General features: G+C 48.2%; 5 protein-coding genes and 1 long non-coding RNA gene across 6 annotated transcripts in view; 3 read left to right on the top strand and 3 right to left on the bottom strand.

Moving 5' to 3' along the window:
* The window catches only part of LOC120650048, a 7,068-nt gene extending 4,381 nt beyond the window's left edge, over positions 1-2,687 (bottom strand). The window contains exons 1-4 of the mRNA XM_039927004.1: positions 2,123-2,687; positions 1,467-1,557; positions 1,272-1,356; positions 1,038-1,122 (exon numbers count right to left, since the gene is read on the bottom strand). Of these exons, the coding sequence (XP_039782938.1) occupies positions 1,038-1,122; positions 1,272-1,356; positions 1,467-1,557; positions 2,123-2,256 (395 nt within the window). The 5' untranslated portion in view covers positions 2,257-2,687. The remainder of the gene's footprint in view (positions 1-1,037; positions 1,123-1,271; positions 1,357-1,466; positions 1,558-2,122) is intronic.
* A 2,085-nt stretch (positions 2,688-4,772) lies between these two features.
* LOC120650047 lies at positions 4,773-7,045 on the bottom strand. Its single transcript, XR_005665450.1, has 2 exons — positions 6,847-7,045; positions 4,773-5,070 (listed from the first exon to the last, which is right to left on the bottom strand). It is a non-coding gene; the product is annotated as an uncharacterized LOC120650047 (long non-coding RNA).
* Positions 7,046-8,118: 1,073 nt separating this feature from the next.
* On the top strand, positions 8,119-12,044 carry LOC120650046. The gene is made up of 8 exons (XM_039927003.1): positions 8,119-8,577; positions 9,399-9,640; positions 9,726-9,848; positions 10,478-10,594; positions 10,691-10,873; positions 10,969-11,110; positions 11,283-11,448; positions 11,575-12,044. The coding sequence occupies exons 1-8, from the start codon at positions 8,262-8,264 to the stop codon at positions 11,591-11,593; spliced, it is 1,308 nt and encodes a 435-aa protein (XP_039782937.1). The 5' UTR covers positions 8,119-8,261; the 3' UTR covers positions 11,594-12,044.
* A 12,725-nt stretch (positions 12,045-24,769) lies between these two features.
* LOC120650045 (DELLA protein DWARF8-like) lies at positions 24,770-27,318 on the top strand. Its single transcript, XM_039927002.1, has one exon. It carries the CDS (start codon positions 25,021-25,023, stop codon positions 26,872-26,874), a length of 1,854 nt encoding a protein of 617 aa, XP_039782936.1. The 5' UTR covers positions 24,770-25,020; the 3' UTR covers positions 26,875-27,318.
* A 22,933-nt stretch (positions 27,319-50,251) lies between these two features.
* On the bottom strand, positions 50,252-59,610 carry LOC120650044 (outer envelope protein 64, chloroplastic-like). The gene is made up of 13 exons (XM_039927000.1): positions 59,184-59,610; positions 56,753-56,905; positions 56,450-56,574; positions 54,990-55,115; positions 54,676-54,858; positions 54,431-54,572; positions 53,797-53,956; positions 53,001-53,135; positions 51,805-52,005; positions 51,457-51,584; positions 51,292-51,343; positions 50,904-50,973; positions 50,252-50,740 (listed from the first exon to the last, which is right to left on the bottom strand). Exons 1-13 carry the CDS (start codon positions 59,390-59,392, stop codon positions 50,658-50,660), a joined length of 1,767 nt encoding a protein of 588 aa, XP_039782934.1. The 5' UTR covers positions 59,393-59,610; the 3' UTR covers positions 50,252-50,657.
* Positions 59,611-65,296: 5,686 nt separating this feature from the next.
* On the top strand, positions 65,297-66,716 carry LOC120650043 (phospholipase A2 homolog 3-like). Its single transcript, XM_039926999.1, has 4 exons — positions 65,297-65,683; positions 65,760-65,808; positions 65,906-66,028; positions 66,164-66,716. The coding sequence occupies exons 1-4, from the start codon at positions 65,561-65,563 to the stop codon at positions 66,334-66,336; spliced, it is 468 nt and encodes a 155-aa protein (XP_039782933.1). The 5' UTR covers positions 65,297-65,560; the 3' UTR covers positions 66,337-66,716.
* The last annotated feature ends 3,630 nt before the right edge of the window (positions 66,717-70,346 follow it).

The following is a 70,346-nucleotide window of genomic DNA, read 5'->3' as shown; positions in this document are numbered from 1 at the left end:
TCTGTTTATATTTGGCCAGTGAGGTTCACAATTAGGAGCCATGAAGAATATTAAAAGGATTCAAAAATCGATCAATGTCCTGAATGCATGCAAACATGAAAGTGTGATCAATGGCTACTATTTAATGATATCATCCATAACTTTGAGGTAGAATACTAAAATGCAACAATCTTATTGTACGCAGCAAAGAGAGTTACACCACGATGTTATGGCACAAGCCGAACAAACTAAGATGGACAGAAGGATCTTGTGAATTAACTATGGTCAGAATGCTGTCAAAGGAACAATAGAAGACAAACCCCCATCACAACTCACAAGATTATGTGTCCAATCTGTCGCATGTAATTTTGCAGGGAATGGAGCTTTACTTGGAATTAGAATCCAAATTTATAGCTTAGGCTGTGATTATTATAGACAAATGATTCAATTGGAGTAAAAGTTATGATAAAATCTATATACTAGCCTTTACCCAGCAGAGATAATTGAAACATTAAATCTGTTTCAGAAGAAAGCTAGCACCATAAAGGGCCATCAAGAATAATCCACTTTGATTAATGTGATATACTACCTATAAACTTGCATTGTTACATTAGGGGTTTGATCATTTACTAAGATGGTGTTTAACCCATCATACACCTTTCCTAGACATAATGTGGCAGTTAGCACACACAACTAAGACTCATTGAAACTCTGGAAGTTGCAAGGCAATGAATTTTAGCTGCTTCTAAGGGTCCATTAGATTGAAAAATCAGAAAGGTCGTTTGTCTACAGAAATTCCAAGCATAGCAAGTACATACTAAGATACATCACAACAGTTTCAACAGAAAGTGTGACAGAACGATCCTAAAAAATAAACTAAAAACTATTTCAACATGTGACTAAAAATGTAAGAAGTGTTAAAACGATGGTAACTCCTGTTCATGGGAAATACATTCTCATTTAATTTTTATTTTATTTGGGGGGGTGCGGGGTGGGGGTGTTACAGTATCAGACTAAGAATCCCCCACTAATAGAAGGGAATAGTTCACATGGATTACCTAAAATTGTCGATAAGTATAATAGCTTCAAAGGCCAGCAGAGGAAGGAACACAATCTTCAGATGAACAGATGGATGATTCCTAACTGGGCAAACATGAAAGAAAAAAAAAGTGTGAAGAACGCAGGATGAAAAGCTAGCAGCAACTGCAGTTTAGATTAAAAAATTCTAGGGATTTCCATTATCTCAAATGCAGTTGCCAAAGTTTAGTTTACATAATGGATTCAGACCGTACCTCTTAAGCTTTCAAGATAGATGCAGAGAAGCAGCTCAAACGCAATTAGCAAAGGTGCTGCGACAATTGAATGACATGGTGCCCACTACATGCAAGAAGAAACATATTAGGCCCATTGGTGCCAAATGAACCATGCTAATGCAAAGAATGGAAAAACAATAAAGCTTAACAGACATATCAGTATCTAAATCTTACATGACGGCCATGTGGCAAAGAAGGTGCTGGCATTGAAAACCTTCCGCGCGCAACAATCCCATGAAAGAGCCATAGCGGACTGAATATTATCCTACATGAGCATAAAAACATGATTAGCATTCCACATTATACCATTGCCAATTTGCAGCTGTTGTCATAAAGTAATCCGAAATTCTGGAGGCCTAATTATAGAAGAGTTTCAAAATCCTGCTAAAACATAAGCAAACCAGAACAACGGCTGAAGGTACCAAAATTGGCATGAAATATACTTCCCCAGAACAATAACGAAAGGGAAATGCTGGCCGGCATAATAAGTCGGGTCACTGACCAGCATGAACTGAATTAATGTTACCAGCGACTCTTCAGTAGCCAACATTCGTGCCCCCGGACAGGTAGCTGAATCACGCGCCAGTGGAGCAGATTAGTCCACTCCGGACCAGCAACCAATCCTCAATCACACGCAAAGCCAGCATAGGATCGACCAATCCCCAAAACCGCATCTGCACCGCAGGGGTAGCCACTCCGCCCCCCCCCCCCCCCCCCCCCCAAATCACCGCACAAACGAACAACTCGAAGCCACCAGCTGGCGCAAACCCACCCAAACCAGATCGAATCGAAGCGGAGCGGCGGGGAGGCCTAGGGTTTAGAGCGCGTACCACCAGGAGTACGTGGTGCGGCCGTCGACCCTGAGCGCGAGGAGGAGCGTGAAGCAGAAGAGCGCGGCGTGGGCCGCCGCCGCTTGCGCCGTCTTCCCCACCCCCGCCCACGTGTGCCCCCGCCGCCGCTGCATCTCCCGTGCCTAGGCTCCCGACGGGGAAGCCGAATCTCCCCCCTTCTCCTCCGCCGCCTCCGCTTCCTCGGGCTTGAACGCTCGCGGAGGTGGGGCCGGAGACTCGGGGGAACGGGTGATGAAAGCGAGGAGCAAAGGGGGGGAGAAGGGTTTCTCTCTCTTTCCTCCCTCCCTCTCTCTCTCTAGTCTGGTGATGGAGTTGTCATGGAGTATGATAATTCCATTCACTCCCTCTCTCTCTCTCTGCGCTTTCTTACGAAAATCTATAATCTACTAGTAGCAGTAATCTATTGCCGGGGTTGCTGTTCATGGGGAGGAATGCACAGTGGGAGATGCGCGCCTCCTGCGCTCCAGCCGGACTCAAGTGTTCGGGGAAGCCGACGAGCTGATTTTTTTTCCTCCTCCTTCGGTTCTGCCCCCCGTTTGTTGGTTTTCTTTTCGCCCGCGGTATTTTTTACTGCTGAGATGAGTGATGACGATGAGTCGATGGCTTGGTGGCTCCGCGCCTCCGCCCGCCCGGTCCCCCGTTTTGGCGGTCGCTTGCACGGCACACCCACTCCCGCAACGATCCGCCCCTGCCGTCGTCCGTCACCCGCCGCGCCGAGACGGGGGCGGGGACCCTGGCCGGCCGACGTGCCCTGCTGCCCCGGCGAGGCGCGCGCGCCGGCCACATACGAATCCTCTCTCGGGGAAAATGGGACCATACCAAACTCGCAAACCCCGTCGCGTTTCGCTGTCGTCACGGCTGGTCCGCACAGGTAGCTAGCAGCTCGCTAGTGCCGGATAATTGGTGGCCGTGGCCTGATGGGGTTCGGCACGGCGGTGGGACGACGGCAACCGGCCGTGAGCGCAACCAACCAATCATTTCATTCGTGCGGCATCGCGTCATCGCAGAGGGCCGACCGTGCTTCCCTTTCAGCTTACAGTTGTGGAATATAAACAGGCCTGACAGAAGACCCTGGACAGCGGGGTCTCTGGGAGGATTTCAGGAAGCCTGATGGTGATCTCACCATGGAGAAAGCTCTGCTCTTTCTGCCAGGGGTCGGGCTGTTTCTTCAAAAATGGCTAACGCTACGTACAGTCGTACGGTACGTGTTGTTGCTTACGTCATCCGGGGGTTTTTTTTCTGAACAGGTCTACATACACTGTACGAGTATGTGTCGAGGTTAGAGCAGGTATTCTAATCGGCGGAGAGCCGGCTGAATGCCTAGGTGTCCCATGAGAGAGAAGGAGGCCGGTGGTGTGCCAGACGCCCGCTTGAGCCGGCTGGGAGGACATGCACGTGCTGTCATTGGTCAAGACTGTGGGACCCACCACTATCCAGGACTCCCTTGCAGCCGGCGGCCGGCTGGCTTATAAGTCTTGCTCTTAGATTTTGCTGGCCCGACGCTGCGGCTGCGGGCGAGATGCAGCAGGGTGGAGCAAGTTGTTCGTGCACGGACGCATTCGCGCATGTTGGCCGTGTCTTTCTTTCGTCCCAAGAACCAACCGAAGTGGAGATATTTTATGAGAGCGGCGCCCAATCCTATCCAGCAAATTCTGGAGACAGTGACATCAAGGGTTTTAATGATCCGTAGCAGGCTTATCTGCGAGGGCTTCCGTAGGTTACTTAATTGATCGGCACACTCGCTTAATGATAGGCTTAGCCCTCAAGCACCCAATCCTTTGTTTGTTCGTATTATATTTTGACCACACCTAGCCTGCACCAGATGTGCAGGCCACTTGAGTAAACTATCGGGTTAATTAAATGTTTTGGTTGACCTAGTCCATATCGGCATAATCTTTCCGGTTGAGCTGTTTTTGGTCCCACTAACCAGACCAGCATACTCTTGTTTCTTCTTTGGACAGCACTGTTTGAATCAAACGTGTTTGGAATTTGGATGGTACCACTCGTATCGTATCCGAATCAAAATTGTCCTATTCGTATGGAAAATTGGAAATGATCGGGACTTGGGTGCATACCGGGCCAAAATGCGAGCCCTGGTTTTAGCTCGAGCTTTTGTTGTGCAGGAGCTCTCTAGATAAGGGGCCCGTATCATGTCATACTAGGCTGTGATTCGTTAGTCTGAGAGGAATTCGGGCTGGGATATTTGTGTGCCACGGATATTTCGGAATTCTAAGTTTTTTAGCCTAACGAGGGAACCTGACTGGCCCAGAAAAGCATGAAGCCCTTTTTTTTCCTTATATGTGTCAAGGCTCAAGTTGGGCCTCCACCAAACCTACTGGCCCAGGATGGCGTTCGTCCCACGTTCCTCTGATTACAAACCGGCTGGATCCAATGGGCTAGATAAACTAAGGCCTAGGTTTGGAATCAGGCCAGGAACGGTTCCAGGCCAGGAATAAGTGGATCCGGCCGTTTCACTCATTCCCAGTGTTGAATTAATCCAGCAGGAATGATTCCAGGCAAGCAATTATCATGCGTTCGGCAGCAAAGGATTGGATCCCATCACCTTAGTCCAAAATAACTTCAGCCATACGCAAATTTCAATATGTAAATGCATGATTCCCAGAACGAATAGCAAAAGAAAAAACAAAACAAAACTGAAGTCAGCTGTACAAAGGAGACCAATCATGGCTCCAACAAATGTTCGGTCCTGACACCAAATGAGAACCAAAGTGTTTCCACTCATCCATGAAAATCTTCTAATTCAGAAATTACATCCAAACTACACTGTGAAATATAAAATTTGAACCACATGTTACATGCATGTAGGCATCTTCTCATTTACACGTTAAAATCAATCACAAGACGTTTCTTCTAGGAAGCCAAAGACGAGAAGGCGCACCATACGAACTCAAGCATTAGCACACTTCCTGAAATGACAACAGAACATTTGAATCAGTAAATCTGAAATCATCTAGAACTTACAGTGACATGTCAACTCCAAAGAAAAAACCAAATATACAGAACATCTAGTGTATTAGTAGCACCAGCTACGAGCTACCTCTGTTTGAACACCATGATGATCATAGGGAATACTAGTGATAAGCTAGTGCACACTCTTTGTTTCATCAGGGGATGGACAAAGAACGGCTGCAGGTACTAACTCATTTCTATTGCAAGAAATCTGTTACTAAAAAACCACAAAATTTTAATAGTTTCATACTTAGCCACTTGCATTGTTATCAACTCATATTGAAGTTCCTACTGTTTCATCCCCCAAAAAAATAAAATTTGAAATAATTTACGCAAAGCTGTTCAAACAACTATGCTATATACAGCTGCTGGAAGGTCCAGAGTGAACCATGCTCATAAATCTTGCTACACTCCACGGAAACCAAAGGTTCACCGGTCCGATACAAAATTCAAGAACACGCCCAAATAGACCAGAAAATATGACTACCGAGCTTCACACCTACCATCAACTAATCTAGAATATCACCTAGCACCACATATGTAGATCAGGATGCAACTCTCACACATCCTCAGACTTAACAGAGCATGCCAACAATTACACTAGTATCCTCATGTGGTACAATCATATCGAATAGTAACAGAATGATGTGTATAAAGTGATCAGGATATTCTTTGTGGTAGTTCAAACATCAAGATTTTCTGCTACTTGGTTACCATTACTTAACTAATCATACAGCCCCCGCTGTACAGTTTTTTTTAAAAAAAAAACTAATCATACAGCTGGAATTCCATTTCATCTTTGTTACATAAGCAAGCCACCTATTCTACTAGTTCTGTGACCATGATGGCCGGACCTAAGAGCAAGAAGATAAGCACAGGTGATCTCCCCTGCTGTCAGTCCCCTTGCCCATAAAGCAAATGACCAAATTCATGCACAAGTGGTTAAGCAGGCACAGCAGGGAGGGAGGGACACAGGGACTCAAATAGCTAGTATGTAGAACTTTACATAAAATTCATATCAAAACACAATTGAGGCACAACAACACTTTTACGCAATGGATCGAAAGCAATCCTGAAACTAAGGTTACATAAAGTTAACATTTAGGTGCAGCCAAGAAGGACTCTGGAACTTCACACTGGAAGTCTGGAACCATCATTTTGAAAGGGTTGGTGTGTTTTTGTGCAGAGGCTTGCTTCCTCACTCGCGATGAGAATGAATGGTACTGGGAACCAATCTCGTCCAAAGCTGCATTCAACAAAGACGACTTTGCAGCCTCGGTTACTGACTGAATTTTGATTGACTCCGGTTCTGCATTTAATCTCAATTTGTGGGTTATACATGTGAGGGTTTATTGTGTGTTGGGAGAAAGAATTGACAGGGCCACTTTGTTCATAACACGAATCTGATCCCACGAAATGGATATCAATTTTTTCAGCATAGCAATCATGATTTCTGTCAATAGACAGTTCATGAATGGCCTCAGGTGATGTTTCTCGGTTACAATCAGTAGCGCTAGTATCAGACAGACATAATGGATTGCATTCCTCGGTTACACGTGATGAAATCTTAAATCTAGGACTAGGAGTGGAATTGCCGGCCTGCGTTGCTGACTGAATGACTACTCCGTTGATTTAATTTTGAAATAACGGTCCTGACTCCCATCACCGGCAAGATCCAAGAACGCTAGAGGAGGGAGAGAAGAGGAGGACCAAGGGGAGGACGAGGGGATCACCGGCGAGAAGGAGGTCGCGCCGTCGCCAGGAGCCGAATCCGCCAGCCGCAGCCGCAGCCGCAGCCGCCTCCGTCTCCACTGGACTCACGCCGCCAGGCCGCCTCCGCCTCTCGCGTCGCCAGGCCGCCTCGCCTCCGCCTCTCGCGCCGCCAGAACGATTCCTGGAGTGTTGAGGTCTGGATCGATTCCGGGCCGAGGATGGGGTGGAACGGCCTGGAATGGCCCGTTTTCGTTCCGGACCGGGCCTAAACGAATGACGATTCCGGGCCGGATCTGATTTCGAACCGGGCCACTTAATTCCGGCCGGATTGGAGGCCATTCTGGGCTGTTCTGGCTTTGCCGAACGAGGCCTAAGCCGGAATTAGGCCCGTCCGTTCCTCCACAGTCAACACCCATCCCCATTTCCCCTCAAAAAAAAAAGAGAAAAAAACCCATCCCGTTGCCTCATTTACCTTCTCCGTTCCTTTTTTTGCGGGTACCTTCTCTGTTCCTCGCATGTCATCGCATCAGCACTTCCGTTGAAGCATCGCGCACTTCCAGCAGATGGCCACAGGTCGTCGGCTCTTGAAGCCAGACGAGGGCAGCCAGAACGAACGGCAACGAGAACGGAGCGTGATTGCTCCTCGCTAGCACTCCGCGCCGGAGATCACTCCGAGTGCACGCCTGCACGGCGCGGCAGCAGTGCAGCACCGAGCCGGCGATAACCCAGCAGCAGGCCAACAGAAGGTCCAGTCCACACCGCTCGCACCGTGTCCGATCCTGCGTGGCAGCATGCCAATGCACAGTGCTACAAAGCCTACAAAGCACGCGATTACCGTGGCTGCGGTCGCCATCGCAGCACGGAACGGAACCTGGGGAAAACATGGCCGACTGCCCGAGCAAGCGGATCAAGAGCCAGCCACCTTCGCTACACCTGGCAACTCGGCAGGTGTGGACCTTGGCATGCTCCGGGACGATCGATCCCACTAGGTGAGTAGGTCCCGCGGCAACGGCGACTCGCCGGCGTCGTCGGGACGGGGCAGACGGCCTGTCGACGCAGGCGCGGGCGCGGGCGCTAGGAGACGAGACGAGCACGGGACGCTGCGAACAAAAAAAAAACTCGAGGATTTCTTCGCCGCCCCGCGGCCCGCGCGCCGCCACCACCACGCAAGTCGCGCGACCCCACCCCGCGCGCGCGCCCGCTCCACAGAAAATTATCTCCCCGCCTCGCCCGGTCGCCCTCCTCCGCCTACACGCTCCTCCCCTTCTTCAGTCCACACCCATCACCACCTGGTCCTCCCACGAGTTCCACATTTTGACGCCCCGGGCATTCTTCCGGCGGCTTCCACCTTATTTTACTCGTTCCCCCGACCACTGCACGAGTGACGAGTGCCACAACTACCTGCTCGCTTCATTGCAGCAGCCGTCTTCGTCGCATGGCCTCGTCCATCGCGTCCGCGTCGTGGGCGCTGCCGCTGCAGACGGGCGGGGCGGCGGCGGGCCCGTCCTGCCGCGTGCTGCTCGCCGTCGCGGCGCCCCGCTCGGCGGCGTCGCTGCGCCGGGCAAGGGTGCTTGTGGCACCCCGGTGCGCCGCGCCCGAGGGCCCCGGCGCCGGCGGCGGCGAGGAGGAGGGGAAGAAGTGCGGCGAGGAGAAGAAGCGGGCGCGCGGACGGCCGGTTTGGAGGCGGATCATGTTCGCCTCCAACAAGACCCGCAGCATCATCATCCTCAACGCCCTCACCGTCATCTATGGTGCGCGCATCTTTCTTGTTCTTGATCTCATCCCCCCAGTTCGCAGTTTGCCAGTTCGTCCTATAGTTCGACCTCTACACCGCTTAATTTGGTCATCATCATCATTAATTCGTATTCAAGAACAACAGCGTTTCACTTTGGTACTGTCCATGCTACAATTTTTAGAAGAGGGGTTCACCCAGCTTTTATAGAAAGCAAACGAGTTTGCGTACAAGGACTAGGACTAGGACTCTAGGAGAGGATTTTTGCAACTAGATCACAAAAATAAGTCTTCAGGAGGCCTTCTCTTCAGCGTCTCCAGGAAAGGTTCCGTCCACCCTTGCATTGTGCCACACCAATCTGCTACCTTGGCTCTATCACCATCCCGAAGCATGACCATCCATTTCTGCAAGAAAACATTGATTTTGAACAACAGCTCAGAAGGCGAGGTTGGGAATTTGCCCTCGATCGCCCTTTTGTTACGACGACTAGTCCATATCGTTCAGAGAACTATGGTTAGGAGAAAGAGTTTTGCATCGTAATCCCTGCACCCCAGAAGAATCCAATTATCAAGAAAGTCCTGCCAGCCCATTGGGGGCCGATCCCAACCCAAGGCTTCTTTAAAACAAGCCCACACAAACCTGGCCACTATACAAGAGAAGAAAATGTGATCTACAGTTTCTTGTTTGCCACATATATTGCAAAGTGGGCTTCCTCTCCACTTCCTTTTTTTCAGCTCAACCCAAGGCTTCTTGTTTGTCCATGCTACAATTGTCAGCGTATCAGTAACATTCTGACTTTTTTTTCTTGACAATTCACTTTTCATCCCTTTTTTTTGCCAGCAAGTGATATTCCAGTTCTGAAAGAGGTTGAGGCCCTGACAGAGCCTGCGGTCTTCAACATGGTGCGCTTCGTTGTTGCGGCGATCCCGTTCGTACCATTTGCTGTCCAAGCCTTTGGGGACCGACGTGTACGGAATGCGGGACTGGAGTTGGGAGTCTGGGTCAGCTTAGCTTACCTTGCTCAAGCAATTGGATTGCTCTCATCTGATGCTGGCCGAGCATCATTCATCACGGCCTTCACGGTACATCATTTATTGCTATTTCACGCTGAGTTCATTCTGAATTTCGATTGTTATGCTCAAATAACTGAATATCTACTGTGAACAGGTCATAGTTGTGCCTCTAATTGATGGCCTTCTTGGTGCTTCAATCCCCAAGCTCACATGGTTCGGAGCCATCGTGTCACTAATAGGAATTGGCCTGCTGGAATGCGGCGGCTCTCCGCCCTGTGTAAGTAACCAATTCGTTTTTTGTACTGGTGGTTACTTATTAGTTTACTGGCTGTTGTGTTATAGCTTTTCAAGATCTTACATCATGTTAAAGGCCCTAGGGACTAAAACTAAGTCTCCGTCACATCGGATGTTTGGACACCAATTAGAAGTATTAAATATAGGCTAATTACAAAACCAATTGCATATGTGGAGGCTAATTAACGAGATGAATCTATTAAGCCTAATTAGTCCATGATTTGACTATGTTGTGCTACAGTAAACATGTGCTAATGATGGATTAATTAGGCTTAATAGATTCGTCTCGCGAATTAGACTCCATTTATGCAATTAGTTTTGTAGTTAGCTCATGTTTAGTCCCCCTAATTGGCATCCAAACATCTGATGTATCGACTAAAAATAAGTCACCGGCTCCAAACACTGAATTCTGTTTATTTCAGCTTATTTCAAATCTAATACATATCATGACGATGATCAGCTTATTTCAAAACATATGAGAATTTTGTTTAATCTTGAAATCTAATACATATCATGATTTCAAATATTTGGATATATTTATGAATTGCTTTGTTTGTGTGTTCGAAAACAATATGACATTGATTATTTGAACCACTCTTGTTGTTTTCAAAGGTTGGTGATATTTTGAACTTCTTTAGCGCCTTATTTTTTGGGATCCATATGCTAAGAACGGAGCAAATATCAAGGAGTATAGACAAGAAGAAGTTTTTGGCTCTTCTTAGCTTCGAGGTTTGCAAATATACAATCCCTCATATCCTTATACTTCTCATGTATCTCACCACCATTGTGATATAAACACAATCTCACTAATCCTCTAACAACCAGGTCCTTGTGGTAGCTTTCTCCTCTGTACTCTGGTTTATGTTCAAAGATGGATATTTTGATACTGGTGAGTCCAGCTTTGAATCATGGACTTTTGGCATGCTTTGGGATACAGCAGCTTCATTTCCTTGGATACCAGCATTATACACTGGAGTTTTTTCTACGGTTTTATGCATGTGGGCAGAGGTTAGTCTACTCTTAGTGTTCTAGTAGTTTAGGGCTCTTCACATTTAAGGCTTGCTTGGTTTAAGCATGTGGAGTATGTACATGTCCCCTTGCAGATGGTAGCGATGGGTGATGTTTCCGCAACTGAAACAGCAATTGTTTATGGTTTGGAACCAGTTTGGGGAGCTGCTTTTGCTTGGTTCCTCCTCGGTGAAAGATGGGACAACGCTGCTTGGATTGGAGCTGCTCTTGTTTTATGTAAGCTTGTGTTCCTTATCTTAGTTCTTTGCCTCTGCAGTTGCGCATACTTGATCAGGATGTTGGTATTCTACGAGTGCTTAAAAACCGATCACAGTGAACCGGAGGACCTGAAATAAGTATATCTTCAAGCTAACTGAGTACTGAGCATTCTTACCATTCTTTTCATCAGGTGGCAGTTTAACTGTCCAGCTATTTGGGGCAGCTCCCAAGAAGTCCAAGAAAGTTGAAAAGCGTAACAGAAATGCTTTGGAAACCCCAGTGAAGCGACAAGACTACCTGTCGTTATCACCAGTACCAGTTGATTCTAGGAAGATAATAGGAAGACAATTAGAAAGGTAACTTTTATCTGTAGACTTTCAATTATTTTTGCATTTGTTTGATCTCCAATCCTCTTGGCTCCATTTGTTTAGTAACAGTCTTTGCATTAACTTTGGTTAAATCATCTGTTTTCTGCAATATAGGAAGGACAAAACATTGTAGCCCAACATGAAGGCAAGTAAGGAAATCCAATGATGACGGGCTCGGATATGAATAGTTGTCCTTAGGCATCGTTTCTTGGCTCATCAATAAGAGGATGCTGCATGAATCAATGCTCTGTATGGTGAATGTCTCTGTGCTTCTGTTATCTTGGAGCTGGTATTTGGATTTCTGTTCTCAGGTAACTGGGCTGGCCAGGTGCTAGAATGCCTCATGCATATTAGGAAACGAGGCATTGCTAGCTGGGAACTCAAGGTCCATGGTCCATCTAGACACCATTACTGGCGTTTAAGTGAGATAACTTAGTACATTTTGCCCGTTGTTAACTGTAGAGATTTCATGTAAACACATGTGCACAGCTAGATGATTGTACAGTACTGAACAAAGCATATCTCTGTATAGTACTGAGATGGCAAAACCACATATGCTATTATTTGATTCCTTTGGGGTTGCAGTCATAGATTCAGGACATAACTAGAAAGACTGGCGCGGCGTTGCCGCGCCATGACCTGTAGCCTAGTGATTGGTATGAAGGTTGGGAATATTTTTCGCGAAATTTTAAGCTATGGATTAATTTATAGAAACTTTAGTGTATTATTATTTAGTTAGAATGCAGGGGCCATGGGTTGATCGTCATGAATTTGGGGGGCCTTTTCTGCAAAGTTTCGAGCTGCGGGTATAATTTTAGGAAGTTTAGGGACTTTTTCATAAAAGTCTATGGAGCGTGGGTTAATTGTTGTAGAGCTTGGGTTTGTAAAAAATGCATGGATCATGAGTTGGTGGTCATAAAATTATCTGAGAGGTGGCTGGATCGAGAGGGTTGTCGTAAAATTGCCGGAGAGGTAGCTTGAATAAATGGTATTTATGAAAAGCTCAGGGGGGTTTCAGTAAATTGTCGGAGGTGTGGTTAGACTGTAGTTTAATTTCGATAATATTTGGGGGAGTTTTGTAAAATTGGCATCCCTGCTGGCATTCATTCAAAGTTAGCGGTGGTTTCCATAAAACTGACTAAGAGTTGGCTTGATTAAAATTGTATTTATACGAAGCTCGAGGGGGTTACCATAAAACTATATCGTCATGAATTTGGGGGGCCTTTTCTGCAAAGTTTCGAGCTGCGGGTATAATTTTAGGAAGTTTAGGTACTTTTTCATAAAAGTCTATGGAGCGTGGGTTAATTGTTGTAGAGCTTTGGTTTGTAAAAAATGCATGGATCATGAGTTGGTGGTCATAAAATTATCTGAGAGGTGGCCGGATCGAGAGGGTTGTCGTAAAATTGCCGGAGAGGTGGCTTGAATAAATGGTATTTATGAAAAGCTTAGGGGGGTTTTAGTAAATTGTCGGAGGTGTGGTTAGACTGTAGTTTAATTTTGATAATATTTGGGGGAGTTTTGTAAAATTGGCATCCCTGCTGGCATTCATTCAAAGTTAGCGGTAGTTTCCATAAAACTGCCTAAGAGTTGGCTTGATTAAAATTGTATTTATACGAAGCTCGAGGGGGTTACCATAAAACTGTTTGAGAGGTGGCTTGAGCAAATACTATTTTAGCGAAGCTCAAGGGGGTTTCTTATAAAATTAACTGAGTGTGGGCTGGACTACATATTAATTTTAATAAAATTCAAGGAGTTTTTATAAAATTGCCGAGCCTCATAGATAATCCGAGCCATCCATGCGTGATTCGACGGGCGAGAAATTCCGGATGATGTGGCTCAAATTGTATTTCTATAAAGCTCGAGGGGTTGTTGTAAAACTATTTGCGAGGTGGCTTGAGCAAATGTTATTTTTGTAAAGTTTAAGGGGGTTTCTATAAAATTAACTTAGTGTGGGCTGGACTATATATTAATTTTGATAAAGTTCAAGGGTTTTTTTATAAAATTGCCAAGCCTTCCAGATAATCTGAGCCATCCACGCGCGATCCGACGGCCGGGGTATTTTGGTTGACGTGGCTCAATGGGGGGGGGGCAAAAATCCCCCGTTTTAGGTCTTTTAAAGATAGTTTTTCAAAAAAAATCAGGACATAATGTGTTCTGTCTGAGATTTATTCGTGGCTGGCTGGCTGTGAATTTTGAGGTCGAAGAATATATTGCTTGTGTTCTGCTCGTGTACGTCAGCCTATGCTCCTTCAGTTCTTTGTTTAGTTGCTTGCCTTTGCAGATATTGTAGTTGCACTTCCATTCAAATAGGCCGCCTTAATCTAGTTTGTTTGGTAACTTGGTATTTCATCCTGCCTAATATTGCTTGAAAACTGACCACGCTGAATAAAGAACCTACCAGATGGCTGTTCTTCAAGCTGACTGAGCAAATTTCCGATCATTTTCATCAAACTGCAATAATTCACGGTGCTAGCAGCCTAACAAAGCCCAGAAGAAAGCTCGTCCATACCAGGCCGGCCAGTTAGCTACGAGCCCACTCATCATTAATATCAGTCCGGGCTGGATTACGGCCAGGCCCAGTGGATTTACAACTGGGCCGGTCTAAACAAGAAGTGTACCAGGCAGACGATCTTGGTGGGCTTGATTGTCATAAGCTGGACGGCGTCGGGCTCTTCCGACATGGGCTGCCCAAGCGAGCGTTCAAAGTTGTTGCAAAAACTTTTTTTCTGAAAAAAAAAGATGACACATGGATGCACACCAAAGGCGTGAAGCAACAATGTAGCATGGTTTCTTTTCATCCCAAGTTGCACGCTACAAAATTAGGTTCGGATCTCTCGGCACTAGGCTTCCTAGATACCTAGCCGCCACTTGTGGGTACACCCCCTCTTGTTTAATCGCTGGTACTTGGAGCATGTTGTCCGTAAACAAAACCCCGCGCGTTTATGATCAACGCCCGGTGCTGGTCCTCCTCCCTCCTCCCTTGGCCTGTTCTCTCGGAAAGAAAGGCGACCCGGTGAGCCGGACCGCCGGAGCAAGTTGCCCGGAAATGCCAGAGAATCGCCAGGGGCTCCAACTTCGAGGCGCGCATGTGACAGCTTCCGTATGATTAACAGCACCGTGGCCGTGGGTCTCTCTTGGTGGCAGTGGCACAACTCAGACGAGAGACCAGACCAGCTCGTGCCTGCGTGCGAACGCACAAGATCAGTCAGGGACAGCCACGATTCCGACGCAGACCCACACACTTTTTTTTTGAACGATAGAACCGCACACTTTCATCCGATAGCCTTTCCCTTTCCGCAACGCACGGACGCCCACGCCTTCCCAACGCGGCCTCGGATGATCTTTTCCGCAGCCGAGATTCACCCTGGCCCCTGCCCAAAAGCTCGCCGCATACATTCACTCTGTTCGCTGGGTTGGAGCCGGAGCTGGGGGCTGGAGTAGTGTGAGAGAAAAATACTGTTGATTGATTGGTGGCTGAAATCTAATGTTTGAGCAGTATGAGAGGAAAACACTGTTGAGCTGGAGGCTGCTGGAGCTGCCGAAGAGAGTGATTATTCGTTCCGTTCGCGGATCGCAGGGCACGGGACCTCTCAAGTTGCTGCGTAGTATAACAACAACCAGCAGATAAAGGAAGTGATTAGGCCATCACCTAGCCAGGCGACCGGTGGAAGCGGAGAGAAAAAAATAGAGGAGGAAGTAGAAGGAGCCCCTTAAACAAGTGGTGGATTCCTTGCAGTCCAGCTCAGCTACGCGAGTATTCTAAGACTGTCCACAATGGCCCGAGTAAAACTCAGGAGCAAAACGGGCCTTTTGCTCGCGCGCTCGGACATCCCCCCCCCCCCCCCCCCGAGCAAATTTAGGAGGCCACAGCGGCACGAGCAACACAAAGAGAATCCGGCCCAGTTAGTTTCTTCCCGCCAAGCCGCTAAAAGTGTAGATACTCGGGCGGTGGGCGGCACGAGCAAATTTATTGGGCTGCGGTGGGCGGCGTATATTTGCTCCACGGGATGCTCTTTCCGCTGTGCGAACCAGACCGAGCATTTTTATGTTTGCTCCTCCGGTTACTCGGGTCGTTGTGGACAGTCTAAAGCCCCCAGCCGTCCACATCGACCGGTTGATGATGGTGCCGCGAACCGTGTGGGGGTCCCTGGGCCGACGAGAACGATTTTCTCTGGTGCGAGCGCGCGGCCAGGGGAGGCAGCGGCAGCGGGGGCGCATGGTGCCCGAGAGCGACGTGCCGCTTCTCCAATTGGCCGTTAGGCTGGCCAGGGGGGGCCCAGCGGCAGACAGCCAAGCCAGCCAGCGGGTCCCCTCGCCCGGTTCGCTTTCCTTCCGCGGCCGGCCTGGCCCGGCCGGCCCCATCGGCACGTTCCCCCGCCGCGGCCCGCCCGTCGGCGTCGCGCCGTGGCTGTCCCGTCCTCGACTCCGTTCCACAGCACGGAAATTCCCCCGTGCGAGCGCGGCCGCGGCCGCGAGAGATTTTTGTTGCGCCGCCGCCCACCGTCTCTCCACGCGGCCGGAGGGGGCATCAGGGGCTGGACGGCCGGCCGGCCGGCTCCTTTGCGGCGACGCCCCGGGGCGGACGGCGACCGAGGCGAAAACGATGCGCGGCGCACGGGGGGGGACGCGACCCGACCCGCCCGGCGGGCGGAGAATTTCGGCGCGTGAGCTTCGACAGGTGCCCTGAACTCGCGCCGTGTGGACGTGCGGCACCTTCTGCCTTTTCTCCCTCGCACGGTCGCACGCACGCAAGTTGCCCTGGTTCCTCCTCTCCACGGGACCATCCATCTGACGCTGCCACGTTTTTTCTTTAAGATCGGGCCTCGGGGAATCTTTTTTTCTTTGTTTTCCAAACAACGTTCGTGCGCAACAGAAGCCGGGGTCCGAGACCTAAATTCTTTTGCATGGAGTGGATGCTTGGTCCCGTGGTGTGCAGCACAGGAGAAGGTATGGGCGTATGGCCAGCCGTAGGCACGGGTTGCACACGCATCGTAGCCGCCATGATTGAGAGGTCCTGCCTCGTGTGTGTGTGTGTGTGTGTGTCCCTCCCTTCGGAACGTAATCCACCAAGCAACGAGGCCAATTATGGGAAGGGCAGCTGCATGGCGCGCGTAGGCTAACCATCTCGCCCCGACCTTGCATCTGCGTTGGAATAGTTGGAAGCACTACTGCTGACCAATTACGACGGTACGCCGAGCCGGCCACGGCCACTTGGCCGGCCGCCAGCTCTCTTCGCTGGTGATGCGCCCACCATCCCCCGTTGCGGATGCGGCGGCTTTGCAGCGCAGTAGATCACTCGTATCCCAACACATATCTAGGCGCGATGTACGAATCAGTGATGCTACTGTTTTTGTTTTTTACTGTTTTCTATTCAACACTACTATACGAGTAGATTGATGGTTGGGAACATGTATATTGGCAGCTGTCCTGTCATGAGTGTAGCGTGTACTATAGTTGTGTGTGTACATGCGCGCCACCTTGTATAATCTTGGAAAAAGATGCGCATTGATGTTCTTGAAAATACTTGATCCGGATTATTGTAATCTAATAACGAGCTTATAATAGAAGGAAAGGAAATGGGCATACAATGATAGTTTTCATTTTGTCGTAAAAGGCATGTGCATCTTCTTAATTATATGTGCAATTCGTGCATGGAAGCTCAGAACCTACTACTACTACTAGTACTACTCATGTGGAGCCGGCCATTCCTCTCTTAACGAAGAACATGCTCAGACACGGTCGCGGAAAAAAAAAATGGAGCCGGCCAATCGCCAACCGACAATTCCCTGCAACAAAGCAGAGACAGGCAGGTTAGTAACAAGTTTCCCAGGTCCAATTGCAATAAACAAGCCAGGGGTCACGCATCAGGCGGCCGGCCGGCAGGTCTCAAGACCGTGTGCAACGGCGGAACCAGGGGGGGGGGGGGGGGCGAGCAGGGGGCCACGGCCCCCCCTAAAATCAGTGAAAATTTTTAACCCCCACCTATATTCTAAAGCCCAACACAAAGGTCAATCAATGCAACGATGCTTTGTACTTAAGTTCTTCGGCTATCGTCCTTAACATACCCAACAACACATATTGAACGGTGCACGTATACACATCTACCTAGGCAGCTAGCTAAATACTAGTCAAATCCAACCCGAAGACTCCAATATTACTCCCTCCGTCACCAAATATAAGGCATTCTGGAGTTTTTAGAATAAATTATGGCTATATAAAAGACTCTCCTACCCCTAATTACCCTAATTATTAAGTATTGGGACTCTATTTGGTTAACTAAATATGTGCTAATAATTAAAGTAGCATGACATTTCTCATGCACCTCCCCCACGTGCACCTCCCCTGCATGGCTGCATGCATGTCTTTTTATTAAAAAAGATCCGAAAATAATGCACAATTAAGATGATTGGGTCCACTCTCAACTCATAATGCCTTACATTTGAGTAAAAATTTCAAACTCTAGAATGCCCTACAAATTTCAAACTCTAGAATACCCTACATTTCTAGAAAACCAAATAAATAATGTGGTTTTCAATCATAATTGGTAGAAATAATTAGGGGTAACAAAGTCATTTGTTTAGATAAGTAATGTGTCTGAAATTTCCTAAAACTACACTCTTTGTGGGACGGAGGGAGTATGTTATAATTTTTTTCAGAAAACATGGTCAAACTAAAAAACGAAGACATTTGATATTATTTTATGAAAGAAAGAGAATACAAATTCGCAATACGTCTGCGAAGTTGTAAAGTGCAAACAGAACATATGTAAAGCATTTTCTCTATCTAAAATATTAGTAACACGTATATATATCTTGATATATTTCTCACGTATAGTATAAAGTATCTGCTCGGCCCCCCTTATTCAAAATTTCTGGTTCCGCCGCTGACCGTGTGGTGCTGGTGCCTCCGCACGGCGAGGGCCGCGGTTGGAGGCGGTCAACCTGAGCGCCTGAATGATGCAAGCCCCGGACCGTTTCATGTGACAGCAACAAGAACTCCCTAAACAAACCCCGCCAACTGGGCTTGTTTAATTAATCGGAGAAAGCTCGCGCCTGACGTTGGCACCAATCATGCGCGCGGCTGGTTCAGAAACCTAACTGCTCATTTCCACCGTCGCCGGCCGGCCCCGGCCCCTGGGTTCCTCTCAAGTCTCAACATAATAAAGTGTTTGTGCGTGGGCATTCCTTTTCATTTCTTTCGCGTATTCGTCGCAGCCGTCTTATCGAGATCTCGCTTGCTGTTCTTGGAAGATACTTTCCGAGATTTCTTCCGCGGATGATTACGTACGCCAGTACGTGACTTGATGGGGCATAATTATTCGGGTATGGGTCGTGGAAGAGCTCCTGGCGAATGATCACTCAACTAATCTTAGTTTATGGCCGCGGAGTACGATCGAAGGAGTGGTGCTTAGTCCTAATGCTGATAGCTGACGGCCACTTGAGCTGTCTAGATCATTCGGTCACACTACTACCATTGGTCTTCCAGTTCTGAAACATATAGTTTTTTTGAAAGAAAGACTGCCAGTAGTTTAAAGACTGCCAGTAGTTTAAAAACACCACAAAACCACACGTACGTTTCCGGGTGTCTTCCCATTACTCTTTCCCTCCCCGTGCGTGCGTTTTTTAAGAATTTTCGGACCGGCTGTTCCGGCAAAGTGAGACTTTTCTGCAGATAGTCTCGAGGGAGATCGATCATCAGTCTGCAAGTTGCCTGGCTAACCATCTGCGTGTGGAGTTTGTTAGGATATGTGTACGGCATGCGCATCCATAATTGGCGGAGCAGGCGTATTACATCCTCCGCTCCATCTAAAGCAGCTGCGAGTGATAGCTAGCCCACGCGTGTGGTTTCCCGGAGCCTCGCGTGTGGAGGCCCGGTCGCCACTCGCTCCGTCCCGGATCCGGCAGGCGCGGAGGAGCTCCTCCCCAAGATGGCAAGCAGAGGAAAGGAAGCAAGAGGGAGGCCGGAAGCAGGGCGGCCGAACCGACCGGAACGGGGAGATAGGAAGGAGCGCGCGGGAACCGGCCGGGTGGGGGTAGGGTTAGGCCGGACGACGGAGCGAACGGTGCCGCTGATCAGTGTGCTTTAGGGCGATGGACGCCGTGGAGCTCTCGTATGGGAAACCTGAACAGGAAGTCGTGGTGCCACTGTCTCCCCGGTGATGTGATCGGAGAGGAGCTGGGGGCCGTGGCCACTGCTCAGCACTGAGCAGCAGTGTGGCCGCCGGCCGGATTTGAGCTCCGCCTTGAGGGGAAAGTTGGAACTGACAGCGAACCGGCAGGGGCACTAGCTAGTGGCGATGAGCATTCGCGTAGCTGGGGCGCGGTGCCGAATTCCAGAGCACGTACCGGTTCCACCTTTCCATACTCGGCGTTTAGACGATCTGCGTGGTGGATGCTGTTTCAGCAGCCTTTAGCTCCCATCAGAGAATTCGGGTTTCTGAAAATCAGAAATGCAGTGGATGTGGGCAGAGCTTTTTAGGAGGGTGGCATGTCGCCGGCCAGCTAGGTAACGGAGGCAGGGGCGGTGATTGTGCTGGCTACGAAGGGCACCATGACCTGACTCCATTAGTGTGGGCACTGTGCAGAGCTGTGTAGTCGCTGCCTCGCTGGACGCCAGGCGATGCGAGTAGGGGCGTTCAGAGATCCTGCTCCCGGGTGATCGGCGGCTCGTAGCCGGTCAGCAGGCGAGGCGTGGTCCGGGGTCACCGCTACTAGAGCCAAGCCGGCCATAGCCTATCGGTAGCAAACCCGGATTGAGCTGAGCCAGGGCCGGGTCGAAGTGCCCCTACACCCTATCAAAGCTCGTAATAGAAAGTAGCACATGGCACAATTTAATCCTGAGTCCTGTTTTTTTTTTGGCGGGAAAAAAAACAGCACTCCTGAGTCCTGTTTATTGCCAAACACAAAAAATTAGCCACTAGTCAGTAATGTGTTTCTCTCACACCAAATCAGCATTAGTCACTAGCCAGCCAACAGTATTTTTTTTCGCAACAAATCAGCACCTGCCACAGCTTGCCGAACAGAGTGAATATTTGGACGACGGAATGTGGGATCTTAAGCTGGAGTTTTTAAAGGCTACAATACAATTCATAATTCAAAGCTGAAGCAAAATAGCCGCGTCACTAATTCAAAACAGAGTGTCGCAAGGTAGCAGAGGTAGGACACGATCCTGGTGCCGCGGTAACGCCCAGCCTAAAGCATCGGGATCGGCGACCGGGTCATTGATGGATCAACGGCGCCGGTGGCTTCGCTGGTCCACGCCAGCCAGCCGCGCCATGCAGGCGGCCGGGACACGTCGCGCCCCCGCCGCATGCATCGATCGCGGCCCTGTACGTGTGGCCCGTTCCGTGCGCCGCACCGGGGCAAAAGGCGAGGTGAGCCCACGCGCCAGCGCCTGCGCCTGCCCATGCCCATGCCCATGTGACGTGACGCCGGGGTCTGGCCGGGATAGAGGGGGGCGCGTCCGGCGTCCGCCGTCGGCATCGCCGTCCCGCCACGCCAGCCGCTGCAGGCCGTTCCGGCGGGTGCCATCACGCCGAATCATCATGGCCTTTCCTCGCCGCCGGCGCCAGCCCCCACCCCACGTTCCCAGTTCCCACCCCACCGGCCACCACGCTGGCGCGCGCGCGAGGACACTCGAGCACCCCCGGCGCCCTCCACGATCGCGTTCGCGCCACGGACGCGACGCCGGGGGAACACGGAGCCGCGGGCCTCGGGGGCCAGAACGGCGTCGCGTCCCGTCGCGTCGGGCGGGGGCGGGGGGTCCAGTCCAGCACAGCGCAACGGCACGGGGTCGCCAGGTCGGGGGCGTACGCTACGCACACCACGCCCGTGACCGCGTCACGGCCCGGCGCGAGCGCGACGGGAACGTGCGTGCGCCTGGCCCGGTGGGGGCGCGCGCCCTGCACCGGCGTATGGGCGCGCGGGGCCCGGACGGCAGGAGGGCCGCGTGCCTGCCCCGGTGTGCGCGTACGGCCGGCCGGGGGAAGGCGGGGCCCCCCGGGTCCTCACCCTGCCAGCAACGGGAGTTGGGGCTCGAGACCCAGGTGCTACGTGCACTCCGTTCCCTGCACCAGTCTGCTGGACGACGACGGCTCTGTTCTGCTGACTCTTCACCACCCAGTCAATAATATTTTTCTCTTACATCAAACCAGCACCAGCCACCAGCCATTCAACAGTAATTTTCTCTCACAACAAACCAGCACCAGCCACCAACCGCAACCTGCAGAACGGAGTCGACGAGCTGAGCATGAGCTTGATTACGGGTGGTTGATGCCCTAAATGCTGAGATGATTGGGAAGGTAGCAAAGCTGTGATCTCTGGGATGTGTATTGGCGTCCTACACTAACACGACTGATTAGCCCAAAGTACGACCCGAAACAGCTCTGCCTTAATAACTAAGGCGATGTGCTAACGGATGTGTTGAAGAAGCATAAATAATGTCCCGGAGAGCTTAGCCATTAGCCAAGCTTAATTCGAGGTTGGCGAAGAGGGACGCGTGCAGGCCTCTCGGCTCGATTGGTGCAGGATCAGAGCTTTTTTCCCCCTATAATGACTCATTCCCCTTAGTCTAACTAATTAAAAACAGAAGCTTGAAGAAAAGTGGTACTTCCTCACCTGAAATGGCTTAACCGAGGTTGTTGCGAATTAAATAGAACAAGGAGGTCGATTATATTTGTAAATACTCTAAAGTTCGTTGTTGTGGTACCATTTGCATCCCGGTTGTGTTGTGACTACCCAAATCATGTCTGTTTTTTTTAAAAAAAAGATTCTTTCTTTATCTCCGAAAGAAATGCCTCAACTACCAGGTGCGAGTTTAGATTAGGGTGCACATGAACGTCGCACTTCACTAATCTAGTACGGCCTGATCTCTCTCCAAAAGACGGGTCAGGTTGCCGCTTGCATCCCAAAGAAGAATAGGATCAACGCATGAGCCTGAGAGCATCCACAAGACCACAACCTGCTCTAAACAAAAACGTGTAGGCCTAGCGATTCGGCAGCCTCCCCGACTCCCCGTACAGTCACGCACAAGGCAGGGGCGCAGGGCGCACTACCTCATCGCCGAGGGAGTTTACCACCCACTGCTCGCGTGTTGTACGGTGGAAGATCCCGGAGCCAACGCCCGGTGCACGGTGGACCGATCGGCGGCGGCCCCCAGCGGCAGCAGCGCCGGTCCACAAAGACTCGAGCCTCACAGTGATCCCCGCAGGGAGCAGCACAGGGCGCTGCCTGGCACGTGGCAGGAGAGGGCTCGCTGGTGATAAGGATTAGGGGGCGCCTCGTGAACCTGTGGCCGGCCGGGCCGGCTCGTCGAGGACCGGGCCGGCGGACGCGGATCCCGCCGCGCGAATCGCAAAGCGCGCGGGGGCTCGCCGGCGACCGTCCGTGGCCCACGCCAGCTCAGCGCGCCTGTGATTGGGTTGCCACTTAACTGTACGCAGCAGAAACCATGGATGCCACGGAATAAACAAAAATAAGTGGGAGGCCCGGGTCCAACGATCTGCTCATCACCGAACGCGCTTCTGCGCCGCGCAGCCGTGTTTGCATTCCTGTGGCTTGCGGCAAATATCCACAGGAGCCCAAAGGCAGTCAGGCACAATGTTTCAGTTATTCAATTCAGGGAGGTCGTTCAAAATATTCATTCTGATGGTGTGATGCAGTGATGAGTTGAGAATGCTTCTGTTGTTTTCAATAGATCAAATGCATTAAACCAACTTCTACCTGAAACACAAACCATAAATATGGTTTTAATGCACTAGTTTGACTACCCATATTTTAGTTTCACTGCGACAGTATCTTCACCATCATCTTTAATCCTCCATACACTTTCAGCAAAACTGTTTCGAGATTCAACAAAGTGTATTTCAGAAGGAAAAAAAAAACTCTAGTATGTTGGTCACTTATAATTATTGTGTCCAGAACAACATATTACTTGCTGTAGTATATCTTTTTAAAAATAAATCTTAAGATAAATTAATTGAAATTGGAGGGAAAACAATGATATAGAAGTATAAAAATGCTTACATAACCATCTGCTCGTATATTTGCTACTAGTTCTATATTTGTACAATTATTTAAAGTCATGTATATGGTACCGTTGAGAAATGTCATTGCCACTATGTAGGAAAAGTCTAGAGTAAAGCTTCCCTACCAGATTGTCATGCCAATGTCCTTTTGTATCAATTACTAGCTCTTGGACTTATTTGACGACCAAATTTTGCTAAGATTTCATACTATTTAGTATACGAGCTTTAGCTCATGTGTTTTGATCCTAGGCACGTCTAAAGTTTGCAAACATCTTCAAATACCCTCTCGCATTGCACAATACAAAAAAATAATTGTAACAGGACTGCAAAAAAATAGTAGCGATTTAGCTGCGTCTTGGGCAAGCAAGAAGGGTTTGGGCATGTAAATCAGCTCATCTCTATCATAAGCTTAGTCATGGCAACAAATTGAACTGAATATTTTTTTACTTAATGAATTGAAATTAAACTCTAATATTTATTGTTTATGAGTATACAAATATTTTATGGTTGGCAAAAACTATATTTTCCATCCAACTTGTAAGTTAACAGCTTGTTTTGATTATGAAAACATTTGCATTCTTCTAATTTATCAACCTACGTTGAATTGATTTTCCAGTGCTCTCATAATCATACTAGACTTTATTAACATGTTTAACCTTGCTTCAACTGACGATATTATTGCTAAATTAAGGTGAGCTCAATATTCTACATAAAATGAACTTCGACCAAAAGAAGTTCACTCGTGGTCTGGTAGTTGTTCGTGGTGCCATAAGCCGCACCTATATTGGAAAAGAATGATTTGAAAACTTTGATATTTCTGCTCTAATATGCTTCCATCTGTAAGTTGGGATGATATGTTCTTGTTTTAAAAGTATATTCCCTCTTGACAAAAGAATAGTCTTTAGTTTGAAAGGTTATTTTGAATCAATTAACATTTGACAGGAATTGCGCCACAAAGCAATATGATTTATATCAATGATTGAGTTGTACAAACATGAATGTTTTTAGTTTGGAAAATTGGATGTTTCTTAGCAATCCATGATAGGGCTCCTTTTTTCCAAAAAGGGAAGGAAGAAAAAAATACGGTTGTTGATTTGGTAGCCGCATGCTTGGCTCGCTGGTAAAACGGAGGATTTCTAACTGGATGGTGAAGTTTGTCTGGTGAAAAGGACGGCCGCGACGAAACCGTCCATCGATCCAACGCTGTGCGCGTGTTGGGGGGAGGAGGCTGCCGGGCCCCGCCTGCAGCGAGAGACTATAGATAGATGCCTTCCTCTCGGATCACCTGATGGTTGATGCCTTCGCGGCCCCCTTCCCCTGCCACTACTACTAGTTGCCTTGCTCGCCTCCCACCCCTCTCTCGCCCCAGCCCTCGCTTCCGCCTCCCCTCCCTCCCCCTCTTCTTCCCTTCCCTTCCCTTTCCTTCCCCACTCCCACTTCCCAACCCTGGATCCAAATCCCAAGCTATCCCAGAACCGAAACCGAGGCGCGCAAGCAATTATTAGCTGGCTAGCTAGGAGTGTAGCTCCGAGATCATGAAGCGCGAGTACCAAGACGCCGGCGGGAGCGGCGGCGACATGGGCTCCTCCAAGGACAACATGATGGCGGCGGCGGGGGAGCAGAATGAGGAGGTGGACGAGCTGCTGGCCGCGCTCGGGTACAAGGTGCGCTCGTCGGACATGGCGGACGTCGCGCAGAAGCTGGAGCAGCTCGAGATGGCCATGGGGATGGGCGGCGTGGGCGGCGCCGGCGCCGCCGCCGATGACGGGTTCGTCTCGCACCTCGTCACGGACACAGTGCACTACAACCCCTCCGACCTGTCGTCCTGGGTCGAGAACATGCTGTCCGAGCTCAACGCGCCCCCGCCCCCGCTCCCGCCGGCTCCGCGGCTCGCGTCCACCTCGTCCACCGTCACGGGTGGCGCCACCGCCGGTGGAGGGTACTTTGATCTCCCGCCCGCCGTCGACTCGTCCAGCAGCACGTACGCGCTCAAGCCGATCCCCTCGCCGGTGGCGGCGTCGGCGGACCCGTCAACGGACTCGACGCGGGAGCCCAAGCGGATGCGGACTGGCGGCGGCAGCACGTCGTCTTCCTCTTCCTCGTCGTCATCCCTGGACGGCGGCCGCACCAGGAGCTCCGCGGTCGAGGCGGCCCCGCCGGCGACGCAAGCGTCCGCGGCGGCCAACGCGCCCGCGGTGCCGGTGGTGGTGGTGGACACGCAGGAGGCCGGGATCCGGCTCGTGCACGCGCTGCTGGCCTGCGCGGAGGCCGTGCAGCAGGAGAACTTCACCGCGGCGGAGGCGCTGGTCAAGCAAATCCCCATGCTGGCATCGTCGCAGGGCGGCGCCATGCGCAAGGTCGCCGCCTACTTCGGCGAGGCGCTCGCTCGCCGCGTGTACCGCTTCCGCCCTGCCCCGGACAGCTCCCTCCTCGACGCCGCCTTCGCCGACCTCCTCCACGCGCACTTCTACGAGTCCTGCCCCTACCTCAAGTTCGCCCACTTCACCGCGAACCAGGCCATCCTCGAGGCGTTCGCCGGCTGCCGCCGCGTCCATGTCGTCGATTTCGGCATCAAGCAGGGGATGCAGTGGCCGGCTCTTCTCCAGGCCCTCGCCCTCCGTCCTGGCGGCCCACCGTCGTTCCGCCTCACCGGCGTCGGCCCGCCGCAGCCGGACGAGACCGACGCCTTGCAGCAGGTTGGTTGGAAGCTTGCCCAGTTCGCGCACACAATCCGCGTCGACTTCCAGTACCGCGGCCTCGTCGCCGCCACGCTTGCTGACCTTGAGCCGTTCATGCTGCAACCGGACGGCGAGGACACGGATGACGAGCCTGAGGTGATCGCCGTGAACTCGGTGTTCGAGCTGCATCGGCTGCTGGCGCAGCCCGGCGCCCTGGAGAAGGTCCTGGGCACGGTGCGCGCGGTGCGGCCGAGGATCGTGACCGTGGTCGAGCAGGAGGCCAATCACAACTCCGGCTCATTCCTGGACCGCTTCACGGAGTCGCTGCACTACTACTCCACCATGTTCGATTCCCTCGAGGGCGCCGGCGCCGGCCAATCCGCCGATGCCGCTCCGGCCGCGGCCGGCGGCACGGACCAGGTCATGTCCGAGGTGTACCTTGGCCGGCAGATCTGCAACGTCGTGGCGTGCGAGGGCGCGGAGCGCACGGAGCGCCACGAGACGCTGGGGCAGTGGCGCAACCGCCTGGGCCGCGCAGGGTTCGAGCCCGTCCACCTGGGCTCCAATGCCTACAAGCAGGCGAGCACGCTGCTGGCGCTGTTCGCCGGCGGCGACGGATACAGGGTGGAGGAGAAGGACGGGTGCCTGACCCTGGGGTGGCACACGCGCCCGCTCATCGCTACCTCGGCATGGCGCCTCGCCGCGCCGTGATCGGGCGGGTGCGGTCTTGGACGCTGATCAGGATGCACGTCCCCGGGCATGGCGCACCCCCTCCACCCAGCTCGCCGGCACAGCTGAAGCTAGACGTCAACGAACGCTGAATTGCAGTGAGCGACCGGGCCACGGTTCACTCCGGCGTGATGAGATGGACACTTTGACTCCGACCGGACCGGCCTGTGTTCGTTCTTGTTCCCGATCCCCCCCTCTCATCACCTGCCTCCAATCGGTAGCCTATTGTTATGTTTAAATGTCTATTATTATGTGTAATTCCTCCAATCGCTCATATCTCAATCTCAATAAGGACGAACCGGATTTCTTTAGCTCGAATGAGAATTTTGTATACAAGGCATCGAATCCAAAACTGAGCTATGTTCATCAATCTGTTCAAATGCTTCTCGCATCATGAGTTTAAGTACTGTTGCCTCCTGTACTCAATTCCTCTGTTCCCTCTGTTGATCATAGATAGATTCATATGTGTTGTGTATGTAGTGTGGCCGCCCATCGTGTATTCAGCTCATTTGTTGCTCGATTGCAATTTGTGTCTCTGCTCTGCTTGTGAATCCATCGACGATGGCGGCTGTGCTTAGCCTGTATTCATTTTTTTTTTAATAATGTAGCCTGTATTCATTTCACGAGACCAGTTGAGACCCTTGCTGCTTGCCCATCCTGTAACTGTAAGAAAGTTCTGCAATCTCGGAGAGGTAGCCATGGCTGATGCGTCCTGCGCTTGCTAATGATGGAAACATCTCGTTACGTTGCCTTCATTGTATCCCTTCGCCTGTATGGCCCGTCCTCTGACGGCTGCTCCCGATCTAAAAATGAGCATGAGCTTTCACATGGGAGGAAGTGGTGGCGTCGCGAACCAGACTGACACTTACCTGTGCAATATTGAATGGTTGTTATCTGCTCTGCAATCAGTGCGCATTATTATTAATTAGCCTTCCCATCACATAATCAGAGAAATCAGGCAGCAGGACTAGAGCTCTACAGTGGAGGAGAAGGGCCCCCCGGGCCCGGCCATGGCTGTTTGCTTTCCCCCAGCTTTGACAGGAGAAAGAAGAACAATCACCAATGGCGAGCCCAGGAACTCCCAGCCAGGTTAGCGAGGGAAGACTCCCTCCTGCTCAGGCAAAAAGGAGCCCCCGGAGCAGTGCCGTTTTACTGCTCGACGGGAGAGCTACGGAGTACTACTCCTGTGCGCGGGCGAGCGCCGTGGAATTACGCCCGGCGTAACCACCGCCGTTAATCGCCGCGGGGGGTACAAGAACTTTTACTGCCTGCTGTGCTGGGATTGGCGCAGAGGTGGGGGGAGCAGTGGCAACCTGAGAGGGCACTGCTGGTACAGTACGGCACATTGCCACTTCTGTTGAGGTCTTGTCCTCCCATGGGGCGCAGTCACCCCCGCTCTCTCTCCACCGTTTCAAATTACCCGCGCGGCGCGGTAATTGTCCTGCTGCCGACCGGGGGTCAGGGGGAACATTTCACGCGTCCCGTGATCCCCATCTCGCAGCGACGAAATCTGCGTCTAGCAGTGGCGACGCGCGTGGCCCGTGGAATCTCCGCGCTCGCCCACACAAAATCTCCTCGAGAATGCCTGGATTACCGAGAGGGTTCCTTCATAAAACAAACTTACCACTAGGGTGTGGCTTGTTTAATCCGATCCTTGATCTCTCTGCCCTTTTTTAACCCCCCGCGGTAAGGCGCGGCAGGAGGGCGGGCCAATGGGGGCGAGGCGGTAGAAATTGGTGGCCGAGGAGGGGGGAGAGAGGGGGGATAAGGATGGATTCGGATCGGATACGGATGAAAACGGATCTGAATGTTATCTTTTACCACATTTTAATTCGGGTACGAATGCGAATGCGAATGCGAATCTCATCGAATACGAATACAAAACCGATAGTTCGAATCCCAATACCTTCTCGATTTGAAACATAGAGCTATCACGAGTATCAGTTTATTTTGTCAACATTTTTATAGTAGATCAAAATCATTATACAAGTTGGGAGTAAAGGATTAGAAGATAGCTAATAAAAAAAGATATAATTATCTATGTATAGCTTTTATATTAAATATATAATACTAATTTTAAAGGTAAAATAAATAAATATTTAAATACTTAATAATTAAGATATTTAAAAAAGATTTAATCATTAAATAAACAATTAATTTTACTCGTATAAAATAATTTTAATCATGAACTAAATATATTATATAGTTAAAGTTAATTTTTATATCATTGCTAATTTTAATAAATATATTATTAGTTATCTAACTTTTTCTTAATAATTTAAATAGTGTGCATCATTAAATAATTAGGTATAAAGATAAGTTTAAGATTGTCTCCCTAGTCATTTTTTCTTTGCGGATACGGATGTGATCGGATATTCCTCGAATACGAATATGGAATCGGATAGAGAAAAGTTCTCAAAGTCGGATTCGGATGCATCCATATGTCATCTATATTAAAATCGAATATAAATACATATATCTATATTTATATTTTAAATGAATACAAATACGAATAATTATGATGTTCAGCCTTCCGAATCCATGGAGGCGGGCGGCAGCAACAGCTGTCCAATCGGGATCAGGTGGCTCATGTCAGAAGATGATGGAGGCAGCGTGGTGGCGGGGCCCACCCGTCGGGCTGTACCTCCCCCTTCCCATCCCCGTCACCCAGCTAGCTCGAGCTCTGGGTGTCTGACTCGCCTCCTGCCCCGCGCTGGGGACAGCCCGGGCCCACATCTGGCTAAAGAAAACGAAAAAGGGCCAGAAAAATACGAGATGGCCTGGCCAGGCCTCCTCGCCGGATCCTGCTCGGGGGCGTTGGGTGCGGTGGGCGTCGCGCGGCCGGGTCAATTCGCGTGTGACCGGGCTGACCCACCCCCCGATGCGATCGCTCCGCCCGTCCGTGCCGTTCCGAACCCACTTCCTCCCCGTTTTTTTTCTTTTGAAAAAACACTTCCTCCCCGTTTCCCCTCCCGTTTTGCGGCCCTCCCCCACATGCGCCCGCCGCCGCGCCCCCCCCCCCCCCCCCCCCCCCCGGGGCAGCAGCAAGGCACGGGCGCTGACACCCTCGCGCCGCGGCCGTGAGCTCACGCGCGTAACGAACACAGCTCGCCGTCGTCCCTATCCTATCCACCCGTCGACCGAGACCCATCTATCCCCCGGCCGGCGGGATCGCCGCTCCCACCCACGCCGCGGCGGCCGGCAGGGGATGGGGCGCGGCGCCAGGGCGTGGAATTTTCGCGGCGGCGGCGCTCCGCGTGGAGCCCCGTGCACGTACGGATAAGGATGAATTCGGATAGGATACAGATAAAATCGGATTCAAATATCATTTTTTATTATATTTTAATCCGAATACAAATACGAATGCGAATCTTATCGGATACGAATATAAAACGGATAGTTCGAATCCGAATTTGAATCCGATTACCTTCTCGATTTGAAACATAAAGCTATCACAAGTATTAGTTTATTTTGTCAACAATTTTATAGTAGGTCAAAGTCTTTATACAAGTAGGGAGTAAAGGATTAAAAAGTAGCTAATAAAAAAGAATATAATTATCTATGTATAGCTTTTATATTAAATATATAATACTAATTTTAAAGATAAAATAAATAAATATTTAAATACTTAATAATTAAGATATATAAAAAAAGATTTTATCATTAAATAAATAATTAATTTGACTCGTATAAATAATTTTAATCACGAAATAAATATATTAAATAGTTAAAGTTAATTTTTATATCATTACTAATTTTAATAAATATATTAATAGTTATCTTTCTTTCCAAATAATTTAAATAGTGTACATCATTAAGTAATTAGGTATAAAGATAAGTTTAAAATTGTCTCACTAGTCACTTTTTATTTGCGGATATGAACGGATACAGATGTGATCGGATATTTCTCGAATATGAATATGGAATCGGATAGAGAAAAGTTCTCAAAGTCAGATTCGGATACATCCATATAACATTCATATTAAAATCGAATACGAATATGAATATCCATATTTATATTTTAAGCGGATACGAATACTGATAATTCGGATGATCAGCCATCCGGATCCATCCTTGCGTACGGGGTTGGGCCGTCGGGGGCGGGATGGGTCGGGTCGGGAGGGGGGCATCGCTCGGTCCGCGCCATGGCGCGCGCACAGGCCGCCGGCGTGGTGCCGTGGCGGGTCAGGCGGGACTCGAGTTCGCGATCGCACATCCCGCGCCGCGCAGATGCTGTGGGGAGGGATGAAAACGGTCGGAAACGGTCGGCGAAAGACTCCACCATTTTTACTTTCACATTTTTTTTATCGGAAACGAAAGCGGTACGGTATTTTCGGAAACGAAAACGGCGCAGGTATTCCGGTAATTTCGAAAACGAAAATATACGGTCGAGAACACGTCGATAACGGTTGAAACCCATCAAAACAATATTTAAAAAACGATAAACATATCAAACAATAGAGCATAACATTAACAATATGACTTGACACATCTCATATGCAAGTAGTGAAGATTCGATTAAGATATTAATCCAAATATCGAACCAATCTGTGATAACTGGCACATAGTACCATGCACGATAGTATGACACAAAGTTACACACAACATACGTGACATAGTCATACATGATCATTAACCAAATTCAAATAGAAACTTAAACATATACTAGCATGCCATTAAGAATAGTACTAGTGCAGGGCCGCAGGCTGCCTATGCCTACAGATGAATCTCAGACATATCATTATCATCACCTATCACATAATCATCATTGACCAGTTCTGAAAATTCATCATACAAATATAAAAATATATTAGTACTCATATTATTATAACAAAGTACAAAACCAATAGTCAATAATGGAATGAGAAGAACCAACCTCACGGGGATCACTGCCTCACTGGGTCTAGGAGTGGGGAGTGGGGGATTTTGAGGCTAGGATTAACCTGAAAGGCTGGGCCAGTAGGGAAGCCCGCGAGCTATTGGGCCGAGAAAATATGTGTTGGGCTAGACTTCAAATACGGTACGATCACTAAAATACGGTAATACCGGTGATAAATTATCACATAAATACGGTAATTTTCGAAAACGATCGGTAGAGGCTGAAATTATTTTCGCTTTCAGTTTCGGATAAAAATATCATTTTCGTTTCTGTATTTTCGGTAGTCATTTTCATTTTTATTTATACTAGAATGTCAGTAAAATCTCGAAAACGATTTCCGTTAATCAATAATTTTCGTTTTTGTTTTCAAGGCCTGCGTCAACTCAGCTCGGACTCCTACGACGATAGGATAAGGTCCATCCTGTCATATGTTTAGTTCCGCGAAAAGTTTTCAAAAATTTTCAGTAACGCACATCACATCGAATTTTACGATATATACATGAAGTATTAAATATAGTTAAAAAATATAATTAATTACACAATTTAGTTGTAAATGACGAGACGAATTTTTTGAAACTAATTACTTCATAATTAGACAATAGTTGTCAAATAAAATCGAAACATGCTACAACAAAATTTTCGCGAACTAAACAGGGGCGGGCTTTTTTTATTCAGTGAATAGACGGGCTAGTGGAATCGCGGATCAGGGGTTTACATGGCGGCAACAGGACATGCCACCAACTCGGAGTGATCTTGTTGTCGAGAGTGACTGATGGATTGCCGGTTGCTGTGCCAGTTTTAAGACGGTATCGACGCGACCTGTTGGGCAGTTATTGGCTCCAGCGTCCAGTGTATACTCGTTGGCAAGGATACGGTCCATACGGAGACGGTATCACGCGCTCACCTTGGTGGCATCCGCATGTATACTTGTCGAGGTTTTTTTTGAAGAAAAAGTTGTCGACGTTTTCGGAAGCTTGGTCGCATGTACCTTAGAGTAGCATTTATTTTTCCTTAGGAAACAATTTTCTGTTTTTTTATGGATGCAGCATGTCATGTGGTGTGTTATTTGTGTTCGCAAATGCCAGATTCTCTATACATATACGTGGCGTACGCGAGGCATTTCATCGTGGAGACTATGGAGATGCTGAGGGTTTTATTTATTTATTTATTTTTGGTCCCCTCCCATAGAAATTCATCAACAAAACAATACGAGAAGCCTGTGTGGTTGGATTAAAAAACAGAGACGGAGATTCCTTGCAAACCGGAAAAACAAAGTGATAGCGATTCACAGGAGCGAGCTCCTTTACACGAATCTCAAAGTCCAAAACGGCCCGCGAGAGGTATTGAATCGTGCAACCGCATCGCGATCCTCTTCGTCAAATCGCCAAGATTTCGATTCGCTCCTCCCAAGCTTTTCCTTCTTTCACCGTCACGGTTACCGATAAACGCCTAAACCCCAAGCTTCCACTCAGGAAAAGGCCCGATCATGGCGGCGACGGCTGCCGCGCCAGTCGCCGTTCCTCGGGTCCTGTCTCAGTTCCCCCCTAATTGTCACCGCGTCCGGTCATTTTTGTTAAGAAATCCTAATTAGGGTTAATGGACTTAATACCGAAGGTGTCCCTGAAGGGTCCAAGTCTATAAATAATACCCTATTGTACTCTATTGAGAACTAATGAGAATACCTTCTATCTACATACTTGTCTCTCATGTGCTTGCTATTGTGGTTTGGGATGGGAGACGGGATCCAATCTACAATCTCTCAACGCCTCTTTCTTGGATCGGGAACAGGGAAAACGGATCAGGCGATCTGTAAATAGGCCATGTTTCAACACGTTATCAGCAGCTCTTCTACTGGGTGAGTCGTTCCCACTGATAATTAGATCGATCTGTTCTGATCCGTTTCGGATACTAATCACAGATTGATTTTTTATGTATGTTCATCCTTCGTGGCTGATCTGCTTGCCGGCGGCCCCCGGATGGGCATATGCATGTCGAACGACCATGAGGCAACCAATGGGAAGGCCGCCATGCATGCATTCTCGAACATGCATCACGGACGAGTCGGCTACCGCAGAATTGACGCCGGAGGTCATCGTAGTTGATTCTTCAGCACAGCAACAGAGGATCCGGCAGATAAGTCTCTTAGTAGATTGGTTTTTTTGCTTGTAGATTAATCAATCCTCAGGTAGAATACAACAAGTAGATTGAATAGCGTGATCTTCCTATATATTTTTCTATCTACTTGCTTGTTGCACGATCTCATTGCGCACCTCTGTCACCGTCGCTCGCTGAGTCGCTCGCAGTAGGCGTCCACCGCCACCCGACGGCAGACTGGCATACACACACGACCAAGCGCAAGTCGCGCCCGTAGATGCGGCCAGTTGACACCAACTTCTCCCAAGCGCCGTGGCCAGCCATGGCCACACGGCCAATGCGCCTTCCTGCTTGCATGCGTTGCCGAGACATGTGCTCATGCGTTCCTGCCAAGGCCATGCGCCTCGCACCCGTGGCCCTGTCGGCCAACGCGCCTGTGCGTCGTCCCTCGCTAGCCCCCAGTCACGCACGTCTAGGGGTGGTAAAGGACCCAACATTTTGAACTAGAAAATCTAAGAATCGGGCTCTAAAAGGACCGGGCTCTAAACATATGTATTTTTGAACTAAAATTTTTAAGGGCCTTATTGGGCTGTGAAGAGGCCACTAGAGCCATGGCCCATTACCACCCCTACGCGCGTCGTCGTGCCACCCGCTGGCCTGCGGCCGCGTGCGCTGTCCCTCGCTAGCCCCAGTCGCGCAGGTCATCGTGCCACCCGCGGGCCACCACGCCTTTGCCTGCCACGATCTGGCTGGCCACCGCGCGCCAGCCACTCGCGGTCGTGCTTGCCTCTTGCGCGCTCTCGTGTGCGCCGCTGCGGATTCGTCTCGCAGTTATCACCTGTAGCGGCTGCATGCCCCTCGTTAACATGTCCCGCGTTGCCCGCGCGCAACGCATGTCTGCTGCCGCTCTGGATGCTCGACGACCTCACGCACCTGAAGTGCCACCGGAGGCCGTGTACCTTTGCAGTCAGCACCTCCAGACACCGCAGCCAAGCAGCACGCCGTAGCTGTCCAGCCGGTGCACAGTCGCCCATGTCGGGTGTTGCTGTGCTCCGCATATGCGCCATGCGCACCACCGGCCTCCATGAGTGCCACATACGCGCAGCTGCTGACGCTAGCGTTGTCTCGTGCACGCGCGCGCCACCTGCTCGCACTCACACGTGCTGCCGCTACCCCATCGGCAGCCTCGCGCTAGCTACTCGTGGCATCGCCCCGTCGGCTCGCCGCTCACCGTTTGGCCCCTTGTTTCTGCCTCGAGCTCTCCGCTTGCGTGTGCCACTCGCACTAGCATCGCTGACAGCTCGCGCATACCACCACGGCCCCGTTGGCCGGCCTGCGCACCACCTCATGCACTCCAACAACTGCATACGTTGTTGGGGTAATGGGGCCTACACGACATCATTGCGCCGAGGTTTTTGTGAATGGGTCCTATAGCACCACATAACACCTCCTTTGTTAATGGTTTTATGCTTTAAGCATAATTAATGCAACTTTCATGATATAATCTAGGAACCGAATTTCTAGATGTATTTGCTTCCATAAATTGTTATAACCTAGTCTTAGGTTTCCCTTGGAAGCTTCTTTTTATAGAGTTATTTATTTTCCTTGCATGTTTGTGTGTGGTATAATTTTCTAAGGGTTTAATAATCTCGAAGTATTGCCCAAAAACCACAGAAATATTAGAAAATCATACAGATGCTCGGAAAACTCTGGGAAAATAATAAATATCTATGAATATAGATAAGACCATCTCTTTTTTGCTCTTTGCGCTCTCCTTCATGATTTAGGTTTATTTACCTGAAGTAAAAACCAGAAGTGAGACTAATGCATGAAATTTTCTTGGCCCATCAGACATCACATATCGGGATTCTTTGCAACCTCCCTGAATGGCAAATACTATACCACTTTACCTAGGGCGTTACTGCCAAACAATCAACTATAGGCTTATTTGCACGACCCGAAGTCGGCATTCCCTTTTTTTTTTGCTACTGAACAAGCATGGGGCAGTGAACCTTCCCGATGAAGCATCACACAACTTGTCCTTTTTTACCATTGTTGCTCCTGAAGTGCACATCACGACTCAGAATAAATTGTGCCCCTGTGGCCACTGAAAAGACAATGCATAATATAGGGAAATTTACTGAATGTGTTGTCCAATATAAAAATAAGCCACGTGGTAAAGGTTAAGTCCCTGAAGGACATGTGTGTAGGGGTTAAGGTGTGGATATCTTGGTCAGTAGACTTGCATTTCACACTCTTATCTCCTAACTGAGAACTACCTGCCTACTACCAGAAGTTGAAAGCAGGAAGTTAAATATGAATCCCACATCACAGCAGAGCTAGAAGCTTTTTCATTGGTTGACCCAATTCTTGGTCATAGTAGGTTATCTAGACTCTGAATGGCTATTTATGGATCTCGACCAAAATGTTGCTAGTGATGAAACCAATTAATGATTGGGTTTGTAATTAAGAAAGGGTCCTGAGGATCCTCTGGAGAACCGTTGAAATCTCCTCGATTACTCCCAGTCTTAGATGTCAAATACCATACGAGAGCTGCACTACCTCTTTAGAGTTTTACCCAGAAGGATATTGGTCATTTATACTTTTGCCAAGCAATTGTCTTCTTTTGCTTAGTCTGAAACTTTGCATTAGACTATATTTCTTAGATAATAATAAAAATTTGTCTTTCCTGCTCTATTCCAAAGCTTCTCTTCATGCAGAACAATGAATCGATTAACATAGTGCTTTGTATAGAACAATTAGTGTATGATCTAAGGGGAACCCTACCCTATTGGTATATGTACCGCCACTAATGTTATCAAGGAGTTTATATATGTTGCCCCCATGCAACTGATAAATTGAGGCTTGCACTTGGATATGCTTGCCTAGTATTGGCTTGAAGTCTAGCTGTACTGTTGCCACACACATATGTACTCCCGCCTATGTCCATACATTACGGTTTACTCCAGAAGATTATCTATTGAGGTACTATGTATCTCTATTTGGCTATGCCTAATGGACACTAGTATGTGTGGTTTTAATACTCCCTTGTCATAAAGATTATACACGAACATGTTGCGATAATCATAAAGATTCATGACCCAATTTTCAATATGGTATGAGTAATTGGGTCCATATTGAGCAAAAATATAAATGAGCTAAGACTATAAACTAACTCTGCATTTGGTATTCCTGCTTGGCAACCACGGCTTGATGTTGTGTATCATGCTACCATACTAGTGCACACACTGCTCAACGCGCTAGAATGCGTAATGTCACTATTGATTGCCTCCGTAAGCTTATGACTTGAAGGTCTACATGCATGTCGATATGAAATCGGCTACTGGCTTCAATGGCGATTTGTGATATTATCCCTTGAAGAATATTTTGGCTAAAAGCGTGTGTTGTAGTACATTTATACATATATGCAGTTTTCTAGAAATATGCATATTTGGTGGCATATTAAATTGCAGACTTGCAATGAGTAACCCACCAGCAGTTGTGGATCCCAACCAGATGTTGAGGATATGCTCGGTAGAAGGAAGACATGCAGTATTCATGCCACTGCATTGTTAAAGTCTAAGCTCACAGCATATAATTGAAACCTCCCTCGTATTAAAGTGCATAAATTTCCCAAAAATATATCACCACCATAGCATACATTTATGGGTCACAACACGAAGTTGGGAATATGTGATGGACCTGAAGTTCGCTCAATCTTGTGCTCGTAATAAGGGGATTACTTTTAGTATGCTATAAAGAAAATATCTCGGCATTACGGGGAGATAAATGCCCATCTTTTGTGGAATGCCTTGATATTTCTGAATGAGAATTGAAATGTACAAAGCCAAACTGAACTTGTAGTTTCATTAATACACCTACTTGGTATAAGTGGAGTCTTGCTAGAAATTTGATATTCGTGAGGATAAATTATATTGGTTTACTTGCATAAGTAAATGCTTCTACCTGAAGTAGATGTGGATATACCCGGGATTTAATATCATATCCACATTTGACTTGGTTTGATCTAATTCTGTGGGGACGCCTGCGAATAAAAGACCCATCAGCCATGGTCTAAGCATATGTTTATGAAGAATCCTCCTCTTGTACTCCTGAAGAGACTTCACCCTGAAGGTACCTCATGAAGAGGTTCGTCCTGGCACTAAGTGCGCACAAATTATGGTGCCAAGACTATGGAACAATGACGGATCTATCATTTTAGGAAATGATGATGATCTAAATATTAAAGTGGGAAATAAATGTGTCGACACACTATGCCTCTATAATTGCTAGTGGTTCTCTGAGAGAGAACTCGGATCCGGAACAAAGTCCATGGCAGAGTGCTTGTAGCTCTCATATCGGGTCAAAATTGGAATATGCATTTGAGGTTGAACCAAAATCGCTAAATGAAAGTCACAAACCTGGAGTTCGAATACTTATGGGTCATTACAAATAAGGTGGTGAAATGTGATGGTTCAAAAAGGTCTGGAATTAGACCAATCCCACGTGTGCTGAATATATGATGTTCTATTGTACAGTGTATCTGGCAAATGGCATGTATTGAAATATGCAGTTGTAGGATTCAGAAAATCCGTGAAGAGGTCCTAGAATGACCTGAAATTACAAATAAGAAAAATGCAACATGTAAATCTCATACCAATATTACTTTCTTGAAGAAAGTTGTTTTTCGTGAAGAAAGACTATCTCTTCCGAAGAGAGAATTTCCTAGAAGGAATTTTTCGGAAAAACTGAATATTTATTATAGTCCGAATATACCAATAGTTAAATAATCCCTGTGAAGAGATATATGACCCATCTAGAACCCGATAGATTGAAATGAGGAATCTAAAGACCAGAAGTGCGCCATATGAGCACTTATGTATTTCACGAGTTATACTCGAAGTATATATAGACACTTTGTGTTATTCCTGTAGTGCATTTTTTACCAGAAGATTTGGAATGACGGTATCCTCTAATACCTTGAAGGTATATTCACTATTTAGTGGCAGTTATATCCCCACTTGCCAGGATGTCGGACTAAATTATGCTACTGTGTAGCGTGCAACTAATTAGAGATTCTTGAAGAATTTTTAGTTGGTCCTTGAAGGACACTTGGTTGCTGCTAAAATATCAAACTGTTGCAATGATATAAGAGCTTGATGCTTGATGAAGCACACCTAGAAGATGTATGATATTGCAACTATATTACCACTCAAAATTCTATGAAGGATAAATAGCTTGTATTGCATAATTATATATATTGTGGTGTGTGATAGTGGTAAAATATATAGCTCCCATATTATTTACTCTCATTATTCTAGAAGAAGAATGAGATAAAAGTCTCGAAGATTGATTATTGAGGATTTGGTACAATTGTACTATCCTTACCTGTATGAATCTAAAAAGGATGTTTGTCTGCAAATAGAACTACAGATGTTTGGTACAATTGTACTATCCTCTAATACCTTATCTGTATGAATCTCGGAAGGATGTTTGTCTGCAAACAGAACTACAGATGTCGTCATCAGGGGGAGTGTATACTACATGTTCTATCACTAAACATATAGATCCAACAGATTGACACCACTAAAAGATTGGACTTACTTGTTTTGGTACCCCTATATCCTTACCTCACCAATCCCAGAAGTAGATTGAGGTAAAGGAACTTTGATACGCTCTTTGCAATAATGTGAAGTTTATTCACTAGGTCTCTATGCACTTCTAGTAGAAAGTATTGCTTTAATGGGACAATTTTGCAATGTTCGGGGGAGCATGTCCTTAATAGTGAGTCCTTGCTCAGATTCTTGAAGAATCATATAAGACAATCCGGAAGATTGCAAATGTCTTGAAGACAGTGTTGTACTCTTTTTTCCTTGGTGAATTTTTCTGAATTTTCTCACGTAAGGTTTTTAACGAGGCAACAAGTGCAATACAACTTGCGGCAACAATGTACTCTTTTCTCCATTTCTTTTTTTCCCCACTGGGTTTTTGGACAGAGTTTTTGATGAGGCATGTGTTGATCGCGGTATACGCCCAAGGGGGAGTGTTTAAAAAAAATCTGATTAGGGTTAATGAGCTTAATACCGAAGATGCCCCTGAAGGGTCCAGGTCTATAAATAATACCCTATTGTACTCTATTGAGGATTAATGAGAATACCTTCTATCTACATACTTGTCTCTCGTGTGGTTTCTATTGTGGTTTGGGATGGGAGACGAGATCCGATCTACAATCTTTCAGTGCCTCTTTCTTGGATCGGGAACAGGGAAAACGGATCAGGCGATCCGTGAATAGGCCATGTTTCAACAATTTTCTCTGCCTCAATGGCACGGGCCGGGCCTGCCACCCTCTCTAATCCGGATCACAGTATCGTCCCAATCCTGTTATCCTCACATGCGCCGTCGCTTAAAAAAATCACAGAGCACGCGGCGCCAGCAGGTAGCAGCTCCAACTCCCCGGGCTTAGGCCGTGTTTATTTCCTCATGCCTGTAAACTCAAATAATATTTTGACGGAATTTTACCAATTTGAAGTACTAAATGAAGTCTATTTACAAAACTTTTTGCACAGATGGATTTTAAATCGCGAGACGAATCTAATGATGATAATTAATCCATGATTAAGCAATAATCAGCGGATGGTACTGTAGCATCACTGTTGCAGATCATGAATTAAGTAGGTTTATTAGATTCGTCTCGTGATTTACAGGCCATCTATATAAAAAGTTTTGTAAATAAATTTCATTCAGTACTTCAAATTAGTAAAATTTTGTGTTTTTTGTTACGGGTGGGAACTAAACAGGGCCTTAATCATTCATCCCAGCAGCAGCAGCAGCATTTGAACCCGCCGGCCGGCCGCGCCGATCGATCGGCAGTTCGGCACGGCAGGGCATCTCGAGATCCTCGCATCCAGCACGGCCTCCTGCTAAACAAAGCCTTGCTAGCAGTGGTTGCACGAGCGAGACCCAGGTTTACTGCGAATATTATTACCGGAATGCTACTTCTTAGATTAGATTAGAGACGTCTTTAGACCGGGCTATTAATTTTACCCTGAAGAATCTCTTCGACCAGCGACCTAGTACGGGTGGTCCCAGCGACCAGAGGGTCAGTGTCTCAGAGAGAGACCCACCGGCCAGCTCGTGTCACCGGCAACCGCAGAAATCTCGGCCCTGCGCTCGCACGCACAGCGCGGCACAGCGTGGCCTGCAGAGTCCGGCGCAGGAGGGGATGGCAATCGGCGCAATCCTTTTATTTATTTATTATTTTAATCTAATATCGTTTGGGCTCGGCAATTATCAGGAACCGGGTAGAATAGCCGGAGGAAGGAAGGCCGGATTCCCTCTCGCTCTCGGGATGATTAACCTAACCGCAAGTGGCCGGGGGGTCTGTATAATTGGCATGTTTAATTTAATTTGAATAATATAATTTCTCTACGCGAGCCACCGGCCTCGGAAAGCTGAGTGCTTGTCTGGGCGCCCGTGGCTCCATTGGCCCGGCAGCTCTGCGCACCCGGGGCCCTGCACTCGCCGCGCCCATCCATGGGGTCGCCGGCGAGCGAGTGGTGGCTAGTGGCACGAGAGGAAGGGGAGGGAGGAGGAAAGGGAGGGAATGCTGCATGGCGTGGGTGGCGCGATCCTTCTTCTCCGCTGCCACTTCTGTAAGCGTGGGTCGTTTGGGGTCGCATGATGATGAGCCGAGGATGGGTGTGGCCCGGCGTGTTTCACGCTCGAGCTCACGCTACGCGAGGCACGTATCCCACCCGCGCTGTATTTTGCTTGTGTTGCACAGGCATTAGGCATGGCTGTGGTGGGTGATTCTAGTTCGACCGATACGTTTTTCATGTGGATCTAAGGTTTTCGAATGGAAATGGGTCATTGCTAAGTTTGAAAAGAACGTCGAATTTTGCTGCTTCCGCGCATAGTTGGAGAATACCTTATCACCATATATATAAAAAAACGGCTTTTGGTGCGCATTCAAGGCTGCTTATTTCAAAAAATTGCACGCGTCGGCCCGCTGATAGATATCCTATACTAGTTTATAGAGAGAAGATACAAGTCCAACCAGGGAGCAAGAGAAAAAAAAACTCCACGATAATACAGTGTTTATCTAATCTAACACTAGGCCTGATGGTTTCTTTTCTCATCGCTAGCCAAGTGAACGCGGATCGCATGTTCATTGTTTTGGACAGGTCTATCTTGTTCGGTCTCGTCATGGCCCTTGATGGCACTGCTCGATCAAGTGCTCAGGCTGGCTCCAACGGAGGCCTCTATTCCTCCCCCACCCCATATCGGGGGAGCATAGAGGGAAATCGCTTCCAATGTTTCCAACGGTTCTCTTATAACTCTCTTTATAGGGGGAGTTCCAACTCTCTCCACATATAGAGTGAGTTCCAACTCCCTCTATATTCTAATCACATTATTTCGTCGTGATATTAATTTCTTTTGAACCCCGTAATATGATAATAATATGTATTATGACAGTACAAATACTGTATGATTTTTTTAAATTAAAAACGATAAAAAATAGTTAGTTAATGAGTGATAGTATATAGGGGAAATAGACATGGGGGAATGGTTGAAGAGAAGGAATTATAAGGGGAGGAATTTTTTAGAGGGGTAGTAAAATATAAAATATAATAAATAGTATGTTTGAGGAGAGTTAGAGAGTGGGAATGGCTGGAGATAGCGTCGCAGAGCCATGCGAAAGCCTAGGGCCAACTTGCACAAGTGGACGGAATATCGCCATTTGTCATCATCGGCGTTCGGCAACCATTGGCAAATACGTGCTTCGTGTTTCACTGGCAGCCATGACCGGATTGCTTTCAGGAGTCACCTCCAATTGATTGCAAAACACCTACTATAGTGAAAGGACAAACCGTACACCGTTGTCTAGTATATGGCAACATAAATAATATTGTAAACGGTACTCCCCTAGAATGAAACGAAAAAAAAATATTCCAAGTTGGTGGAACAAATTACAATTACATCTTTCTCACACTTTATTTTTTAAAAAACCATGTTATTTTCTCCCTGTCGCGTCCATCTTGTCTGGATGATCTAAGCAAGTGTAGTACTAGCATGGGAAGTGGAGTACGGCGTATAGTATAATGCCTCGGGAACACGGGGCGCGGCAAGCAAAAGCAAAGCAAGCCCTAGAACTGCTCGGACGGCGCAGGCGGTGTCCGTGGTTGGGTTGCAGAAGATCCCGTTGCCAACGCCACGCCCCTGTTCTCCCCCCACTGGCCGGCGAGCGGCGACCCCTCCCTCCTGGGGCCCCGGCCTGATCCGATCTCGCTCGGCCGTTGATTCGCGTGCACGGATCGGAGCGCACGCATTGGTCGCCGGCGAGCGGTGGCGCGCCGCGCCCACTGCCGCTACGGGGAGCCGCGAACCGGATCCCCCGTCTGGCCCCGCCCCGATATATACCCTCTCCCCTCACGTGAAGGGCGGGCAGGCAGGCGCCCCCTTTCTGCCGAGCAGCATTCGCAGGGACATTCATCTCTTGTTCCAAGCCGCCTGCATGTGTGTGTGTGCGTGCGGTGGCAGTGGCAGTGGCAGCGCGCATCGCGTTGGCATGTCTGGGGCTGCAGCTGGAGCTGGACCATGTCGCCAGAGGCCAGTGGAACTTTTGGGGGTTCAAAAAATTTCGCACGCATGGGGTTGTTCTTGGCCGTGTTTGGTTTATATGATAATTTTTTTTCTCAAAAAGATGAATGCGTGCATGTAGTACTAAACGAAGTTTATTTGCGAAATCTTTTTACGGATGGATGTAATTTTTCGGGATGAATTTAATAAAACAGGTTTCATCATAATTGGCTAAAGTGATGCTACAGTAACCACATCTAATAATCCTCTAATCGTACGTTCAAAGGCCTCATTAACTACAGCAAATGCTACAGTACCATAGTTTTGGAGGTGATTCGGTAATTAGACTTTTTTAATACTTCTAATTAGTGATCAAAGCTCCTAAAAGTTTTCATGAAATTTTTTTCATCCCCTGACCAAACATGGTCCTTGTTCCGCTGCCGATCTCCTCAGAGGTTTTGCGGGTTTTCAAACGCCTGGGCGTCTGGCATGCTGCAGCCGTGGTGCGGCTTGAGAGGTCTGAAAAGTCGAGAAGGACCTGTACCAAACGGCTCGTGGAGGGGAAAAAAATCTCACCAAATATTCTACACGAATGAAAACCACCCTAATCTAAACAAGTCCCCCCCCCCCCCCCCGGGGCGTCAAAACTTTCGGACACCTCGTTGAATTTTCCCAAGCAGGGCGTTGTGAGAGCAGGGCGTATCCAATTCCGGTTCATTCCCCGCGCGCACACTTCCGTGCCGCCTCAGCTGCCGAATCGTCCGCGGCGACTTGCGCCTTGGCACGTCCATTTGGCCGCTCCTCCTCAAGACCTCAACACTCATCAGTCTCTCTCTCTCTCTGACTCTCTCTCTCTCTCTCTCTCACTCACTCCTGCGCACCAGTAGCAGGACTGCGAGGGAAATCTACCGTGCGACAGGCACCGGGTGGTCGCGCTTCCGTGCCGTCGTTTTCGGGGCCGGCGGAGCGGACCGGGACGCGAATTTTTATTCGGGCGGCGACGGGGTTCGGTTCCGGTCGGTTCGCCGGTCCGTGTCTCGCCGAAGCCCCCGCGGCTCCCACCCGTGGCGCGGCCGCGGGGAGCTCGATCCGATCAGGATCGGCCCGGCCGATCACTGTGTCTGCCGTCTGGTCTGCCGATCCATGGGGTCCTCTCATCTCACGCGCCGTAGCATTTATCTAGCTGCCCGCCGCGTTCCCCTCGAGCAACAGGGATTAGTAAGCTAGCTAGCTATCGGGATCAGGCGCCATGATCACCCGCCCCCTTCAGTGCCGCGGGTTGATTTGCACGTCGTGATCATATTGGCAACACCGGGCGCGAGGCGAGATCGCAGCCGGATACGGGGGTCGCGTCACGCTTGTCACCCCCCGTGCGTGTTCTGTGGCCGGCCAGTGCGGTGCGGGCTCGTCGTCGCCGTGCAGCACAGAGACCAGAGAGGACGAAACGGGAGCGCCCCGTGCGTGCTCAGAACTCGGAAGCGGACGCCCTAGCTTTTGACGCCTTTCCCCTCGCCGGACGCGCGCCCAGCGCTGCCGCTGCTCTCTGCTGCAGTGCCTGTACGCCGTGCTTACGCGCCCCTCGCTTTCCTTGTTTCCATTCCCTTGGGCGGGCGCTTTTGCTTTTCTTTTCTTTTCTTTTCTTTTCCACACCCATCGTGTGCGTCTTTCCTGGCCGCAGTACTGGTAGTGGTGGCTAGGGCGCTGCGGCCACTGCCAGCGGCGTCTTTGGTGAAAGGTGAGAGACGTTACAGAGGTACGCGGCCCGTACTGGGTCGAAACTCGTAGCCGCGTTTAGGGCGATGTTGTTCCACGTACTCTTTTTTTCCCCCTTCTTTTCTTTTGTTTTCTTTTTCTCGCTGCGAGGAAGGACGAGCGTGCATGTGAGCCCCTGCCGCGCGCGTGCTGCTCCGAATTCTGCCGGTACATTCCGTGCCACTCTATTTTTATTTTATCCGGATTGTGTAATTCCGGCCTCGCCTGTATTCTCTATTCGTGCGTTCAGAGTCAGAGGCCCGTGCCCTGTCGTGTTGGAACACGTCGGAGATGCATTATGTGTGGGAGGGCTCGTGTGGTAACAATTTCTCCAGCGAGTGCTTAGCAGGGGCAGGCAGATAAAAAGCTGCCGGAATCTCTTATCTAAAACAGGGCGTTCTTGTTTTTCTTTCCTTTTCTTTTCCTTCTCTGTTCTCTCGCTATCTCGACGGAACCGGAGGGGGTTAGCAAGTGACGTCTTGTCGGGTCGGAGTGAGTGTTGGTCGCACAACGCACCTCATCCGTGAGGGGTGAGGTCCCGTCGCCAGCTTTACGGACGCGCCGCTCTGATGAGGCCGCCGAAGCGCCCGGCGCACCGAGATGACCGGCCGGAGCGCACCGTCGGCGAGCTGATGGCTGGCGGAGCCTCTGGCCAAGCGAGACGGCGGCGGGGCGTGGCCGTGGCGTGCCGAGTTATCGCCGCGCCGGCGGGGCCTCTCGGATGGATGGGAGGAGATGAGGCGGAGCCCGTCGCAGGGTTTCTCCGTCCTGCGGTGGGCCGGGGCCGGGCGGTAGCGACTAGCGGCGAGGAAAGTGACCGCAACAGTGCGCGCGAGGGGACGTCTCAGCGCGAGCGGCTCTCGCAGTTATCAGCAGCCAAGCACCACCTGTCTGGGCGAACGGATCGAGCCATCTGGGAGGGGTGCCGTCGTTGCTGATGGCTGCGCGGTGGGCTGCGACTTGGGGCTAGCGACTAGCACCACCGGACAGCCGGCCGGCCACCGTGCCAACTTAGCTTGCCGGCCGCCGAGCGCGCGACCGGCCGGGCTGATGGGTGCTGGCCAAAGAAACCACGGAAACTCACCGCGGGCCACGGGCACGGACCGTCATCCCGGGGCAGCGAGCACGCGCGCCGCGCCGCGCCGAGGGCGCACGGCGTCGGCGTGTACGTGCGGCCGTGGCATCGCACCTGCGGCGCGCCCACCACCCCGGCCGTACAATATTATTTGCGGTGGCCGGCCATGTGAGCCTGGTCGCTGGCGATCGGCGCGGCACATGCGTGGCCGAATCTGAGGCCGGTCCGCCCGGTTCCGGTCGCCATCGCCCACCTAGGTCCGCCGAGCTGTTGCGGTTGACGACGGGTTGGTGCGCGCGTGAGACCGGACCGCGATCTGATCCACCATCTCCGGGCCGGGCGGATCGGGAGGTGGGCACGGATCCATGTGCCGGCCGGCCCGTCGGCCTCGCCAGGCACAGTCAGCCGCAGCTCGACCGATCTCACCGGGCCGAGGCGTGGGGACGGCCAGGCTACGACGGCACCCCCTCCTCCTCGGTCTCGGACACGGCGGTTGCGCTGGCTTGTCACCAAAAAAGCGAGCCCTTGTTGCATCGTCAGCAAGCTAAGACGGGCTCACGATCGGAGGAGGGTAGCGACTAGCGAGCCGGCCGCAGCCGCAGCAGTGCAGGTACAGCCGCGATCGGATCGTGGAGTCAACTGGGGCTACGAGGCACGCATCGAAAGCAAAGTGCCCGTGTACGGTACGGGGATGGATCCGTTCGTGCTGGTTGGTTCTGTCGGCCGGGCCGGACGCGCGTCGCGGGGCCGCGCCTCTCCGCGGAGGAACCAACAGTTGCGTCGTACCCGCAGTAGAGGTTAGCGAGGGAAACATGGGCGGTCGTGACATCGGGTCGCGAGCGCGACCTGTGTGAGCGTGCGCTGCAAAAGCAAAAGCGAGGGGAGGCAAGTCGAACTGGACTGAAAGAAAGGAAGGAAGCAAAGCATCCATTGCCATCCATGGCGTAGCCGGGCTACTCCTACGTTAGCTAGCTAGGGCCGGCCTCGCCTACCCGGCTGCAGGAGTAGAGGGAATCGAAACTGTGGAGGATGCGTGAGGGCTCACTCACATCCTGCCCTGCACTGCTCGTTTCTCTTTTTTTTTCTTTGCGTGGTACTGCTCGTTTCTATTGACGAAGAAGATCGCGCGCGCGCACACACACACAATTTGTTTTTGACAGAAAACAATTACATCTATATTTACAGACACGGCAACAAATTAGGTCTGAAGAAAAAGAATCATGGCGACAAAGGTGCCATACTGCCATCGTTGGTACAGAAATGTGAACCTGACCAAGAATTTGCCAGGCGAGCCGGCGGCCAGCCTGGCAGAGCACTCTGCTGGGATCGCGAAGAGACGGCCTACTTGCCGATCCCGTCATGGTAGCCTGTCCCGTCGACCGGTACGCTCTCCATCGTCAGGAAACACCGCGAGCCGGAGAGGATTTACTGGCAGTAACGGTCAGCAGGGGGCCAGGGACAGAGAGCGAGATAGATCCTGAAAGGCGTAGTTCAACAACCGGCCTGCGACACACACACAAATCCTGGTCGATCCGGTGTGAGAATTCAAGGACGCCGCGGGAAATACGCAACGCCTCCTGCTCGACCGCGGCGAGATCCGTGGGTTTCGCCGCACGGACGGACGGCGAGGCCGGGCGGGCAGCGGCGAGCCCCACCGGCGGCAGTACGACCCGGTGGCTCGGCCGGGCCCGGCCTCGCACGCACGCCGGAGGAATGCGCGAAGCGAAGCGAGCGCCACCGCTCGCTGGCTGCAAGCGGCCACGTGCTCGATCGGGGTTGCAGGCGCGGCCAGAGGATAAATGCCTGCCGCTGCTAGATCTGGCAGCGGAAAGGCCGCGGCAGCATGGAACCCCGAAGGCCTGTCGCCGTGATGGTCCTGGCCATGCCATCGGTCGGGGGTCTCTCCGCCCGCGTGGCCGCGTCATGTCCTGCCGCGATCCGGGCTCGGGAGCGCGCGCAGGTGCGGTAAGCCGAGGACGCCGGACGCGAATAGTGCAGCGCGCGCGGAGAGCGCGTCACGTGGGCGGTGTCGTGCCCGACCGCACGCTCAGGCGCGTCATGCCGGCCGCGGACGGGGCTCTCGATGATGGCGAGGCGCGTCGCCGGAGGAGCGCCGCGGTTCCACGGACGGACGGGAAACGGCGCCGGCATGACGCGCCGGCGCCGCGGGGAGAGGGTGGGTGGTCACGCCGGCGCCATCTCGCGCTCTGAACTGTGGTCACGGCGCAGTTCTGTTGATGCATGGCATCATGGTCCCGGAGCCGGATCAGAGCGGGGCTAAAGGCTAGCGGCTGGCTGGCCGGCGAAGCGCGCGCCACCGAGGGTAGGAGCCCGTACCAACCGCCACACGGAGCCTCCTGCGCCTCACGGGCGGGCGGGGAGGTTGGGCCCGGCCTCGTGCAGTCGTGCTCATGCTGGTCCGCTGAGCGACAGAGCGAGGCTGGCTGCCTCACGGTGCGTCCCGCATGATGATGTCCGTTCACTTCAGTGGCGTACTGGTTCGTGTTCATCCGCTCAGGACTCGGGAGATGATTGTGATCGCGCAGGAGACGTGAAATTCCATGGTACTCGTCGCTCAAAAAAAAAGTAAATCCCACAGTACTGATAAAGGTCCTTTTTGCAACCCGCTGAAAAAAAAAGAAGATCCTTCAGCGCACGTCTTCTTGTGCAATTTTTTTTTAAAAAAAACTTATATTTGCAACCGCGTTTGCTAGAGGCGGAAAGTCAAATTTCGGTATAAAGTAATCACATCGAAAAAAAAGAAAAATAAAAAAGAGTGCTCGCGACTTTGCAAACTGCCAGTGTGTTCATTTCAGTTGATACGGAACCTTTTTATCCTGACCCGCTCGTGCAACAAGGGGGGATGTTTTCTGTGCTCCAGCTCTGCGAAAAAGTGTGTCGCCGTCGCGATCAGTCTTGTTTACACAACCACGCACGCACCGGCTGTGCTCCGTTGGGCCGGGCGTAGTGGAAGCCAAGTCAAAGGAGCGCTCGCGCTCCCCTCCGCCGTGCGGTTGGCGATTGCTTTCTTTTTTTCACCTCCAATGATAAGGAAACGCACCCGGCGCCGGCCGGTCGGCCGGTCCCGTTCACGTCGCCGTCGAGGAGCAGCGGCTGGACGGAGAGGGGGAGAGGACGCCGGCATTGCCGTGCTCGCCCCGCCCCCGTGCCGGTCAAACCAGCGGCTGTTCTCGCCGCCGCCCAATGATTCCCCTCCTCCTAGGCACCCTGGCTCTGGCTAGGCGTAATAACGACTGGGGCGAGTAATCAGTGGTGTTCTCACAACTGTTCGGCGGTTCGCCGCGGTGAAACTGTAGCTTCGCTTCTCCCAGGACGGCATTGTTAGGCCTTTCGGGACATGACAACACGGCCTCGAGCTACAACCGGCAAGGAGAGAACAGAATCTCTACACGCTGCACAATCAAGGACCGGGCCCACGGGACAACGCAACGTCCACGTCCAATTCTCCGTAGCAAGCCCACTATCAGTAGTTACTAGAACAAACAGGGAAATGAGCTAGGTAGGGTAGAGCCGGTAGCGCTGCTGTACATGCCCAAAGCCGCCGACCCAACAGCCTACGCCCAAGTCCTAAACTCTATCGACCAACGAGTCGCCCATTCATTGGATCAGGGATTAGCCCCCGGGCCTCCCGCACGCCCATCGTCCGCAGCACAGGACGGGGGGATGATCTGATCTCTTGTTAAGCAATGCATCCACGATGGATTAGGCACGCATCATCTGACGCGGACAGCCGCTACTATGCTGCAGGAAGCTTCAGAGACAGCAACCAGCAAACAACCGAAACCGAAAGTGGGGAAGGGCTGAAAGATTCGGCGGATGCATACTAGTAGTTCAGCAGCCGGCGAAGCAACTGGGCGTCAGCACATGGCGGCCTAACAGCCTCCACGAGCGGACCTCACCGGCGGCGGCCGTTGCCGGGGCGAGCCCTGAAAGCAGCAGATCGGAACGGCAAAGCCGGATGGGTACAGGAAAAGGTTTTATTGGCAAAGCGTTTGAACAAATAATTGGTGAAGCTGATATTATACACGATGGGGGACCGAGGACACCCGTAAAGCACTTTTGAAGAAATAGTTTACTGTGGTCAACTTCCAAAAATCTGTGTTTTATTTTCTGCTTTTCCAAAACTTTGGGGGGTTGGAACCGGGTAAATTGACTGTAACTGACCACAGCTCTTAAAATCAGTTGCCAACTTGCCACCAGCTGTGATGACTTGGAACCTTGTGAGAGCATAAAGCATGTGCAGCAGCATCCGTCGGTTGAGCTCCAGGTACTTCGATCCCACTCCCCGGGACACGCATAACTTGTGTGTGCACAAAATCTGATGCCATCACATCTTCATGCGGAGACAGTTCAACAGATTCGTATTTACGGAAACAACTTCTTTAACCTGTTAATGGCAACACCAGCCGTCTTGTTCATCGGTTCTAGAACAAGGGCATGGTTGAAATCTGCAAATAAGCCATGGGCATACCATCAGGTCCAGTTCATTAGATAACAAACTAAATGGCATGAATTCTTTATCAGACACCAGAAGGGAAAGGTAGTAATCCAGCTCATGGAAAACCAGCAAACATAAACCCTTGTATTAAAGGGATAAAGGGCAAGACTGACCTTCAACAGCCTCCTTATAATAACCCATCATTTCCCTTGCAGTTCCTCTCCGTAAATATGCTTTCACGATCTAAAAAGAACATATATGCATTAAAGTAAGAACATATAGCAAATATGAAGTGACACATAATCAACCAGATTAAAAAGCGTCTACTTTAAAAAAAAAGAGTTCAATCCATAAGCAGGTTTGAATACAGATTCAAGGGTTCTTCGGAAAGAAAAATACAGATTCAAGGAAAAAGATAAAATTTATGAAATCTATATCCTACTTCCAATTCTAATTTAGCCTATACATTAGTATATTGTAAATAAATTGGGATAATGCTCATTCCATGTCATTCTGCAAAATCCAAGCATGACCCTCCACCAAAAAAAAAAAAGACATAACCTTTGGATCAAGATCAATGGCACTTGTGCAATCTGCCTCAGCTTGACGGTAGCTGAAAGGTCCAAAAGGTAAACCATCAATTAACAAATGAGTGTTAAGAAAACACTTACAATCAAATATACTCCGTATTGAACAAAAAAGTTGCTTTGGGGGGGGGGGGCATGCCTAGTTAGTTCAAGAAAGGCAGCAGCTCTGTTGCTATAGTATGTAGCCACTTTTCCATTTAATTTAATTGCTTCCGTATAGAAATTTACCGCCATTTGCCATTGTTTTTCCTTAAATGCAACATTACCCTGTCAAGAAGCACAAAATAGAATGAAAACCCAGTAAGAACAAACTCAAAAAAGGAAAATTATAACCTACTAATCCTCAAAGATAGATTTTGGTTCGCATTGCAACTTAGTGTTACTAGTCACAACACCTGCCTGAGCATGCATAGTTTGCAAAGTGTTGCACAGGAGTTAGAAAATTAATAAGATACATTCTACAAGCATGTGCAATAAGGAAACTCACTTTCTCTTTAGCAGTTTCAGCCGCTTCTTCATTCATCGCCTGTTTACTTGAAACATTAGATTTTGCCAGGATATCCACTTGCTCTTGGATGGTCGCATACATGGTTTGAATGGTATCCAATAAAAAACGATCACAACCGTGCCTTGCAATGAATGAAACCGAAACAGGACACTTGTCATGAGTACCCAAAGGAATCGAAACCTGAAATGGTCATCAAAATGCCTGCATTAGTACAGATCTAACAAAATGCACAGAAAATGTAAGGCCATGTGCTATGCAATTATATAAGGTTGACACTCATCTTAATCCAGACCTTATGCTTCCCAAACACATTCCCCCAATGGTAAAAGTATAAAGGCATGTTCAGGGCATTATCCATTCTAAAAGCCACTCCTATTTATACCCAGGTCCAAACCTAAATCCTAGAAGTAGTAATATTTTACAGCTCCATCACTCCAAAAATCATGTAACCTTCCATTGCTTAATTCTTTTGTTACTTGTTAACATGGTAGTGATCCGCTACAGTTTGGAATAACTTTTTGTAGAACTTTCATTTAGAATAAAGTTTCCCCTAAAAAGATTCCTTTCCATGAAAGATCTCCGTAAACTCTTCTGGCACCTCAACTTATGTTGTGTAAAGATCAACTGATCATCAGTTCATCACTCTAGGATTCTTTTCCCTGGCTCAACAATTCTTAGACATACTTAAGACACACTACAAGCTGTTATGCACTATAGGACACACATTACTTGAGTTTATATCCAGATAGTAGTTGTGAATTTATTTGTTCACTTAACTCGAGACCTTTGGCTTTGATACCATATTGAGTAGCATGCACCAACCAATTCAACCCAAAAGCTTAAGCTGATGGGAAGAGATCGGCAATTCACTCCAAGGGTGCAAAAGGGTGACCCTTAGGGGCACCTCCAACCCTCTTTAGTTCAAAATATTGTACTAGTTTTCCAAAATAAGATATTTGCACCCCTAACTTCAACACATACAACTGAATGTGTAATAGACATGCATGGAATGTTCAGTGTCCTTTCCAAAATGCCAATTGGAGACAAATAATTGCAACTTCATAAAGAAAAAGAAGGTTCAGCAGATCATTGGAGGAAAAGAAAAATAAGGTCATACAGTTTATGTGCAAGTAGCCCACATTTTCAGTGAAAGATGTGCTATGAATAGACTGTACCTGGCAACACCCGGACATACTAGCTAAAGATGAAAGGCATAATGTCTGGCAATTGTAGCTTTCAGAAGAGAGTTCCTTAGCATTAAGCTTTGGGGGGCATCCCAAAGCAATTGGAATGACCAAAATCCCATCATCCTGTGGATTAGCACATCATCAGAAAATAAGGCATTAGTACGAAACTGTTAAATACCAAGTAAGATGATAGCAAGCACATTCAAGGGTATCAACTTTTCTTAAAAACTATGAATTAGAAAACAAGAAGTATTGATAGAAGCACACGAGAAAGGAAATAATGCTCCATTAGAAAACAGATCAAGCAGGCAAAAGTTAAGTAATGTTTCTTTATCCACAAAGAGAAAAAAACAGTTGTTGCGCACACAGTGAGACAATATACTGAGCTGAAATAGCATATCCACAAAATTTCACCCCAAAAACCTTAATTTTCTGCAATGCTCCTTTGAGTGGTCAGTTGTACATGCTTGTAAGAAAACATGGCATTTTTCAGATTCAACAGTGAACAGATAAACGAAGAATAGAATTTGGTGCAAAAACAATACACATACATGGGTATTGGGGACAAGCACCAGTATCCATAATTGAGCACACAGTGTTTCTGATAACCATCAAAAGTTACTTTAGTGGAGAAACAATCATTATCACTTGCCAGGACAACTTTATCACTGTAAGCAACCCGTAACAAGATTTAGCCGGCATTTTTAAGTAATATTGTTAGCATGGGCTATAGCAAGTTCATGACTAAATAAATAAGTTCATTATGAAAGCAATGTTCCAGTACCTTAAGAAGCGCGCCTAGAGCCAAGCGTGCTTTGTTTCTCACATCTTGGTAGCCATCAATATCTGAATCACCATCCTCAGATAAATTACTGACTGTGCGAGCATCCACAGCAGGCTTGACTGAGTTTATCCACTCCATATGCTGATCTTTAAATTCATGCCTGGATCCATTTATGAATTAAAATTACAACACTGTATGACACCAAATTGCTACAATAGGACGAAGAGGGAGCTAACCAATACACTCAGAACTGATGAGCTGAAAACTACCAGATTACTCCCTAATACAATCAAGTAATGAGATATGACAAAAGACATGTGCTAAATCTTTATGGAGAACTAGAGCATTCGCAATCTTACACCACAGAATCTCCCAAATTAGGGCCTGAAGATGGGTGCTCTAGAAGTTTTTAGAGGTTAGTTAAAATTTGAACTAAATCTTAGTATTTGGATCCTAAACCTCTTTCCAAATGAACCATCACAGTATGGTGTCAAAAACCTATGACCCGCTACAACATAACTAACTAGACTACTGGAAACCATAGATTGAATACTACAAACAATATTTCACATCCAACCATCAATCCTTATTTCTTTAGAAACAACAGTGTGGCTTGTGTTAGAAAGACACATACTTGTGAAGAGATCGCATGGCATTACAAAGTGCCAGCAACGACGGGAACCTTGAATCCCCATTCTTATGCCCATTTGAATAGTTCCTCAGGCTGGATATTTTTGAAGATAAATAATTTTCAAGATTCATACGAGTGACTTGTCCTGAGAAAATAAACAAGAAAATCGTTCGAGGAAGTTAACTGTAAGAAATAATTCAAAAAACATCAAAATTAAATGAAGGAAACTGCAACGAGTGAACACATACTTCCAAAAAGCTTCTCCACCGATTTTGACACCACCTGAGTAAGCCTTCTAGCAGGTATCTTCGAAAGTTCAAAGCAATCATCAGCTATGTAAAAATGTCTAGGTGGGCGAATATCAGCATAATTAAGTCTAAGGAGAAGATGCCCAACACGACGCAACACACTTGGATCCCTTGCAAACCAGCCTGTAATAGAAGAAATAAAATATTGGGGCATGAAAAATTCAAAAGATTGAATCCAGAGCACAGCTCTGAAAAGGGTCACAACATCCAATACACATAAATTCCATACTCAGAAAAATAATTCCAGCAAGTACCTATTGTGTCCAGGCTAGGTGCAACAGGAATGATACCACCACTGGAAACAACAGCATGTGAAGGCCTGAACGCCAAGACACCGCAATAAGCACCTGGTATCCTTACTCCTCCAATTGAGTCAATACCTGCAAAACCAATTTTTTCTATATTATTCTCTATTAGCATTAATAAAATGAAAATGACATTGTAAGATGCAGAGAGTAATAATAATAGACCAAAGATCACTGTAAAAAGGTTCAGTAGGAACCAAGGCTCCAAAAAACCAGATTACGTTCAGGTTGGGATGACTGGTAACTGATTTTTTCAGTCTCATAGGGATGCAAGGTCATTTTCTGGGTCAGCTGATTAATTACAATGGCATGCCACTCTCATTCAGTTCTCCTGAATTAATTACGTAGAATGCCATTCTAGTCATTTTACCAAGTTTTTGGGTCAGCCCAATGACTCAAAATATCTATATCTTGCATCCTTAGTTAAAAATTTCTTTGTGTTCCCTTTTTTGCACATCGATCTATCAAAACAACATCTTTTGTAAACATTCAATGTTTAAAATCGCGGGCTATAAAATTTAGCGGGAGGCTCACCAAAATGCTACAGGCGCTATAGCGCCGCTATAGCTCCACTACAGCGGCAGCCTTATGCAGTAGCGCCAGCTGCTTCTGGCCGCTATAGTGGCGCTATTTCGACGCTATAGCACGCTATTTTTTTACATAATTAAGAATTAAGAAAACATCAGGATAAGATGACATAGTTCATACTTCATAACAGCATATCTCATAAGTTTCATAGTCATACACTCATACTCAATTACTACAGTTAAACAGTCATAAACTCATAAGTCCTAATAAACAGATAAATCGATAAACTAATTAAAAAGATAGCACCGCTATAAACAGATAAATCGATAAACACTAAAGTTTAAAGACTTCCTTACACACCAGGTAATAGCGCCGCTATATGATACGCTACGCTATTCCATTTAGCGGCGCTATTGCGTGCTATAGCTGCGATAGCACCCATAGCACAAAAATGTGCAATATCGTTTCGGCAATTGCTTTTGGACACTATTTTGGCGCTATAGCACGCTATTTTTTACAAACATTAGTATTAAAAGTTCAAAACTAGTATGAAAGCACCTCTTACCAGCTGGTACGGTGCGGTTATCAGACTAAAGTGATTAAGAAAAATAAATAAATAGATGCACATACCATAGGCCTGAGGAGAGCCTAGATGTGAGAAGCACATTAAAGTATGATTGTAGGGGCATATAGGGCTGAGCATGAAGGAATGGCAAACATCACAGTATCAGGATCAGGATAAGTTTGCTACATGGCAGAAGTTATTCTGGTAAAATTAAAATACGCTAAGAAGGCCAGTAATAAGAGAGCTGCAGATAAGAAAGTACAATGCACACACAAGCTGTCCAGAAATTCTACAAATAATGAAAAGAAAGGCTCACCCAGGGCAAAATCTACCATTCCTCCAGCAACTGCAACAGCCGATCCGCTTGAGCATCCACCTGGCACTCGATCCGGAGCAGCAGGATTTGTTGGGGTATCAAAATGCTTATTCTCTCCATGGATACTGAAGAAGTAATGTGCATTAAGTCAAACGCACAACAGGCAAATGAAAGCTAAAAAAATGAAGTCTAGTAAATGCGAATAACATTTGTTGTCATTATGATATGTACGAAACATTAGAAGCAGCAAGAGACAAGCAGAATCCAGCTCCTCGGAACAAACATCCAGGAAAAACCTTTTACCTGTATGCCATCTCGTCAATAACAGTTTTCCCAACACAAACAGCACCACCATCAACAAGAGCTGAAACCACCGGAGATGTTTGCGTCTCTGCATCATGTGTCTTTGCCCATTCAAGACTACCAAAACTTGTAATATAACCACTGACATGCAATCTGCAAATCATCAAAGTACATATTTATGCTCAAGGGTAAATAATGCAAGATGCAGCACCATTACAACTGTACTAATGATCTGCCAATTCTCAGTTCCACAAATCATGACATTAACTATTTTTATGTAACAATTTGAAAGAAAAAAATGATCTCAAGATTGGGCAAGCATTTGTATTAAATCTCTTTGTCATGGTGTGTTTGCAACAATAGCAAACATTTTATCTACATTTACAGATTAAAAAGGTCTCCCAAAACAGCAGCAACCTTTTGCCATAATGTAGCTTGAAAGAATCAAGATCAACCATGAAACTGTTTTTCTCCCAAAAAATATACGTTAAGCACATGAACACTATCAGTGAGTAGCAGAGGCAAATCAAAGAATAAAAGCGGCTGATTGCAACTCAGCAAAACCAATGAAGTAAATTCCATCAAACATTTATTCTTTTAATGCATAAAAACATGCCACACTGATATATATTAGACATTTATATTTAGAAATGCATCAGGGAAGACCATGAAGGACAATGTATCTAATGAGGGGCGCACCCAATGGTGTAGCAGGGAGGGGAGGGCAGGGAATAATAATTCTTAATAATCACACAGTTCCTACAGTACACAAAAATAGTTAGTTCACTACTGTCACGCTATAGACAGAGTAGTCACAACAAATACAATTACAAATATTTTTGTTGCGTTGTTTCTAAGGAATTAGTACTGCTGATTTCACATATTCTACTATACTTGGAGTCCTTTTATGAAAAACTAATCGCACAACCTTCTATTTGCATGCTTAAAATTTAATTGCTGCAAAAAAAGTAGCAACATCACATCCGGACTGTCATGAAATGTACAAAAGTTTAAATTTCAAGATGCTTGTTTTTCGTATAACAATCACAATGAAGACAATATAAAAAAAACAGTTTTGATTAAATATTGCATTACAATTTACATTGACTTTTTGCTCAACACCCTCCACCATGCACACATCGCATATAGAGAATGAAAAGTGTATGGCTATCCTTTCAATGATGCATGCCAATCCATGTTTTTGTATTCAGGAATATTTTCTCAAATTTGGATCCGCCCCACATCCATCAATCAATCCTCACACTATTTTGTCTATAGCACACTAACCTAGCAGAAACAGGATTATTATTATTTTTTCCAGTGAGTTCAGCTTGACATGACCAACCCACAGGTTCTGAATCACAATTTGTAAATATATGAGTAGGTTGGGTAATAAGCAACCGAAAATGGTTTGAGGAATGAATAAATATATCTTAAAACAAGCTTAGAATATCTTACTGCCAACAATGGCTTTATGCATATATATAGCATCACCTGGCTATAATGCACAGTAGCAAATACCATACAGCTGCAGATAGCATGAGATAGCTGGCATGCAAAATATCATGTTGAAACTGATAAGAGTACTAACTTATGTCTCAAGTTCTCAATGCAAAGCACTTCGTTAATTCTTTGAAAGAAGGAAAAAAACAGATTTCAACAGTTTATTTAATACAGAAAGCAATAATTTTCATGAAACATGCAGGATACTAGAGTTGCTTGGACAAAAAATTGTAATGCCTAATTTCCCCTGTACAATACATGTTTGTAACTCTTCATCTAATTGACCCCCCAGTCATGATCCAACTAACAATTTATTGCCATGGAAAAGCTAAGGGACAAATTTCACGAAGAGGGTAACTGGCTCATCATGATGACAGTGATTTGTAACTGAAAGACTAGTAACCAAGGTGAGCAAACCCCAAACTGCTTTCTCATGCTGCACGCAGAACTTCGCCTCACTATGTGTTCTGCGCTATTGACCATGCATAGTTTTATGGCAGGTAATTGCAAAACCCATCATTAAGTGAGCTCAGTTCTATTCATGTTCCTTTGTAGTCCCTTGTTTTGGCATCAGGAAAGTTATGCGTGAAGCTATCTGTTGTGAAGCTGCAAAAACATATTCACTTTTGCAAAGCAAACGAAGATGCACAATCATGTTTCATTGCAATAGATAAGAGCAAAAGCATGCGATATTTCGATGTGAATGACATCCAAATCATGCCAAATGAATTTATGGCGCCCTAGCGCAGTTCCAGCGAAAAATCCCCACAACGCACAACAACAGACCTGATAGCGATACAATGCCAATATAATCCAAGTGAATCAAATTACCAATCATGCAGCTCTACAAAGCTTCCCACCGATCCAAATCAGATGCTAAAACATATAATTAGCTAAACACGATGGTTCGTGGGCCGCGAGAACTTACGCGTCAGCGATGGCGAAGCAGAGACCGGTGAGCGGGTGGGGCGCCTGCGGCGGCGGAGGCTGCGGCGGCGGGAGGAGCTCGAGGCGGGCGATGAAGGCGCCGTGGTCGGGGCGCGCGGGGCGCTTCAGCTTCCGCGCCGCCAGCAGGACCCCGGCGATGCCGAGGCCGAGCAGCACCCATAGGTTGGCGGCGGCCCCCGAGGACGCCATGGGCAACAGGGGAGCGGGCTCGTCTGCTCCGCGCGGGCGAAGGGGAATTCGAGGGCTAGGGTTTTAGCGCGGCGCCGGGGGGTTTCGAGGCGAGCGCACGGGCGCAGAGGAGGGCGAGGGACGGCGAGGGGTGGAAGAGGAGGCAGGCGAGGCGGCGTGGGAAGAGGAGTTCGCGTGGTGGATAGATAATACCGCCGCGGGTGTTTGGCTTGCCAGACCTAAATACCAGCCGAGGAAAAGAAACTTAATCGTTAACTCCTTATGCTTAGATTGAACTGGAAATTACGTCGAGTGCAGCTCAAACTCTGCACTTGCATTGAAAATGTCTTCGCGATCGCTAGCGTAAATTAACTTTTAGAGTAAATTTCATTGGCGGTTCTTAAACTTATTCCGAACTCTTATCCTTGGTCCCGCCGTCCAGCCGTCGATACTCTTAAAATACACATTATAGTTCTTAAATTTGTCTCACGCTCTCAGCCTTATATTCTCAAAATGCATATAATGATTCGTAAACTTATTCCACGCTCTCAAACAAGTCCATATAGTTTCAAAATATTTTAAAAAAGATTATGAATTGTTTCAAATTTTTAGGATCTCAAATCAAGTTCTAATCTCACTCAAAATTGACAAAAAAATCATGATAATATTTGATGATTCCCAGAGTTGCCATTTTAATACATTTATTTAAAAGTGATTTTATTTTAAATATTAGAATAATATTAAAATTATTTATCCTTCGCACTAAAAAATCTGAGAGAATAAAAATAATAATTCAAATCTAGGTCTAAATATTTTGACATTCTAAAGTAAATTTTGGATCCACTTTGAGTGAGAATTGAACTTGATTTGAAATCCAAACAAATTTAAAATGATTTGCAAAAGTTTTTCTAAATAAATAATACTTTTTAGAAGCACATGGACTAAGATGAGAGTGTAGGAGAAGTTTAAGGACTAGGATAAGAATGTGGGATAACTTTACAGAACATTATGTGGACAAGTTTAAGATTCGGGATGAGAGTGTGGAAAAAGTTTAAGGACTACGAATGAGACATTCTAATGTCTAGTCACTACTAATTGGTCTTTTTTCTAAAGCCAACTAATATCTGCTAATCTCAAGAAAACAGCACCCAATCATCACTATATCCTTTTTCTCATTGCCCTTAAATCCATTGGATCCTTATTTGAAATTCTGCCATGAAGTATCAGCCAGCCGTAAACATGTTCTGCGTGCCAAACTGCCAAAGTCGCTGATCACATTCACATGATGCATCTAGCAAGTCTTCATTCCTTTTCTCCGTCATTATCGTGGGCTGTGGCGAATCAAATAGTTGAGTTTATTGTCCGGCGTGTTAAGGTGAACTTGTTAATATACCGTTTGAAATTTTATCTCCAAAAAGTAGTGTATAATTAAAAAAAACTGATTTGAACATTTTGCTTTTGGAAACTTGGGGGGAAAATTTAATGTTTAAGGCCCTAATCTGTCCATACAGACAACAACTTCTTGATAAGCTGTTTACTTATATAAAAGTTAAAAATGCAATTTATCGTAGTAACAGCAAACCTGTATAAAGCACGTAAAAATTCTCAAAGCAGCTTGTTTCCTTTCTTGTCCATGTGGAAAAGAAAACAATACTCCTATTTATTTTTTTCTTCGACATTGATTACCCCAACAAACTTCTTTACTTGCACCAATGGTTCACTAGCGTGCTAATCAAGTTTTCACATCCATCATTAAGAGTACTGTGAGAGCATGAAGTGAACAACTATATCCATGCATATTTTTTTTGTACCATCAAATGGAGTCCTTTGATTGTTTGTTCTCCGGCCTTCCCATTTGCCCCGGGGACCAATGTTATCCATTAGAGAGACTGTTTCTTTAAAAATCGCAGAAAATTCAAGGGCCGCTAGTAGACGTAGCTCCGAAACTGATGAAAAATATGCAGCATGCCAGCATCGTCATGAAACACAGTGCAAATCGATGCCTCGTGTAATCGTTTCAATCGAATGCTCTTCAAAGTCTTCTGATTTTGACATACTAATTTATATACTCGATGGTACTGTTATTTGATATCAATTTGTAGCTTTGAAAGAGCAAATCATTGCATTCTATTGATGGTACTGTTATAGCTCTAATGATCCGTAGGACCTCTTTCTCACGTCTCTTGAATGATCTAAGAATTCCAACGATGTATGGTCCCAAATGGTTGCCAGTTTCTCTCTATCCGAATGAAAAATGGTTCCCAGGTATCCCGGGGACAGAGAAAAAACAGCCTATTACGTTTTACTTCCAGTCACTACTTTTGCTCTAGTTCCGAAAATTCTGAAGAATAGTCTGACATCTTTCAGATCTTGCCATTATCAAACACATCCACACCCCTTGGACAGTTGGACACACATATCAACAACTTGATCGTGTCCTCGCAGCTCCAGTGTCCCAAAAGGAAGAACCCTGCACACCGGTCCGTCCACGACAAGGTGAGCTCGAGCACGCAAGAAACACACGAGAAAGAAAGGAAACGAAGAGGAAGGGCACGGGCAGCGAAGGCGACGAGCCGGGGCAGTTTGACTGCGGCGACGTTATTGTTGCCTGGTGCATGGGCGCCAGGGTTTTTTTTTTACCACTAGCTAGACTTAAATTTACCATTTACTTCTGCAAACTCTTCTATACTTTTTAAGATGTGCATCATGGTAAATCTAGTGCTAGCTTCGCCTGGCTGAAGCGGGCACTTGGGCTCGAACCCAGCCCGGCCCAATGCCGCGCGAAAGAAGATGATGTGCGGTGGCCGGTGGGTTGGTGTTGCCGAGGCCCGAGGCAGCCGGTAGGTGAAGGCCCAAGTGAACCAACGAATTAGCCTGATTAAAATTATAGAATCGATCATATCGATCCCGAATTCTCCGTCGAACTCCTGTCCGACGGTGCTCCCCACACTTGCGGAGATGCCGGCGCACGTACGATGCAGCGACCGGGGGGCGAGCGGCGAGCGCGCGAGCAAGAGCGGCTGCCGGCGGCGCGGATGAACGGAGCAGGAGCAGGCCAGTCGCAAGCGTCAGCTCGACGATGGGAGATCGACTGTTAGGGTGTGTTCGGTTGCTGGGTCGGGGTGGGTTGGGACGGGTCCAACCCAGTTGAATCCGCGTTTGGTTGGAGGTTTGATATGGATTGGGTTGAACCCGAAGGGGTATATTCCCCTCAGATGCGGGTCGGAGTGGTCCGCTCAAATCGAGCGGACCACTCCAACCCACTTCGACGCCGTCTCGGCTCCGTCCGCGGGGGCGTGGGCGACGGCCGCGAGGCCGAGCTCGCGGGGGCGGGGGCGGGCGGAGCACCGGCGCTACCGAGCTCGTCGGCGGGCGGGCGGAGCTGCCGGCGTGGGGGGCGGGCGGAGGAGCTCGGCGGTGTAGGGGCGGGTGGGGCTGTGCGGCGCGCCCGTGGGCAAGGAGGAGGAGGTGCCATGGCCATGGGGGCTGACCTCGAGCTGGGGGGAGCCATGGGGGCCGACCTCGATCTGGGCGGCCATGGGGGGCGAGCTCGAGCTGGGCGGCCATGGCGGGCGAGGTCGATCTAGGAGGCCATGGCGGGCGAGAGGGAGTGGGCGGCGCCAGTGAAGGCTGCGGCGAGCGGCGCGGGGCGGGGCGGGTGCAGTACTGGTGGGCGGAGGAGGCCGCCGGCGGTGCAGGGCGGGCGGACGAGGCCAGCGCCGGCGCGATGGCGGTGGCGGAGCGGGCGGAGGGAGCCGGCGTGGGCGTGGGCGGGCGGAGGAGGCCGGCGCCGGTCCGGCGGGGCCGAGCATCGAGCTCGACGAGAAAGAAAAGGATGGAAGAGAAAGAAAAAATAGAGGGGATGACAAGTGGGCCCATAGATGACTATTTTAACGGTGTCAAAATAAACCACAACCTATTCCTTTGCAACCCTCTAACCAAACAAAAAATTAGGTCGGACCCAACCCTCTCAACCAAACACTAGATGGGTTGGACCCAACCTTAAAAACAAGGATGGACCCAACCCATCCCCAAACCAAACACATGCTTAGATGTCAACCTACTCCACCTTCTGCTTGTCATTCGCACATGGCGACAGGCGCACAGCAATGGCAGATCGACGATGGGAGCATGCGCGGCCGTCTGCGAGATCAGAACCCTAACTAAAATAAGTCCCGGCCCGTGAACGCAACAAAACATTTTATTCTCCCGCCGGAAAGAGCGCTTTTTTCATTTTTATATTAAAAAAACAAAATTTCAAAAATATACGCCGAATAGAGAAATTTTCAAAAATGAGTGCCTGTCGCCCCCTAATGGGCGACAGGGTGGGCGACAGGACCTAAATGTAAAAAAAATACATTTAGGTTCTGGCACCCAGGGCGCATTAAATAATAAACTTGTAAAATCGATATAAAATCGTAGAAAAATAAAAAAAATACAAACTCAACTGTTCTGAATTCTATGAAACAAGATATACAACTTTTGTTACATAAAGTTTTTCATTTGATCAATGTATCTTGCTCTATTTTAAATACCAGTTTAATGCACTTTTATTTAAATATCAAGATCCATCCTTTGGATGCATGTAATCTTTGGCCAAAGTGTTGCATATGGTGAGCATAGGCTTGTACAAAATTGGTAGGCCCAGAAAACATTTCTAGAATAAGTTTTTAAATTAGATCTTGCAATATGTCTAGTTTAAATGTGTTATTTATCCATGCTGCTATACTGAGTATTAGAAGCCATAACTTTTACAATACCATTATTTTATTTACTAAGAGCTATAAAAAAAGTTTTGTAAATTTTAGATAAGCACAACTAGACCAAATGTATTATTTTAGATTTTTATAGGTACAAGAACTATTTTTCTTGATTTAGATACATTGATCAAATGAAAAACTTTATTTAACAAAAGTTGTAGATATTATTTCATAGAATCCAGAACAGTTGAGTTTGTATTTTTCCGATTTTTCTACGATTTTATATCGATTTTATAAGTTCACTGTTTAATACGCCATGGACGCCAGAACCTAAATGTAATTTTTTTTACATTTAGGTCCTGTCGCCCACTGAAAGGGCGACAGGCACCCTGTCGCCCATTAGTGGGGTGACAGGCACCCATTTTTGAAAATTTCCCTATTCGACATATATTTTTGAAAATTTGTTTTTTTAAATATAAAAATGAAAAAGGCGCCCGGAAAGAACCACCCCAAAGAGGGCAGCGGCGGCCCATCCCACCACCGTTTTCTGCGCAGGCCGCGCTGGCTCGGCCGGCGTGGTGCACTGGTGCATGCACAGGGACAGGGCAGGCACAGCACAACGCGCGCGGCGATCTCTTGTCCCCGCCGCATGATGTCACCTGGCCAGGGTTTACAAAACCGGTGGGAACCGGACCGATTTGACCGGTCCGGTTACCGGCCCAAATTCAAAATTCAAATTGGATTTTTCAAAAAAAAAATGAAAAATTCCTAAAAAATTTCAAAAAATACTTTAAGGTGTGACGAATCTAATGGTGTCAAATTTTCTCAAAAATTCGTACGTTTAACATACTTTTCCGGCATTTAAAGTTAAACCAAAAAAGAAAAGAAAAAAAATGAGACGGCCCATCAAGACCCACTTGGTAAACCGGTCAAACCGGCTGGTAAACCGGTTAAATCTGCCAGTATACCGTTCTAAACCGGTTACACATGTGATTTTAAATTTGGATTTGAATTCAAACTGGTTAAACCGGCCGGTATACCAGTACGAACCGGTTGAATTGAGTTTTTTGAATTGAATTCGATCGGTACCGACCGGTTTCTGACCAAACCGGACCGGTATACCGGTACCGGACCCCGGCGGTTTGGCCGGTCCGGTCGGTAAATGAAACCTGCACCTGGCGCGCCCGTGAGCTAGCCAACAAGGCCCGGGGCGGTCACGGGACGAATACAACCAAGCGCGCGCGCGCCACCCCACCCCATCTTTTCTTCGCTCACCTTCCCCGCTCCTGCCCGTCTTCCCTTCCCGATCTCCAGTCTTCTCCCCTCTAAATCAGCGCCAGCCCCAGCCGCAACTGCAGTCGGGATCAGTTCACCGCCCCCTAGATAATATAAACCTCGCTCGCCTCGCCGAGGACGGCGGCGGCCGCGGCGTCACGAGACCCGGCAGCCGCGCGGCGGGAGATTTCCTTTTTCTAGAGGTCGCGAGAGGATGGCGCGCGGCAGCTCCTGGCGGCGCGCGGTGGCCGGCGTCGTCATCGCCGTCTGCGCGGCCGCCCTCGCGCCGCCCGCCGCCGCGCTCGACATCGGCATCCAGTCCGCCGGCGACGGCGCGGTACGTACACGCGGTACCATAATTATCTCTCGTCGATTGTGCTCTTTGATCGATTTGATCCGCCGCGCGCGTGCAGAGCAAGCAGCAGGCGTGCAGCCGCACGTGCGAGTCGGACCACTGCACGAGTACGTACTACTACCACCACCACAATTCCTAAGTATTAATTACCCAGCTTACTCAATTATTATTAAGCTAAGAGCGTTCGGCCTGATCTGCACACAGCGCCGCCGTTCCTGCGCTACGGCAAGTACTGCGGCATCCTCTACAGCGGCTGCCCCGGCGAGGCGCCGTGCGACGCGCTCGACGCCTGCTGCATGCACCACGACAACTGCGTCCAGGCGAGGAGTACGTTCAGCTAGCTGCTTGCAACACTTACCTTCCCAGCAATCGAATTCACCTCAATTATCGATTTATCGGGTAGCTCGTTCCGAGTCCTGGATCATATCCTCAACTCAAGGACACGCGCATGTGTGTATGCAGAGGACTACCTGAGCACGGGGTGCAACGAGGCGCTGCTGGACTGCCTGGCGAGGCTGCGGGAGGGCGCGTCCACGTTCGAGGGCAACAAGTGCATGATCGACCAGGTCATCGACGTGATCTCGCTCGTCATCGAGGCCGCCGTCGTCGCCGGCAGGGTGCTGCACAAGCCGTAGCACGCGGTGGGCGCCGAACCACTGCTTGCTTGGTTGCTTGCTCGGTAGGTGGGTGGTACATCTTTTGCGTGCTCGGTGTAGGGGTGGTGGTGGTGTCCTGACCGGTTGCTGGCCGGGGGCCCCGGGCTGCGTCGGCTCACATGGCGGCTTGCGTCGTGCGCTACCTAGTGGCTCCCAGCCCGGCCAAAACTTACAACAAGGTGTATATGGAGGTAAAAAAAGAAGAAGAAAACTTGGGTTGGGTGTTTTTGGCTCAATGATAGCGCATCCGTGTCACTGTCACCGTTTGTTTTTTACTGTATAAGTACAAAGAAAGCTTGCTCGTGCTGGTTTTGGTTTTATAATCTGCAATCTATTACTCTGCACAAGTGCATCGATCAGCAACTCGCGTCGTTGAAATAGATGTACGCCGTGTCCTGTGCTCGGATCATGTGATGGCAGAAACAATCTTGATTTGCATTGCGATCTTGGACGTGTACTGCTGCCGGGTCGATTTTGTGGTCCTGTAACTTGTTTATTTCTTCCTTTCTTGAAAGGGCATCCGCGCCAACTGAATCTTTTTTTCAACAAGGAAAATTTAATTTAACTGTAATGCTAGGGATAGAGCGCAGGGTTCACCAAACCGGTGGGAACCGGTCAGGTTTGGGCCGGTACCAAACCGGCCCAAATTCAAAATTCAAATTTGAATTCAAAAAATGAAAAATTCCTAAAAATACTTCAAGGTGCGACGAATCTAATGGTGTCAAATTTTCTCAAAAATTCATTCATTCAGTATAATTTGCGGAAATTTGAAGTTAAATCAAAAAAGAAAAAGAAAAAGAACGAACGGCCCATTAAGGCCCATGCCGCGCGAGCGTCCAGTTAACCCCACTAGGGGTAACCCTCAGCCCCGACGCACCCCCTCAGTCTGCTCCCCCCTCACTCGCGCCAGGTCCGCCGCCAGGACGCCCCGTCCGGCGCTCGACCCCGGCAAGACGGCCGCGGCGCGCGGCTAGCCGGTCAGGCGGCCCGGTAAGCCGGGCCCTACCGGTCCCGACCGGTTAACTGCCTGGGAAGCTCTGTTTACCGGCCCGGAGAGGCGGTAAACCGGCCACGAGCGGCGGTAAGCTGCGGCCAGGTAAGATTCCCCCCTATGATTTAGAGTATTAGATGATTTGTTTTAGAATTTTGGTGTATGACTTAGGTGTATTTAGAATGTATGTAAGATTTATTTGTATTAGATGATTTTTTGCACTATGTAGTAGGTTTTAGGTAGATTTGATTTAGGTGTATTAGATGATTTGTGACACTATGAATTAGGAGTTAGAATATTAGATGATATGTTTTTGTTGTCCATGTATGCATATAGACAATGGCAGGGAGAGATGTTGTATGGGAACACGGTGAAAATCTTTATCCCGGATGGCGATGCAACTATTATCGTACGCAGAAAGGAGGAGGTGGTGCGACTAGATTGAAACAACATTTGGCTGGGCGCTGGGGCAGAGGTGGTCCATTGCAGGAATGTGCCACCTGATGTGCGGGACTTCTTTCAGCGTGAGTTGGATAGGGCAAAGAAGGCAACTGCTGACCGGGCCCGAGAGAGGTTGAGACGAGAGAAGGCTGTAGCGGAGGGAAACTATCCCTGGTGATGAAGAAGATGAGGAAGGCTCAGGTGCAGCGTGCCATGGATCTATCGAGAGCGGAAGCAGATTTCCGCGCGGGGGGGGGGGGGGGGGTGGAACAGAGAGGAGGTTCATATGAGCGTGGAGGGGGTAGTGGTTCGACGAGGGGGAATGTTATGCAGAGGATGTTTCGAAGGACCACTTCGCAGAGGGAGAGTCCTGTGGTGGAGGACTATAACTTGGCAGTTGGTGGGAGAAGAGGAATGACGCAACCAAGGATTGATACAGGCTCCTGGACGCAGAAGGGTAAGAATGCAAAGGAAGCTATTGGTAAAGCTTGGTCAAAGTTTTTCCATATTGCAGGAGTACCTGGAAGACAGGCTGACAGTCCATACTTTGTCAGCGCGGTCAGGGAGACACAGAAGTGGGGTAAGTCTCCTTTCATTGGAATAATACCTATGAGCTTACATTCTTGTGTCTCATGATTTTAATATGGTTGCAGGTGAAGGTATCGCATCACCCACTGGACGGGATAGTTGATAGGCAAGTACCTTGATCAGAACGAGCAAGACTTGAAGACGAGGTACGTAAAGTTTCAGAAAGACTGGCCTTTATTTGGCGTCACGTTGATGTGTGATTCATGGACTGGCCCGACGAGAATGAGTGTCATCAACTTTTTGATATATTGCAATGGGGTCATGTGGTTCCATAAATCTATTGATGCGAGTGGAAGAACTCAAGATGCTGCATATTTGATCAAGGTGGTCCCTAAACATGTTCCATTCACATTGACTATGTTTTGATATGTTACTAAACAATATGTCTTTGTTTGCAGGAGATTCGAAAGGTGGTGGAAGAGATTGGACCGGAGAATGTCGTGCACGTAGTCACCGACAACGGCTCGAACTATAAGAAAGCATGCAAGGAACTACTAATTGAGGTGTATGAACACATAGCTTGGACACCTTGTCTAGCACACACAGTCAATTTGATGTTGAAGGATATAGCTCGAAGGCCTGAACTTGGTGTTATGATTAAGCAGTGCAAGTGAATTTCAAATTAGGTTACACAATCATGGTCAGTTGAATACAATGATGAGAGACGCAATCGGTGGTGAGTTGGTCAAGTGGAATGCCACTCGATTTGGAACCAACTACATATTCCTAAAGAGCATCTATCGGAAACGTGATCGTTTCATGCAGTGGATGGCATCTACTGAGTTCCAACACAGCAAATGGGCGAATACCGAAGATGGTAGATTTACTCATGCAAGTTTTACAAGTATGGAGTGGTGGGATGCATTGAAATATATCATCGACACGGTTCAACCAATATACAAGTTCCTCCGCTTCGCTGATCAGGACAAGAAGCCGAACATTTGCGAAGTCGTGATGGCCTACCAGGCTATGAAACATGAGCTGCGGTCTTTCTTTGGAACAAATGTTTCCACATTGAAGGAGTACATTCAGGTGGTGGACGAGAGGTTAGGTGACGTGTTCATAGGCACGTATGTGGGTCCAGGTAAGCACACACGAGTCATCTATTTTTAAACTCTATTGACCTGATGCTTATTTGAAGTGATTTAAATTTTGCAGCTGCTGTCCTAAATCCGAGGTATGCATATACGATGGATCCAACTCAACAAATGCTTCGTGGACTCAAGGATACATTTCAGCACATGACGGATATCCAGAACGCCGTGCAGGCATTGCAGGAGTTTGACGTGTTTCTGTTATCGCCATAAATTAACATGGTTAATTAATGGGCCGCGAGTGAGTTGGGCTTAATGAAGAAATTAAAGAAGGGTTACGAATCGGCTCCTGCGCGAGCATTTGGGCCATGTATCCTTAGATTTAGTTCAGATTGAGTTAGAGATAGAGTCCGATATGGACACATTAGTTTAGATTGTTTCCCAAGTCTCCGGACTATAAATATGTACCCTATGGTATTCGTAAAAAGTAAGAACGTCATCACGTTTTGCAACAACACATTGGCGCAACGCCGCCCCTAATTCTAGGGTTTCATCCAAGTAAGCGCCATGCTGCCCTGATCGTCTTCTTGCGATCAGGGCAGCATTGTTCTTGCCTTTACCTTGGTATTACTCGTACTGAAGCGTTTTTGATGGCGAGTAGTACTAGTTATCTTGATGTTCGTAGTATGGCTTTTAGTAGATCTATCATGCTCTTATTGTTTACCATCTACGAATATCATGTTTTCTCTATGTGTTCATGCTTGATCTTAAGCTAGTTCTTGTTGCATAGAATTAGTTGCATGGAGACAACACCTTGCTTCTTTTCTATCTAGTAGATCCAATCTGTTACAGTTTGTTATTTTTTATAAGAATTAGCTCAATATCTGCTAGGTTAGGCCCTGCAAACGGATTGGATGTTCCGGTGATGTAATAGA

The sequence above is a fragment of the Panicum virgatum genome, chromosome 9K (genome assembly GCF_016808335.1).
Source record: "Panicum virgatum strain AP13 chromosome 9K, P.virgatum_v5, whole genome shotgun sequence".
In the NCBI taxonomy this organism is placed as follows: domain Eukaryota; kingdom Viridiplantae; phylum Streptophyta; class Magnoliopsida; order Poales; family Poaceae; genus Panicum; species Panicum virgatum.
This window is presented reverse-complemented; position numbering and strand designations above follow the sequence as displayed.

Excerpts from the sequence above, each read along its gene's own strand:
- LOC120650046 (XM_039927003.1), top strand. The coding sequence starts at position 8,262 with ATGGCCTCGTCCATCGCGTCCGCGTCGTGGGCGCTGCCGCTGCAGACG. Across the intron at positions 9,641-9,725 it reads CATTCATCACGGCCTTCACG|GTCATAGTTGTGCCTCTAAT; the intron begins GTACATCATTTA and ends TACTGTGAACAG. Across the intron at positions 11,111-11,282 it reads TGGAGCTGCTCTTGTTTTAT|GTGGCAGTTTAACTGTCCAG; the intron begins GTAAGCTTGTGT and ends TCTTTTCATCAG.
- LOC120650045 (XM_039927002.1), top strand. The coding sequence starts at position 25,021 with ATGAAGCGCGAGTACCAAGACGCCGGCGGGAGCGGCGGCGACATGGGC.
- LOC120650044 (XM_039927000.1), bottom strand. The coding sequence starts at position 59,392 with ATGGCGTCCTCGGGGGCCGCCGCCAACCTATGGGTGCTGCTCGGCCTC. Across the intron at positions 55,116-56,449 it reads AATGGTAGATTTTGCCCTGG|GTATTGACTCAATTGGAGGA; the intron begins GTGAGCCTTTCT and ends TTGGTTTTGCAG. Across the intron at positions 54,573-54,675 it reads GGTGGAGAAGCTTTTTGGAA|GACAAGTCACTCGTATGAAT; the intron begins GTATGTGTTCAC and ends TTATTTTCTCAG.
- LOC120650043 (XM_039926999.1), top strand. The coding sequence starts at position 65,561 with ATGGCGCGCGGCAGCTCCTGGCGGCGCGCGGTGGCCGGCGTCGTCATC. Across the intron at positions 65,809-65,905 it reads CGAGTCGGACCACTGCACGA|CGCCGCCGTTCCTGCGCTAC; the intron begins GTACGTACTACT and ends ATCTGCACACAG. Across the intron at positions 66,029-66,163 it reads CAACTGCGTCCAGGCGAGGA|AGGACTACCTGAGCACGGGG; the intron begins GTACGTTCAGCT and ends GTGTGTATGCAG.